Genomic DNA, 70,371 nt, shown 5'->3' with positions numbered 1-70,371 from the left:
CCATGGACAAGTGGCATGCAGCGACTGAGCTCTTATACAAGATGATGTTGAAGGATGCCATCGACACTATGAGGCGCGATTTGGGGATGGCACCCCTGCCCGGGAGTGTCGACGGGGATGACGAGGAGTGAGACGGGGGCCGCATTTGTCGAAGCTTGAGGTTGTTTTTTTAACTATGTATTTTTTTAAAAATAATTATGTATATATATTTTTTTTAAATAAAGTGGTTGCATTTTTTCCGTATTCGTGTTGAAATTTTAATTCCTGAAATTGTTTAATTCCGTAAATTGTTTAATTTGGTGAATTTGTGAATTTTTATTATTGTGGATGTCCGTCGGGATGTCCTTGGGGATGTCCGTCATTGTACAGTGGGATGTCCTTATGACGTGACAGTGCAGTGGGAGGTTCTTATGACGTGACAGAAAGTATTTTTGAGAAGTTCGTCGGGATGTCCCGGCAGACATCAGTCCCACTGCGGATGGTCTAAAAATGAAAATAAGAAATTTATTGATTTCATTTTAATTTCTAGTATAAATTAAAATAATCAGATAGAAAATGAAGGTACTTCCCGGTTAACTCTACTCCTCACTCTCTCTCTCTTCTCGTCGTCTTCTTCCCGACTCCACCACAGGAACTTTTCCCATGGGAAAAGCCGCCAAATGGTTCCTCGGCCTCCTCGGCCTCAAGCCCTCCGACGCCGCCCAGCGCCCCTCTCCGAGGAGGAAATGGAGCTTCGCCATCTCCTGCGCCAGCGATCGGCAAAGGCACCACCACGACGTCGTTCCACGACCGCGAGACGACGACGATGCCGAGGCAAGCAAGCACGCCATCGCCGTTGCCGCCGCGACCGCCGTCGCGGTGGTCCAGCTGACTAGCGGAGGCGGCAGGAGCGTCGCCGCATCCGGTGGTCGGGAGTTGAGGGCGGCGGTTGCGATCCAGTCTCATTTTCGTGCCTATTTGGTAAGTTTTTTTTTTTTTCAGTTTTCACTATTTTTACGTCTGCCTTCACATGTTCCATGCCGTTACCGTTGAAATGTACCTTTATGCCCTTCATTGTTCGTCGAATTTTCGGTTTTTGCCTCGTGAATTCACCCCGGGTAAGGGCATAAATGGGATTTTACTCGCGCTTTCATGGCGGAGCTGTGGTTATGTGCAAATTCACGAGCTGTAGCATAGATGCAATGTTGATTACGCGTGGCTGCACCAAACGGCGCCGTTTCACCTTTCACCTGAAACTTTCTTAACAAAAGTGGGTGCTCTAGTATATAGTCAAATTGCATAAAAAGATACTACTCCCTAATTTTAAAATTTTATACTCCCTCCGTCCCGCACTACTCGCACGTATTTCCTTTTTGGGCGTCCCACGTTACTTGCACTCTTTCCATTTTTAGTAAAAATTTTCATCTATAGCCTTCATTTTTGACTTTCCTATACACTCATTCCTTAATCTCCGTGCCGAAAAGGAAATGAGCGAGTAGCTCGGGACGGAGGGAGTACTTATTAACTTAAATTAAATGTAGATTAAATAAAGTAGAATAAAGGGAGTAAGAGATAAAATAAATTATGTGAGATTAGATATATAATTTTATTTGCTATAAGTTTGGTCTAATTACAACTCTAAGAATAGACATAAATTTTGATACTTACAATTATCTAACAGCTATTTTTTTTTGTAATGAATCATAATTTCACCAAAATATTTTATTTATTCGATCGTTTGGGTGTATATATGTAACATATACTCCATATTTGTGATGCGTATTGTATGTTGTCGAATTATGGGGATAAGTTTTTTCTTGCAAAATAGTGGTGTTGTTGGAGTGGAGCTTTCATATCTGCTGTTGGATTTCGGAACCAAGTCCAAATTGTACTTGTTTATTCATTTAAACAATCTGATGTATTAATGTTGTTTGTCCATGGAGATTGACGCGGTCGTTCTTAGTCGGTGGTGCAACATCTCATTTTACAAATATATTCAACTTTGTGTCACTCAACCACTCCCACAAGTCAAACATTTCACACTGTAATAGTGGTGATGTAATGGTAGTAGTACTTCTTTGTCCACCGTGCCGATGGGTCCATCGTGAGTCCTATTTTTATATATTAATGGTATAAATTGAGCGTTAAATGAATCAGTGGAATACAAAATTCTTTCCCTGAGTTGTGAAATGAGAGTTTTTGCTTGAGAATGTGTCCTTGTACTAAATGACAATTTAGATCTTGGTTTGGATACAGAGTTGGATTACTTTAATACAACATTTATGTATGGCTCTTCTTTTCACTCTGCAGTGCTGACATTTACTAACATGTCACAATGTCACACTTTTAGCTTAAGGTGAAAAAAAAAAAATTTATATTGTTTGTTTGCTTGCGTAGTCGAGGAGAGCTTTGAGGGCGCTCAAGGCGTTGGTGAAGCTGCAAGCGCTCGTGAGGGGGCACCTTGTGAGGAGGCAGACCGCGTACGCTATGCGCCGGTTGCAGGCGCTCGTCCGAGCACAAGTGAGGGCTCGGGCAGGGCGGGCGCTGATGTCGGATTCCCCTCATTCGACCACGAAATCCTTCAATTATCCGGTGAGATAGTTGTTCCATAAAGAGTACCTAATTAGAAGGGGGACCATTTCTTCACTTTAATGCTCTAACACTGTCACAAACAATTGCTAGAATCTATATATTTGACATTATTTACATATATGGATAAATTTTCAAGCAAAAAGAAAAAAAGCAATAGCCAGTTGGAATGATGTAAGTTTGTTTTCATTGTTGTGGTGCATAAGTTGGGGGTCGGTGAAAAGACGTTAAGACGCATCTCCTCCAACCAATGAGTGATCTCGTATTTCTTCGTATAATGAATGGTTGGTTACTGTGTAGGGGCCAGAGACGCCTGAGAAATTCGAGCATGCTCTTCGGTCTAGGAGCACGAAGCACGTGCAGATGATGATGCTGAAGGTTTGTTGTGGAGGATTCTTGACTGATGTGGTTTGGTTTGGTTTGTTAACTGTCTCTAACCTAACTATACCACTGATCATGAAAATGCAGAGGAATGGTTCGAGATCAAGCGGCTTTATCTCGCCCCACCACCACGATCCCGAGAAGCCACGTGCCAGCAGAAGGTCGTGGGAGCACGGTGATGATAGAAACGACAAGATTCTTGAAGTGGACACCGGTAACATCCACGTGAAGCGCAGGAGCCTCTTCTGCTCGTCTCATCTTAGCCTAGGCTCCGAACAGAACTTCCCGAGCTACACCACATCCAAGGACTCCACAGCCCTCCATTCAATACGTAGCCTGTCATCGGGCGAAGTTCAATCTCCGGCCCCCTTGAAGTTTGCAGAGGAGGACACGGATGAGAGCGCGACATTCTATTCAGCATCGTCGAGGTCCAAGAGCGATGGCACTAGAAGCTGTCTAAGCGGTTACTCCGATCATCCGAACTACATGTCTTACACAGAATCATCGAAAGCTAAGGTGAGATCCCTCAGCGCTCCGAGACAGAGACGTTACTATGAAAGATCGAGCTCTGCCAAGAGGTACTCGGATCACGGCTATGGTGATTCGGTGCCTACTCTGGGAGTGTCTACCTTGCACGCCAACTTCACTAGCAAGGCCTACCCGGGATCCGGCCGCCTGGATAGGTCCGGGATGCCCGTTCGAGGCAACTTCGAAGGTTATAGTGGTGGTGGTGGTAATTGGCAGAGATTTTGAGGTAAAAACTTGGCACATATTTTCCTAGATTTTTAACTAATTGCTAACGTAGCCATGTAGTGTGTTCTAACCATGGTTTTTATTGTGTCATGTCGTTTTCGTATCAACAAATTAGAACTAGACGTAAGAGTAAAATGTAAAATAACATGCTACTTAAAGTTTTTGTGATATGTATTTATTGCAACTTTTATGATATGATTTTATAAAAATAAGAAATTAAACCAATTAAAGTTATAAAATTAACTATTGAGTTATACGAACCCAACCCAAAATTTTATTGTCACTATCGAATTGACCTGATACAGATAAATCAATTCAAATTTCAAGCCAAGAACAAGAACACAGTCTATCAGTACTAAAACAAAAGAATAGTAGCAGTTCCAAATGCCAAATACAAACTAGGAATTGGCAGAGACCCTAACTATATACACATGACAGAAAGTGAACAAGTATAGTATGCAAACTCAATATCTGCACCGCGAAAAACGCAGAGGCGGAACCACCCGGAAAACATCAGTAGTTGCAGCTCCATCTCGAGGTAGGCACGCAGCTCAGGTAATGGCACCAGCTGCATTTATCATTCCCCTTCTCTCCTCTAAACAGCATCACCAGCCCTACGCTGAATCTGCAGCCATTCGGGAGAATACGGGATACATGAGTTCAACAAACCATGTATATACAACATCTGTAAGATAAAGTTTGGAAGCAGAGGAAAGCCTTACCCGACAATAAAGAGAATGGTGGCAACGATCCACATGACATATTGACACGCCGTGTACTTGGACTTGAGGCGCAAGCGACCAGGGAGATGACGGCCTTCCTCCCAACCAAACTGGGGTCAGACCAGAAATATAAATCCCAAGAGTAACCCGGTCAAGAACCCTCTGATGTGAGCAAAGTTGTCTACGTGTGGGAGAATCCGGACAGCAAGATTTATTGCAATGATGATCACGAGAGTAAACAGAGCTGCCGCTGTAATAAGTCTGGTTAAACCAGAGGATAATTTTTCCTATGTGAAGATCATAGACTCGGAGGCTTACCTTGTTCGCGTAAATAGTCCAGTTGGTGAGCAACTCCGACAGCATTGCTCCGAGAAGTCCAAAGAGAGTACCCGAAGCTCCAACTGATATGATGTTCTGTATAAAGAGCGAAGACAGAATGCTGCCCCCGATTCCTGATAATAGGTAAATCAAGCCTACTCGGACTGCGTGGCAAACGAAGAGATTGTTAAGCAGAACGAACGATATGGACACGAGGAGCTAAGAGACGCAACCATTGTCCGAGTCCAAAGGTTGTTAGTCAAGATGCTTACCAAATCCAAACTGTTGCTCGAGGCGGATTCCAATGAAGACCAAGCTCAACATGTTTGCGAGTAAATGAATAAGACCAGCGTGCAGCCAGATGCAAGATACGAGCCTCCATGCTTGGTTCTGATGCACGATCTTGTTCCATTCGAGAGCTCCCAGTTTATCCAGTCTGAAACAGCAGAACAGATGAGTCTCGTTTAAAGTAGAACGATTGAAATGCTAATATCACGAAGGCACAAAGGAATGCAGCTCCGATAAGCTGGCAACTAAAACTGCATAACGACATCCAAACAAACTAACCACATTTTGCAAAAGCTCATACTATTATCATTGTCTCAGAATTCCAAACTCATATATAGCCCTTACCAAAATAAATTTCTACGTCTCAACGTGTCTACAACTAGAATTGATGCCAATGGTACAACAAAATAAAACAACTTTTCATTGCTAAAACTGACAATGATTCAATGAAGAATGGAGACTAAATGAAGTCTCATAACGGAAAATAGCAACCAAATATATTTGTAGAGAACAAGAAACTTCACAGTTCACACACAACCTAATTGTCAGAACCCCTCAAAAAGAAAAGCTTCAAACCTCAACTTATGAATCCCACAACAAAATAAACCACCTAATCAAAAAACACAAGGATTTAAAGAGTCATTGCTACGAATCATGGGTGAGTCAGTCCCAAACATTCAAGATTGAAACTTTACATCAATTTGTTGGAATATGGAGCCTAAAAGGAAGTGAATCAGTCCAGAGCTAGACAGTTTTGGGTTCGGTCCTTTGGACTATATATAATTGTTCTCTCGTTGTAAATTGCATCCGAAAATATACAGTGAAATCTCTGGCTTGATGTCGCCTTCGCCTATCAAGTCATGTGTTTATTTTGCTTATGTTCGTGATTACTTGTGGCTATTTTCGTAACACGATCACCATACCCAAACATTCAAGATTGAAACTTTACAGCAATCACCATTCCCAAACATTCAAGATTGAAACTTTACACCAATCATCATCCCCAAATACTTATTCAAGATTGAAACTTTACACCAATCACTATCCCCACACATTCAAGATTGAAACTTTACACCAATCACCATACCCAAACATTCAAGATTGAAACTTTACACCAACCAATGTGTGTGTGAGAGAGAGAAGAAGAAGAAGCTTACGTAGAGGAAGAGGGGCCGAAGAGGGGGTTCTCCCTGAGAGGCTGAAAAGAGAGGCGGCCAAGAAACTTAGCAACGCAGCTACCAACGCCATCATGATTATTGGGACAGTTGTTGACAAACATGACATGATCACAACAAACATGGCAACATTGCCCACCACAATCATGGGCACCAGCCAAGAAGTCCATTGTCTCTCCGAATAATCCACATCAGCTGAGAATCTCTGGTTTCTGCCCTTTTCTGCTGTGCCCCTTTCCAAATCTCTATTTCCCACCATCGTTCCTGCGTTTATCTAACTTCTTGGATTGAAATTTAAATATGCGGGTTCTTGATTTATCTCTCTGTTGAGAGAAGGATGGAGTAGCTTCGGGAGAATTCAAGAATTGGTAGAGAGAGAGAGAGAGAAGAGTTGCTTTCAGTGCTTCCGGATAGGCATGCACAAGGGTCGGAACCCGCCGGTTCCGGGCCCGAACCGGCGGGTCAAGGGTCGGAAAATTCGCGAACCTGAACCGGCCCGCCTAGCTCCCGGCGGTTCCGGTTCAGGTTCAAAAAACCGGCGGGTTACGCGCCGGTTCAAAACCGGCGGTTTTCGGCTCGAACCGCCGGTTCCGGGCCGGTTCGGCGGTTCGACGATTTTTGTTTTTTTTTTTTTTTTTTTTTTGCATTTTTTAACTTTTCAATTTTAATCAAATTACATTACACTTTTCAAGTTTGCTTTTGTATGCAATGTGAGAAAATAAAATTGAAAAAAATACGGCTAAAGTTGCAATTTTATTGAAATTGCATGTTTACAAATTACACGTTACAAGTTACAACAATTACAAATTGAAAACATATGGCGGTCTTGAAGTCTTAAACAAAATTTAAATACAAATGAGACTACTAGTGAAGAACTAATTACAAATGACAAGAAACGACGTTGAAGTTCTTAAACGTATAAGTGTATTATATTTATACTCTTAACCGGCGAAGAAGATCTTTCTACATAACTAAATTAAGGACACCTTTAGCAATTCAACTTTAAATGTTGAGTTTCGTCTAACAATCAACAATTATAGTAGAATTGTCAAAAGTTTCCCTCATTTAGCCGTATAGAGAAATATACTTCATCGACTAGAGTATATACAAATACAATTATGTAATTGTATTTGCATATTTTTAAAGTAGGAATTAATGGGAAAAAAAGAAATAAAAGAAAAAGGACTTGAGCTCAACGTAAATTAAAAATTTAAGTTGAGGTGCCTACGTATCCCAATTGCTCATTTGCATTAGGGAATCAAAGTCCACGTAGTTCTCTTACCTTACTTACCTATTTGGCTTGGCCGGCGGCGGTTGACGGTTGGCCTAATCTTCATCCCCGGTGAATTCATCTTGTGATCCCTCTTGACGATCATTCCAATCATTTTCTTGTTCTCGGACGTCAGCTTTGGCCCAATCATCAAGTAACATCACGGCTTCCATATTTTTCGCCGAGAGCTTACTTCTTGATTCATCCAAAACGCGCGAGCCAACACTAAAAGCGGACTCGACGGCGACGGTGGAAGCCGGAACAGAAAAAATCTCCTTGGCCATTGAAGCAAGGATGGGAAAATCTTTCTCGTGGGTTCCCCACCAATCGAGGACGTCGATTTGGGCGGGAGGAGTAGGACCTTCATCACCAAAGGAAAAGAGTGATTCAAAATATAAATCTAATTCACTGACCATACCTGAGGACCTTCCACCGGTGCTGTAGTTGTATAGGTCGGCTAGTTGGGATTGCGCGTCGGGGTCATCATAATCGGCTTGAAATGCAAAGCCATAGTTATGTTGTGGAGGAGGGGGTCTTCTGACTTGGTGAGTGGTGTTATACTTGGTTTCATATTCGGTGTAGAGAGAGCGCAAGTTATACTCGAGGTTTTGTTGCACAACTGACCGGTCCGGGAGGTTTATTTGAAAGGTTTCTGAGAGGTCGACTCCAAATTCGTCACTGGTATCGGATTGGATTGCTTGAAGGGGACCAAGATCAATTGAACTCAAATTGTTATAATAAAAATCTAAAATTCTAGAGGTACCTGCTAATTTCCATTTTGGATCCAATACCTTTGCAATCAAAAACACGTTAGGAATCTCACTGAAATGCTTGAGCCATTTTTCAATCATATAATACAAAACGCACATTAACTCGGGAGAAGAGGAAGCATTTTTCATTGCAGTTTTAAAACCAAGAGATATGTACATGCAATGCTCCAAAACACGAACAGCAGTGCAATAATAAACACCCGACAATTCAACAGTAGCATTTTTGAAATATTTGAACAATTTAAATAAAGCCAAACAGTTATCCCAACAACTATGCGAAAGATATAAATCACGGTAGGGGTTAGTTCTATAAAAATCACATAAAGCATCTTTATGTGTCAAGGTAGAATTCAGACAATCATATGTCGAATTCCATCTATGAGACACATCCATAGTAAAATTCGTGTACCTGACATTCTTTTGATGGCAATATTTCTTCCATGCTTTGCCAATAGCTGGCTTTTGATGGATTAATCTAACTGCATTTCTAATAGGAGAGACATGCTTTTGCCATAATTCAAGCGCATCCTGTACACATAAATTTAAAATATGGCAAATGCATCTTTGATGAAAATACTTACCTCCAATTACCGGTGTACAAGCCGCAATCAAATCGGCAATACTTGCGGTGTTGGCAGTTGCATTATCAAAACCAATAGAAAATATCTTGTTGCATAGCTGAAACTCATTCAACACTTGTATAATCAAAGAAGCAATTTCGGGTGCAGTGTGTGGACTTTCAAATTCTCTAAAACCAATTAAACGCTTGTTCAAAGTCCAACTGTTGTCCACAAAGTGAACCGTAATACCCATGTATGAATGACGGTTAAAACAATCCGTCCAAACATCTGAGCAAATGTTCACCCTGTGGCCCATGTTAACTAAATAACGTGATAATTCTACCTTTTTCTCCAAGCACTGCCGAACGGTAGATCGCTGCACGGTCATTCGACCTATTCTTTTGATTGCTACATTCAACCCACTTTGCATAGTAACCTCAAAACTTTTGTCATCAAAAACATTAAAGGGCATATGCTTCATAGCCGCCCATCTAGTCATTGTATCATCAAAATTCTTTTTATCATATTTAAATAGAGGCGCACCTGACGAACCCGAGCCGGCGGGTTGGAAGTTTAGTTGGCTTTGGGTAGAGGCAGTGCCGCATTCTACCGGATGCTTTGCCACTAAATGGCGACGGAGGGTGCCATATCCACCACCGGCGGACCATTTGTACACTTTATCGCAATAGTTGCAGTAAACATGAAAGTCCGAAGTCTCTTCTTGAGAGTTCGGATCGTGAGGACTTGGAATCACCACCGCCACCTTCTTGTAGTGTTTGATAAAAATGTCCGATTTCAAAGCTTTTGCCGTGTTAGTGGGTGCAGGGGGAGGCATCTCCTCATTTCCGCCGGTGCTAGAAGGAATACGAGAATGCGATCTATCCTCGTTGTTGTCCGAGTCCGACGATATAGTAACGTCGAACTCCTCATCTCCCCTACCCCCGCCTTGTTGCATTTCAGCAAGTAGCATGGCGGTCCTATGATCTTCTTCCATCTACAAATATTATGTACGTAGAAGTTAAAAGTATGAACGCAAAAAAAAATTAATGAAATTTTGTGCATGTGAATTGGAAAACAAATTTTTCATTACTTACTTGCATGCGTTCGGCTGCCAATCGGGAAACCTCGTCCATAACATCTCGACGACTAGGTCGTCGAGATTTTGAGGGACGCGTAGTGCTTTGATCTTGGGCTATTCCCTTGCCCCGATCACCACGTCCCGATCCACCACGAGAAGAAGACATATTGAATATATTGATAAATGAAAAGTAATATGGACTTGGAATAAAATATGTATGAAGTATAAAAGAAGTGGTAAATTATGTGCACAACAAATATAGTAGTGAGTAGAAATTGTAGAATTAAACTTGCGCAATTAGAGAGAATGAGGAGAGAATAGAGAAATGGAGATTGAGAATGAAATTCCGAAAACTCAAGGAATGGGGCAAGGAATAATGAAGGAGAAGTGGGGTATTTATAGGAGTAAAATTGGAAGAAATAAAAAAAAAAAAAAACAAATTTCAAAATTTCAAATTTTCGGCCGAACCGCCGGTTTACCGCCTGAACCGGCGGTTCAACCTCAAAACCGGCGGTTTTTTCCACAAAACCGGCGGGTTGGTCCACGGTTTTCCGACACAAACCGCCGGTTTCTGACCTCACCTAGCACCCTACGCCTGAAAAGCTTCCGGAACCGGCGGAAACCGGTCGGAACCGCCGGTTCAAACCGGCGGTTTTCGTCCAAAACCGGCGGTTTTCGCCTAAAACCGGCGAACCGCCGGTTCATACCAATCCCTACTTTGAACCCCTACGAACCCCTACGAACCCTAGCCGGTCGACCCTTTGAACCGGCGGTTCGAACCGCCGAACCGCCGGTTTTGAACCGCCGGTTCAGGTTCAATATATTGCCGAACCTGAACCGGCCCTTCCGACCCTTCGACCCTTCTGCCGGTTCAACCCGCCGGTTCCGGGCCCGGTTCCGGTTCATGAACCGGCGGGCCCGAACCGGCGGTTAACCGGCGGGCCGGGCCGGATTGTGCATGCCTACTTCCGGAGATTAGTTTGGAATTTTTGATTGCTTGCACTGTCCCAATGGGGAATATGGTTTGGATTGAGTGAGTGTTTTTTTGTGTTTTTAAGGTTTTGTTTTTGTTGTTGGTGAGTTTGTGTCAGTGGAAGATGAAGTTTCGTCAATGCTTTATTGAAAAGCTTTCTTTTTTATGCGAAATATTCGGAAATATTATTCTCCATAAAAAAAAGATACTCTAATTATTTTTTTTTTCCCCAAGTTTGTGGTTTTTTTAATCTAAGTAAAAAAATAATTTTGATAGTAGATAACATGGATTATAATAGAAAATTGGTAAAATAAGAGAAATTGAGAAAATTAATTGAAGTACATGTTTGATATATATATATATATATATATTTATGAATCTGATGTCGATCTCCTCTAAAATTATTTATCCCAATATCCAAGTTTGAGATATAGTAATATGTATCACTCACAAAAAATTTTGTGTGCAAAATAAACACAAGTTTCCATTCACAATAAAGAATCTGTCAATCAATTCCTAATATCTCAATATTAATTACTACATTCTTTATTAGAGACGTGGTCGGTTTAACTATTAATGACAGATTTAATCTGTCATGCCGACTTTAATATGTAAAAAAACATATATTGCGACTGGAAATCAGAAAAGGTTAACAATTCATGTATTTAAATCGAAAAATTTTAAAAAAATTATGTATTTACAGTTAAGGGGAGGGGAGTATTATATTGCTAACTATAATTAAACACTTCCTCCCTCCCGCTTTAGGAGTCCGGTTGAGTTGGGTATATGGTTTAAGAAAATGTTTGAGTGTGTAATAAATAAATGTTGTAGTAGATGTTGAAACTCACTTTTAACACTTTTTTACTTACTTTGAATGCATTTTTTATTAGTTTATCCCAACCAGGACTCCTAAAGTGGGATGTCTAAAATTAATCAACCGAAACTCCTAAAGCGAGACGAGGGGAGTAATAGTCATTAGATATTCAAATAAAAGACTTAGATCATCAGCCCCAAATGTCAATATGATCAACAAAATACGTCAATAAAGGTATTAAGATCAATTTACAACAAATTAGTTGTAACTAACTTTTTTAAAATATTCCATAACTTTAAAATGCATATAACTTTCTCGATTTAAATTATTTTTTCGCACAACATATATCAAATTAAAGATAATTTCATAAGGATTCTAACGAGATCTCACTTGCATATATTCCGATATCAAAATTTGAAAAAAAATTCGAAAATTTTCAATTTTTTCGTATAGCAACAAATATCAATATAGTATATAATATATGTCAATATAATACATGTAGAATGACATTCTTAATATGTGTTGATATTCTCAATGCATTGTGTTAATATTTTCTATTTGGTAGCTTTTATTTTATCTTTTTTAATTTAATTAATAAAAATAAAAATTACACATGACAAATTTTAGACCACTGGATTTCTAACATCCTATAATTTTAAATTAGTTGTAGTTAGCAATTAAGGAATGAGCTAGCAATTGATCAGACCCCTTACAGAAAATACATTTTTTCTATTAAAACATTCCAGCTTCATTTTGGAATAAAATTATTTTCGATAAAAATCAGAGAATCTGAAAGTATATGTTTAAATTTTTAAAAAGCTCGATATAAAAATTCTGAAAATATTAAAGATTTGTGTATTTGTCGATAGATAAATTTTTTTAAGACAGTTGGATATTTTATACACTGTAATCTTATATGAAGATTAGTAACGTCGTAAACAAACAAAAAGCGCCGACTTACGCTGGCGCAATCTACTTGTAATATCTTATGATTATTTAAAGGTGAATTTAAGCCAATATTAATATATGCATTAATAATATTTGACTTTTTTGTTCAAAAATTAAATTCAAAAGTCGAATAAGATTACAGGAGATTTAACCAAATTAATGAAGGCAAAATCTGTTCCCTCTAAGATATGATAATAATAAGAATTTCTACATCAATAATTCAATTTCTACAATTAATAATAAAACATTTGGAAAGTTGTGATATACACATAAAATACATTGCGTGATATTTTAATGATTATTATCTTTACGCGTAAATGAAATAATATGTGCTATCACCCTCGTTGAAAATCGCACTCAAAACTTTATGCCTTATTCGGGGTATTTCACTTTCAATCAAAATTTGATTAAATTCAAGACTTAGGAAAAGAAATGAAAATAAATGGAATCGACCTTTGTTAGAGCATCTTCAATGGCGGGCGTCCGGTCGGACATCCGGTCGGACGTCGCGACGGGCGACCGGGACGTCCGCCATTGTGGCGTTTAGGGTCGGATACGGACGTCCCGTGAGGACGTCGGGTGTCCTCGGACGTCGGCGCGACGGGCGGGCGGACGTCCGCCATTGTGGCGTCCAGTCGGACGTCCCGTTTTTAAATTTTTTTTTTAAACTCTATATATACGGCTCGTCGAATTTTATTTCATTCGCACCACTTGTGTTAACAAGTTACTCTCTCTACATCTCTAATTTCAAGTATATCTAGAATGTCTAGTGAAAGTGATAGCGAGAATGAGTTGGAGGTCGCTGTTGAAGGTGCGATAGAGAGGCTGCTACAACAGAGGTTGCAGCGGCGGCAGCAGGCGGCAGTACCTCGGCCGATCCATCGTCGAACTCAAGTACCCCGTGACCACATTGCTGCACATATTCGGTTGTATGCGGACTACTTCGCTCCGCAACTGCGTTTTGGGGAAGCCTTATTCCGGCGACGCTTTAGGATGCATCGTCCGCTGTTTCTGCACATCGTGGGTGCTTTAGAGAGAAGATACCTGTATTTTAGGATCAGAGAGGATGCAGCTGGCAAACCCGGACTCACGCCCTTGCAGAAGTGCACTGTCGCAATCAGACAACTGGCGTATGGAGGCGCGGCCGACATGTTTGACGAGTACCTCCACATTGGCGAGTCGACAGCCGTCGAGTGTCTGCAGAATTTTTGCGCGGGCATGAGAGCGATATTCGGGGAGCGGTATCTTCGGAGTCCGAGCCCCGAAGACTGCCAGATGCTGATAGATATGCATGGGTCGGTGCACGGGTTCCCTGGGATGTTGGGCAGCATAGATTGTATGCATTGGGAGTGGAAGAACTGCCCCGCCGCCTGGAAGGGGATGTACACTACCGGCTTCAAAGCCAAGCATCCCACGATGATCCTTGAAGCTGTAGCTGACTACCGGTTGTGGATATGGCATGCTTATTTTGGAGTCGCCGGGTCCAACAACGACATCAACGTTCTCCAGTCGTCGCCCCTGTTCAACGCTCAGTGCAATGGCGTTGGTCCCGCCATCAGTTTCGTCGCCAACGACAACCAGCATAATATGGGGTACTATTTGGCGGATGGGATATACTCAAACTGGCCCGTCTTTGTGAAGTCAATCAAGCATCCGCTCGGACAAAAGAAGACATACTTTGCGAGCCGTCATGAAGCAGCGTGCAAGGATGTGGAGCGGGCATTTGGTGTGCTCCAGAGTCGGTGGGCGGTTGTGAAGGGTCCTGCACGGCAGTGGTATATTCCCAACATCGGCGATATCATGTACGCATGTATCATAATGCACAACATGATTGTCGAAAATGAAGCTGCGGAACTGACTCAGTGGACCAACGAAAATGATACGGGTGCATGTCCAAGTCACGGCGTGGCCACCGCAAATGTGAATATGGGGGTACCTCATGGAGAGGTCGCGCGGCTGCGTGCATTTGCCGACATGCGGCAAACATATGCCCATGTTCGACTTTAGCAGGATATCATCGAAGAGGTTTGGACTCGGAGGGGTTGACGTGATAATGTATGAAGTTTTTTTTATTAGTATGCAATTTTTTTTTTCGAATCATGTATGTTTTTTCCGATGAAGTTGTTAATTTTTCCCGTAATTTTTTCGAATAATGTATGAGGTTTGGACTCGGAGGGGTTGACGTCAAATTTTATTTCCGTAAATGTAAATTGTTTTATTTGTAAATGTATGATTTTTTTTTATTGCGGGATGTCCTAGTGGGAAGGGCAGACATTGGAGGGGATGTCCTAGTGACGTGACAGTGGGATGGGAAGTCCTAGTGACATGGCAGGAGGTGTTTTTGGGATGTCCTAGTGGATGTCCTAGTGGGATGTCCGCCCACTGAAGATGCTCTTAGGTGTGAATGCTGAAAATAAGCAGAAAACTAAAAATAAAATAAAATAAACCACTATGGCTTAGTGTTGTTCAATCGGGCTGAATTATAAAGACCTTGTAAGAGTGGCCCAAACGAAAGTGTTAACTGGGCTGTCGTGTGTGGGCCTACAGTAATATTTTACTACTACAATTTAAATTTTGTAAAATAATAGTACTACATTATTGGTGAACGATTAAAATAGAATAATAAAATAATAGTTTAATTATTGCCCCTAAATAATTTTGGTGGACAAAATGAGTGTCGGAATAAGGGGAAATATTGTACTAATATTTATAATTTCTGTTGGGGGATTATTGGAGATGATATAAGCTAAGTATGTAAGAATATTTGATTTCTTATCATCATTTTTATAAATATTTATTAAAATATTTGTATGCGGCAAGCCATAATTTGGCTCAATACTTTTATGTTTTAGGTAACCACATGCTTCTATTTTCTTTTCAATAAATTAATCCCGAGTAAATCATAACTTAGGTAGTCATAATTGTAATGATAATTTTGGTTATATATTAATGAACCATACTCAAGATTATAAACGGTAATTATTATGATATTTTTTTTATAAATTACGTAAAATTAATATCAAAATAAGAAAAAATGTCACAAATTAAATGTCAGGTAGATCCAAAATTCCGACATATATGTCATGTAGAAATAAATTAAAGGGTAAATTGCTTCAAAAGTCGTCAACTTTGCAAATAGTTTGATATTTCCCGTAAACTTTAAAAGTTGCATGAAAAGTCATGAACTTTACATTTGGGTGCCGATTTCCCGTGTCGGGTATTCCGGCAATGGAGAAGAAAGAGTTGAACCCTACCTATGGAGGAAACACGATGGGACTGTAGATTGATGAATCGCGACCAGTTACATGTCGCAATGGAGAAGAAAGAGTTGAAATCTCGACGGGAATTGAGATTTCTGTCACAAAGAGAAGAGACATAAACCCTAAATTGATATACATTTTAATTTAATTGAAACTAAAAAACAACGTCGTTTTATTGTTCTGACGGAGATTTTGCCATGTCACGCCTCCGGCGAGCCACGTAGGATTAGTTTTTGCTGGAAATGTATCGGGTCGGGTCGTACGAGAAATTTGCAACACCTGGTAAAGTTCATGACTTTTCATTAACTTTTAAAGTTTACGGGAAATACTAAACTATTTGTAAAGTTGACGACTTTTGAAACAATTTATCCTAAATTAAAATGGCTGTCCATTTTCCTACAATATCTGCATTAATTATCATGAAATCCACTTATCTCAATCGTCGAAAATGGAATAACAACGTGGAGTTCGCAGCATCATCACAAAAATGCCCCTCAAGATAAAAATAACGGTGCCTTTTTCCATTTCTTGCACAAACTCTTTCATACTCTCCAAGACGTTTCTTTTTTGTCTTCAATGGAAGAAGTAGTAGTGATTGGCCATGTCTCAGACTCACTCCAGTGTTGATTTCTCTGTTGTTTATAGTGTCACGCAACTAAACATTTTGAGTGGTCTCTATTCATCTTCTTGCATCTCCTCATTTTCTTTTCCTCTTCCTATTTTTTGTATTTTTCTAGAATTTAGTATATATATCTATGTAAAGATCCCTGTTTTATACTCTCCAATTCCATGGCTTCAACAGTGAAAAGCTTTTCTCTTTCACCACCAAGTTTTGCTTCGAATTTAGAGAGAAGGGCTCATTTTAGACACTCGGTTAGGTGTTCATCTAGTAAGGATTCTTCCACAGGTGCATTATCTTTGGATGATTCTGTGAAGATTAGCAATGGTGCAGTGAATGGAGCTGTGTGGGAGAGGGTTGGTGTTGGCAGTGATGCCCCTGCTGTTGCTGAGGGAAAGAGGAGAGAGAAGAAGGAGAGGGAGGAGGTAAAGTTGGAACCTTTGTGGGATGATGGATATGGGAGTGAGACTGTGCAGGATTATCTTGAATATGCAGGGGATGTCATCAAGCCGGATGGTGGGCCGGTGCGGTGGTTCACACCAATCTCATGTGGGCCCCACTTGGGAGGCTCTCCTGTCTTGTTTTTCTTGCCTGGTATATGGTGTTTGTTTGATTTCTGAATTTCATGGGGTTGGAGAAAGTGGCTTTTTTTTTGTTACTATGAGAATTTGGGCATGTGGGAATAGGTTGATTGTTGTTTGGGGTTAAAAAAGTTATGTTTTTGAAGCTCCTCTGTTGTTACAGGAATGGATGGTCTTGGACTTGGGCTTATTCTCCACCACAAATCTCTTGGAAAGTGAGTATTTTTATTAATGATTCTTTGATACCATGAAATTGAAATTGGAATTGGAATTGTGTTGGAATCAGAATTATGCGGGATTGAATTTGAAGTTATAGTTGTGCAAGTGTAGGTGTTGCGTGTGTGCAGTGTGTGGCAATGTGTGTATTGCATGCAGCACGTTGTTGCGTCTGCAGTGTATGTGCGTGCACGCACGTGCAGTTGTGTGTGTGTGTTTGGGAGGTGCTCAATTTTACAACTATTTGGAATTTCAAACATTTACGTTGGTTATGAAATTCAGATTATAGAATTAGGAGGATTTGGAATTTAAATTTAATTCCATATCCAAACCTTTTTGTGTTACCAAACAATGGATTCGGAATTGAAAGATAGAATATGAGCTCAAATGATGTTTGATTTTCATGATCCTTTACATTGAAGAATTTGTGTGTTCTTTGTTTTTGTATCTATATATCTGTTTCAAGCAAGAGAGCTTATCATGATTAGAATATGGAATGCTTTAAGAATGAAAGCATAAGTGGTAGCAGTGTGTATCTTGCTTCCTTTAATTTGCCACATGAGTTCGTTACGGTGGTTCTTTTCTTCGGTTTTAGGGTATTTGATGTACGGTGTATGCATATCCCAGTGCAAGATCGAACCCCATTTGAAGGTATCCACGTTTATCAAAATGTCTTCAATGATGGTTCCATTTGAGTAACACTCTTTTATTCATAAACCTATAGAGTTGGTATTATGGGTTGAACGATCTTTGAGAGACGAACACTCTTCGTCTCCTAATAAGCCCATCTATCTGGTGGGAGATTGCTTCGGTGGATGCTTGGCTCTCGCAGTTGCAGCAAGAAATCCTGATATCGACCTTGTCATGATACTAGCTAATCCAGGTCTGTTTCAGAACCAACATATTCGAACATTTTTCAGATGCATCGTTCGATAGGGAAGCTTAACTGATTATTTATTTTTCAGCAACATCATTTGCCAGGTCACAGCTGCAGCCTTTTCTACCGTTGCTGGAAGCATTGCCTAACGAACTCCATAACGCAGTTCCTTATCTCCTAAGCTTCGTTATGGGTAATTCAGTGCTTTTGGTTTTGGATATCTTTACTATACTGGAATGAGTAGTCGAAAATTTTCTGGAAACAAAGCTTTTTGAGTTGTAAACTGTCTACCTTCTCAAAACCAGGTGATCCGCTGAAGATGGCTACGGTGAATATTGATACAGCAGGCCCTCCAGCCCAATATTTCGAACAATTAGCCAACAACCTTACTGCTATGCTGCCTCGTCTTTCTGTAAGGACATCGTTGCTCTCGCTCTATCTCATCTGCACTTTGTTTTTCAAAACTTAACACCAACTCATATTCAATGAAACATTAATAGGGTTTGGCTGATATCATACCAAAAGAAGCCCTGCTTTGGAAACTGAAGCAGTTGAAAACTGGTGCTGCTTATGCTAATTCTCGTCTTCATGCCGTTAAAGCTGAAGTACTTGTTCTTGCTAGGTTTGTTCTCTATCTTTCTCTATTACTCAATATTATAATTTGTATAACAAACAGATCTTCTTCTTTTTCGATGTTGTGCACATTTTTGTTTTTGAGTCTTTGAATTAATGACGAGCCATACGTCTCAGTGGCAAGGATGCCATGCTTCCTAGTAAAGACGAAGCTTGGAGGCTCTTAAAGTCACTGAAAAATTGCAACGTACGATACTTCAAAGACAACGGGCACACCATATTATTGGTAGGTGAGGATATTATCCTGGTTTCTTCATAGATGTATAAGAACGTGTTTAAGGACCGATTTAGATGCTAGACAATGGAAATTACGTTTCTTGACTAAACGGCTGAGAAACCGTTGGCATAAGATTAATGATTCAAGTGTTTTGAAACACTCTTTCTTGTTTTTTGCAGGAGGATGGTGTTAATCTATTGACTATTATTAAAGGTACTAGCACGTACCGTAGGTCCAGAAACTTTGATTATGTGATGGATTTCGTACCTCCTAGTAAATCCGAGTTCAAGCAAGCATTCGAGGGAAACGGGTAATATACCAACACAATTCTTTATCCTTTGTTTTTCAGAGTAAATAGTGAAACATTCTTCTATATTTGAACAGATTCCTTCGGAATTTCGCTAGTCCTGTGTTCTTGTCTACTACGGAAGACGGGAAGATAGTGAGAGGCCTAGCCGGAGTTCCCAAGGAAGGTCCAGTCTTGTTAGTTGGTTATCACATGCTTATGGGTTTAGAACTCTCACCATTAGTCGAACAGTTCCTGCGAGAGAAGAAGATCTTGGTTCGTGGCATAGCACATCCGGCTTTGTTATCAGATCTTGTTGAAAGCGAGAGCAAAGAATTTTCGTTTAAGGACACCATCCGATTATATGGCGCACTACCTGTTAGCGCAAGCAATCTTTTCAAGCTGTTCAAGACAAAATCTCACGTACTGCTGTATCCCGGTGGCGCTCGAGAGGCTCTCCACAGGAAGGTTCGTATCGTATGCGTTGTGTTATTTCGTTTTTCTTCATAAACATGTTTGTGACAATGTCAAGATATCAGCGTTTTAATTATGCTTGCAATTGATGATCAGGGTGAAGAGTATAAACTGTTCTGGCCGGACCAGCCGGAGTTTGTGAGGATGGCTGCACGATTTGAAGCCACAATCGTGCCATTTGGAGTTGTCGGAGAGGACGACCTAGCTGAGGTACTTTTTTTGTGATATTATCAGCTAACAGATTTTGCCTATCAATGATGAGTATCACTAGCCTTGCATTTTTCCTAAGACTAAAGTTTAAAATTGGTCTCGTACATTTGCCCAATTTTGGACTTTAAAACGCGCTTGGCCGTTAAATATGGACCAAGATATAATGTTTGGGACCAAAAGCTAACGAACTTAATGTGTACTGCCAAAAAGTTTTTTTGGCCAAATGTATAGGACCAAATTTGAACTTCAGTCTTTTTCTTATCGGCAGTTAGTCCTCGACTATGATGACTTGATGAAGATCCCGTATCTGAGTGACCAAATGCGAAGCAACAACGAGAAGTCTCAACAATTTAACGTCAGGTATGCAGGCCTTACCTTGCTGTTGTAACATGTCCAAGCTGATAGCTGATATCGCGGTTGCTGTAGGGCCGGGATGAGTGGTGAGGTCGCGAATCAAGAGCTGTATTTCCCCGGGCTCTTGCCAAAGATTCCCGGGCGGTTGTACTACCTATTTGGGAAGCCGGTTCCGACCAAGGGAAAGAAGGAGATGCTCAAGGACAGAGAAAAGGCGCGGGAGCTCTACTTGGAGATCAAGTCTGATGTTGAGACGAGCATGTCGTACCTGCTCAAGAAGAGGGAGCAGGATCCATATAGGAGTATTGTTGATAGGACCGTGTATCGAGCCTTTCGTGCTCCCATGGATCAGGTCCCGGCTTTTGAACCCTAGGTGGTCAACCGTTTGTTTGCAAGGTAACTAGGTGACCTTGGATGTCGAGTCATACCTGCATCGACTCTTGCTTGTTCTCGTGTTTGATCGTAGGTTTTGCTCGTCGGTGTTCTTGCAGTGAACTTGTGTCGGTCGATGCGGGGTCTTGGTCTACATGAAGAGGCTTGTGTGATCAGAATGTTGGTGTTGTGGAGCTGGGAAAAGTGTCAACAATGGTAATCGAGAGACTTAAACAGGCTGTGCATATTGAAAGCTATTGGAGCGAAGAATGTGTTTATTTCAATGTGTATAGTCCATCGGTTCTTCCTCTATATGTAGGGAAGATTACAACATATTTTAGGAATAAAATCAATCTATTCTAGAACTTGCTATTACAAATCAATTTCACATCTTTCTCCATTAATGTCGTTCTTCCCTTACTTTTGGAATATTTGACACTCCCCCTCAAGTTGAGCAATGGTATCTCCGATGCTTAACTTGCCCAATATTTCTTTGAAGACTTTTGGGTGGACGGCCTTTGTCAAGATGTCTGCAAGTTGTTCTTCTGAACGGACAAACGGGAATTCCACAATACCTCCGTCCAACTTTTCTTTGATAAAGTGTCGATCAACTTCCACATGCTTTGTTCGATCGTGTTGCACAGGATTTTCTGAGATGCTAATGGCAGCTTTGTTGTCACAGAACAACTGACTCTTCCGAGTAGGTGGGAAGCCAATTTCAGCGAGCAGTCTCCTGAGCCACAGGATTTCCATGAGTCCACTCTTCATTCCTCGGAACTCTGCCTCGGCACTAGATAGAGCTACCACCTTTTGTTTCTTACTCCTCCAAGTAACCAAGTTTCCCCCTATAAAAGTAAAGTAGCCTCCCGTAGATTTTCTATCCACCGGGTTGCTTGCCCAGTCAGCATCTGTGTATCCATCAATCTCCAAGTCTTCTCTCTTTGCTAGGAACACCCCATATCCTACAGTTCCTTTTAAATAACGCACGATCCTCAATGCAGCTTCCATGTGACTCGCTTGAGGTAGGTGCATGAACTGACTTACAATGCCTACGGCGTATGCAATGTCGGGTCTGGTGTGTGAGAGATAGATAAGTTTTCCGACAAGCCGTTGATATCTTTCTCTGTCAGCGAGCTCTACTCCTTCCTCTGTCTTCAGACCATGGTTAGGGACCATTGGAGTGTCTGCGGGTTTACATTCAAGGAGACCTGTTTCCGCCAATAGATCTAGAACATACTTTTTCTGCCTTAGGAATATTCCGTGTTTGGATCGCAACACTTCTATCCCCAAGAAGTATTTCAGTGCTCCTAAATCTTTCATCGCGAATTCTTTGAACAAATTCTCCTTCAACCTCTGGATCTCTTCTATGTCATCTCCTGTGATAATCATATCATCAACGTAGATAAGCAGACAAGTTATCTTGTTGTCTCTTCTTTTTGTGAAGAGTGTGTGATCGGACTGGCTTTGTTGAAATCCCTGCTTGAGCATGGCTTGGCAGAACCTGCCGAACCAGACCCGTGGGGACTGTTTCAACCCATACAAGGTCTTCCGCAGCCGACATATCTCTCCATCTCCAAATTCTCCAGAGAAACCTGGTGGAACCTCCATGTATACTTCCTTGTTCTCTTCCAGTTCTCCATGGAGGAAGGCGTTAGTCACATCAAACTGGTGTAGATTCCAGTCTTTGCATGCCGCAACAGATAGCAGTGTTCGCACAGTCTCCATTTTAGCCACAGGAGAGAATGTCTCTTCATAATCTACCCCATATACTTGGGTGTATCCTTTTGCCACGAGTCTAGCCTTGTATCTCTCGATTGAACCATCTGCTCTTCTTTTTATGGTGAATATCCACCGGCATCCAACTGGTTTTTTTCCTTTGGGCAGCGTACATTTCTCCCATGTGCCATTCTTGACTAGAGCGTCTATTTCTTTCTTCATAGCTTCTCTCCAGTGTTTGTGTTTGCTTGCCTCCTCAAATGATTGTGGGATGTCTTCTTCCTCATATAAAGCCATCTCGAAGGCTCGGGCCATTTCTGATAAGTAACCCTGCGCAATATTGGAAACTGCATATTTTGCCTTTCTCCCTTTCCAATCTGGTGAGTATCGTTTAGGAGGTACCCCTCTTGTTCTCCGTGGGGGCAGTTCGTATGGATCCTGTGTATCTCCACTAGTTTCACGGTCGTCATTGTTCCTGTCAAGATTAGTATCAACATCTGAACTGATTACCTCAGGAATCGAAGGCGGGGTTGATGGTCGGGTAGTGTCACTTTGTTCCTCGTTTTGCATTACAGGACTTGACGGCCCGGCGGTGTTGCTAGCTTCCTCAGTTGGACCAACGTCTGTGACAGGACTTGACTGTGGATCTCCCCCTATCTGTGGTTCCCTTGTCTGAGGTTCTTCCCCTAACTGTGGTTCCCTTATCTGAGGCTCTCCCCCTAACTGGTTATTTTGGATACTTGGTAGCCAATCTAGGAGGTCGTTGTGAGGACTATGGTCTGAAGGTTGTGTCTCCCCCTGACTGCTAGATTGGGTGTAGAAATATTCTCCTTCCACAAAATCGCAATTCATGGTGGTGTGTATCCTACGGGTTTTTGGGTCATAGCATCTATAGCCTTTCTGATTTTTACCGTAGCCAAGGAATACACATTTAAGGGCACAAGGGTCGAATTTGGAACGGTCTTGCTTAGGAATATGAACAAAGACCGAGCACCCGAATACTCTAGGTTCAAGAGATAGGGATGATGGGATTTCAAAATGTTGGGAAAGGGTATCGAGGGGAGTTTTAAAGTTGAGTATTCCGGTTGGAAGTCGGTTTATAAGGTATACGGCAGTGGCGACAGCTTCGGGCCAGAAGGATTTTGGTACTTTGGACTCAATTAAAAGAGCTCGTGTGATTTCTAGGATGTAACGGTTTTTCCGTTCCGCAACCCCATTTTGTTCTGGAGTGTAAGCGCATGAGGTTTGGTGGACTAGCCCTGTATTCCTAAAAAATTCTTGCATTTTATGATTGACAAATTCCCCCCCATTATCGGATCTAAGGATCTGGATGGTGTGCTTATATTGGGTTTGAATAAGGTTATAGAAGTCTACAAACTTATCAAACACGTCATGTTTATTTTTTAAGAAATAAATCCAGGTCATGCGGGAGTAGTCATCAATAAAGAGCACAAAATACCGGAAACCTTGCCCCCCAGTGATGGGTGCCGGACCCCAAACATCGGAATGGACTAAAGCAAAAAGAGATTTCACTCTAGTGTTATTTATCTTGAATGAATGTCTATGGTTTTTAGCTAACACACAAGTATCACAGTGAAAAGAGTTCAATGATCTAGCTAACTCGGGAAAAAGAAGGCGAAAATACCCCAAAGATGGGTGTCCTAACCGACGATGCCAAAGCCAAGCCTGTCTGTCAGTCGGTCCGGGAGTCAGCATCAACGCAGCACTCTGTTGGGCTATCTCGTCCACATAATACAGGCCGTGTCGCTCAGTGCCACGCCCAACTATCGTCCCCGTCTTGATATCCTGTATCATGCAAAATCGCGGTTGCATTAGTAATTTGCAATTGAGCTCCTTAGTCACATGACTAATAGAGAGGAGCTTATGTGATAACGACGGTACAAAAAGACAGTTAGATAGGCGTAAAGTGGGTGAAATATTGATTGTGCCGGCCCCTTGGACCCGGGCTAGGTCCCCACTGGCCGTCTGGACATAGGACTTAGTAGATTTTGAGATCGTCAGAAAATCAGAAGCATCAAACGACATCGTGTCAGTTGCTCCGCAATCAAAAATCCAATTGGTATCTTTAGGGCCTGTTTGGGACATAGAGGAACAGGCTAAGGCATCAAAGGAATTTTTACATGGTATAGAAGGTAGGTTTTCAAAATTTTCAAGAATTTGGGGTGCAATCTGCAAGGTTTTTGCAGTGTGGGGGTCAGAGTTGAATTTTAGGGATTTTTGGGGGCCAATATCAGGTGGTTTTAGGATTCTGGGGTGGTTGTGTAATTTATGGGATTTATGGGGTAGGATCTGGGAGGCTTTTCCTGATCGGGGGTCAGAGTGGGGTTTTGAAGAGTGTGGGGGTGCAAAGTGGAAGACTTTGTTGGCTCGGGGGTCATAGTGGAATTTCGAAATTTCGAGATTGAGTGTGTCTTCGAGTTGTCTCTTTTTGTGTTTTCTAGCTTTGTCCAGAGCACCATCTGCCTTCATTGCTTCCAGCTTCTGAATCTGATCTTTCAGAGTGTCTGGATCTTTCTTCAAAATTCCAACTTCTCTTACCTTCTTCCTCTCCTTTTTATCTCGCTTCAATTCCTTCTTCCGCAGCTCTTTGCGGTATGCATCGGTAGGGTTCATGGTTTTGGGTTCTTGAGACTTGGGGGTTTTAAATGGAAATTCTCCATTTCCTCCAGAAAACTCAGCCGTTCTCGCCCTTACCGCCGCCGAGTCCTCTCCAGATTCGACTTCGATTGCTGCCTTGTCTCTGTCGCCGGAATTGGATACTATTTCGGCATACGATGGCTGTTGGCGACGCGTGACGGCGGGGGTAGGTTTCTTCCCGGCGTAGGCAGCCGCTGGCTCTCTCCTAGCGGCGGCGGCTGCTGCTTGTTCCGTTGATTTTCTTTCGGTGGCTGGAGGGGCTGATTCTCTCCCGACAGCAACATTGAGGGAGGATGTTGATTCTCTCCCGGCAGCGGCGGTATGTTGTTCGTTGCACCGCTGGTAGGTTGGTTTTTTGTATTGAGCAATCAGCTTTGATATGCATTCAAGGATTGATTCCGAATCGAGAATCTATGGTATTTGGATTGTACTCACGATTCTTGTATTTGTGATATTTTCTGCGGAAGGTGTCAAGCTAGTGACCGATCCACGGGATCGACACTGCTTTGATACCATGTCAACAATGGTAATCGAGAGACTTAAACAGGCTGTGCATATTGAAAGCTATTGGAGCGAAGAATGTGTTTATTTCAATGTGTATAGTCCATCGGTTCTTCCTCTATATGTAGGGAAGATTACAACATATTTTAGGAATAAAATCAATCTATTCTAGAACTTGCTATTACAAATCAATTTCACATCTTTCTCCATTAATGTCGTTCTTCCCTTACTTTTGGAATATTTGACAAAAAGAAGGTGAAGCTGTTGAAGACTGTTGCTGTAGTATGACATCTTCAAAAGTGTACATTCATTACATTTACGTAGTATAGTAATTATATTTATTGGTTTATAGTGAAATGTAGTATACTAGTTGATTTGTAAACATAAACATAAATCGATATTCTCTTCAAATTAGACCAATTTCTTGGCTATTTATGTCAGCATAAACATAAAAGTTTTTTTGGGCAAATGTAGGAGACCAAATCGAAATTATCTTCAAAAATATCTTATACTGTTGATATGAATTAAAGCAAAGCTCTAGTCATACTTCCATTTCACAGTGAGACACTTTCGAATTGTAACAATAATTATAGTTAAATTTGTAAGGTTTAAAATTGAGAAATTGACAATAAATCAACCTAATTACCTAAAGCCATGATTTCAATGACTATTTTTTTAATAAAAAAACTCCATAAATACATGTAAATGTACATTTAAATTTAGGTTGACTTATTGTTTGTCGTATGATTTCATACTCTCTCCATCAACATTAAGAGTCCTTGTTCACTCTGTCCATAAATGGTACTCCCTTCGTCCCAAGATAAGCGACTCACATTCCTTTTTGGGACGTCCCAAGATAAGTGAGTCATTTCCATTTTTGGCATTCTCTCACTTACTTTTTCTCTCTACTTTATTAACTCTCTTACTCTATTCACTTTCCACTTTACTAACAAAACCCCATTTTCTTAAATCTCGTGCTGAAAAGTTTGGCTCACTTATCTTGGGACGAAGGGAGTACTAATAAGCTTCATATTCAACTAGACTCATTTTACTCCTATTTTATTATATAATTAATTAATATATAAAAATAATATTTATATTCTAATAACTTTTTTCACTAATTTTTCTTTACATTTCTAAAAAGTGATAGTAATTATAATTATATTATAGGGCCCTAAATATTAGGCTGCTAGACCTTTACTTATTTGGGCATAGGCCCGATAAAGTTTGCTCAAAAGGCCCAAACCAAAAGCAACAAAGAGAAAATTACTTTATGCTTTATGCCGTCGCCTTTTCGCGTTACTCGATAAATAGAAAAAAATAAAAATAAAAACAAAAAACGAAAATGTAATTTTTTCAATAAACTAATAATTGACACAGTGTGACTTTGTGCCTTTTTCATTGTTCAAACCGCAGCAAGTTTCTGTGCTATGTGAATTGGCGATGGAGTTCTCGAATGATTTGCTGCGGCGCTATCGCGACGATCGCCGCAAGCTGCTGGAGTTCCTCCTTTCGTCCGGCCTCATCAAAGAAATCACGGCGCCGACGGACATCGAATTCGATCATCTCAGCGCTGATTACGTTCTCGAATGCATCCAGTCCGGTATATACATCTATATACAGTATATTGTGTGTTTGTGTGTGTATGTTCGTGCTGTGGATGTTTGTAGGCGTGTAATTTTCAGCTGTGAGGCATGCGCAGAACTGCTACTTGTTGTTATTTCCGTTTGATGAATAATTGTTGAGCTGCAGCGAGGAGCTGTGTCGAGACCTAATTGCTTTATTATTTTTAATTCTTATTTTGGCGCGAAGAGGTGCGTCGGGGAATTATGGTTTTGATTTTTGAGATTTTAAATGATCGGAGTCTCATTTTGGCTGTGGAGAAGTATATTTATGGTACTTGGCTGTGGAGAAGTATATTTTGCTCGATTGTTTATTATCTATGTATTTGTTTCGGTGTTTTCTAAAATTTGGTAGAATGAATGGTTGTTGTTGGTGGTTAGGTGGCGTGCTTGATGTTTCTCAAGCAATAAGGAGGTATCATGACGAGTCTTCACATCCAATAGCGGTAAGAAATCCAGTGGGAGGTTGTTCCCACTTTCTCCTTTTGTTGTCTAATTATTGTTTTTTTGGTTGATCTATGGAACTTGAAGTCCCAAGCTCTGGACTTCATTTATTATTGTCATCCTTGATCCTTCTCTTGTAGTATTTGTTTTGTAATTCAGATTTTATGTATGAGTCCTGCTTCTTTGTATGCGTGGCATTAGATTTTTTTTTGTCAAACTACCCATTGAACTTTCTCTGATTTTAAGTCCAGTTTATCTTTTAGCTTGATTAGTACTGCAGACTGCAGTTCTCTGTTTGTTCCATGGAGCAGATAAATATTCCCCTTTTCAGTACATCATTGGCTACTAGTTTCTTACCTAGTACCTTTAATTATTTTTCTTCTTGGGCGGTTAGAATTAACAGGATTTTTTCTGTAAGAGGCTAAGAGCATTTTACATGCCAAATTTTCTCTTACCTATGTTACAGTTGCAGAAGAAATTCTTTGATATGGTCTTATACCTGGAATTTGTTCGTCCATCAAAGTCAGCGCCAATTGTTGGCTATGTAATCTTGCTAGCGTCATGTTCTACATTTTCCCCAGTCCTCTGGAATGCTTCTAAATTTTTTGTATATTGCTTTAACTTTCCCTTTGGAGGATGCAGGGTTACTGTACTTAATACAATTTTAATTGTGAAAAACAAATACAACACTCAATTTTCTGGTAAGCTAAAAATGCAATTCTCAAAAGTTTTAAAACACATTTCACTCCTTCAAGATTACGATACTAGATTAATTGTAGGAAAATATAGTATAAGATTGAGGTGTATGCGTATGTAAGTTTAAGATAGTACTATATATAAATGAGATTGGGGTCATGGAGGATATGAGGTACACTGCCTGCTACTGTTTAAACGTGCCTTTCATTTTCTCCAGTTAGATTCAGTTATACTTGTGAGACTATTCTTATTGCCTTGTAAACTGATTATATTAATTTTGTAGATGCACTTGCAATCAGGAGATGTTTTTCACCTCCTCTCGGGAACAGAATCAGCTGGATCTCCACCTCGTCGTGTTGCACCGTCAATCCCCCTGAACCGGAAAGCAAAAGAAAGTGACTTTGTTGAAAGGAATAATTTTCCTGGGCCAACCTATCCAGCTGCAGAAAGATCACATATCTCCAGTCAGGAGGCTGGGATTAATTATCAAGAAAATACTATCCCATGTGCAAAATCATTGGATAATAAACTTACCCATTCAGTAGGATTACCAAATCTAAGAACAGGTACAGATATTTCTCATTGTATAATTATTCCCTACCAACTAAACATAGTCAGCTCAAAACAAATCATTAAAATGAAGTTAAGAAGCTTCAGATCCATTTTCTCCTTCTCAACTTATTTGTTTTGTTGATTTTATTTATAGAATATGTTCTTTTATTTGATTACTGATGATCCTTTTGATACTTTATTTTGCTTGGCTTTAAAATTTAAGTGGTGGATATAAGCATCCCCTTTTAAGGTTTGTTAGTGGTTTTGCTCCTTCAGTAAGAGACACTTAAACGATGTTGTAACTTGTAACCAATTCATTTTCCCTCCCTGCATTATTTTATAGAGGGCTAGGAGATTTGAGAAAGACTTAGGTTGGTCATGGAGTGGTTTCTCTATGATCATTGAACTCAACCAGATTTAGAAAGTTAAGGTTCTCATAGATTATTCATGGTGTTCTTGGTTTATTGGCTGTTTTGCAAACAAGTAATTCCAGTTTTGAGTAAACTGATGCACAGTTTTAGGATTTGTGAAGGTTTACGGGATGATGACTTGCGGGAAACTGCTTATGAAGTGTTTCTTGCATGTATGCTTTTTTCCGGGTAATCTTTTCTTCTCTGTGCTACTTAAATAATTTTTTGTATTTTTTGTTCCACCCCTCCCCCCTTCTATTCATTACACTATTGGCTTTTGTGTCTCATTCGCTTTTTTGCTTTCTGTTTATTTAGGTTAGAAATTCAGACAACTGAGGGTAGAAAGAGAGAAAAAAGTTCTAAGTTCCTTTCTGGGTTAAAAAATAGGAAAGAGAAACGGCATATAGAATCGGCACCTATTGAAAGTCATTTGAAGGTCCTTGACACAATTCGCTTACAAATGCAGGTATTTTACTCTGTTCCCGCGATATTACATTCTTGTTCTTGCGGGGTTTCAAACCCCGTCTACTGATATAACGAAAAAAGATTTAATAGTTGTCTGACATAGTGACATAGAAATTGCTCCTGCGGGGGTATCAAAGCCCAGTTTACCGAAGCTCTGCACTTACTTCTAATTGTGATTGAGCTGAATACTATCCTTGTCTCTACTCATTTAGTTCCTTAATATTTGAAATTTTCTTAACAAGGGGGCATGTTTCCACTCTTAAAGTGACCCTGTCCGTGTTTTACACAGATATCTGAAGCTGCAGATGCTTTTATTAGGCGGAGATTGACACAGTTTGTGATGGGGAAAGTTTGCGCACAAATCGATGTTCCACAATTGTCCTTGGTTCTCTTGACTGGTTTATTAAGATCTGATTTTCCAAGCGAGAAATCATACCTCCATTGGAAGTGCAGACAAGTAATTTGTTCCCACTGGGTTTTGCTTTTTTTGTTTGCAGAATTTTCTTTTGTTTCAGTATGCTATTTTTGTTTGCACAAATAATTTATTTTCTTGTCATAGAGCATGTGATACCAAGAGACATGCAAATGGTAGTCCGGCACTAAATAGAAAAAATTAACATTGCAATTTTTACTTTTTCTGACCTGACAATTACAGTGATTTAAGGCCTTTCTAAGTTATTATAAGCCCTTTCTAAGTTATAAATTAAACATTGTTGGATTAGCATCTGTAGCACACAAGAACATTTGATCTTCCTTCTTTTATTCCTAAACTTCATATACCATAAGCATTCAACAGTTTGTAATATTGTTTCTGGTGCCTAGGTTTGTTGTTTTCAGTTTGTGATTCTAGCTTCTACAGGTAAATATTTTTGAAGAACTAGTTCGTTCTGATCATATGAAGACTGAAAAAGAGATGATCGAGGAGTCACTTGCAAAAATAAAAAATTCTAAGGTATATCTTGAATTTAGCTTTGTTTGACAACAGCACTGGCAGTTACCCTCTTTGATAGTTTTTCTTTCTTCTTTCTTATGGCCAGGAATGGGATATGAAGATGTCCTCTTCACAACGGAGGGATGTTCTTTTAAATCTTCGACAAGTTGCTTTGGCATTCTCATCCATACCTGGGCGCTTTGGAATAGAGGGTGAAACATACTACTGGACTAGTGGTTATCATTTGAACATTAGACTCTATGAGAAACTGCTTTTTGGTCTATTTGATGTTTTGGAAGAAAGTCAGATTATAGAGGTTTGGACTCTGCATTTTATATGTTACTTGTTCTGTTACAAAATATATGACTATATTTGAATCCGTACCAGGAAGCAGAAGAGATCTTGAAGCTGGTGAAATTAACTTGGTCAATGTTGGGTATTACAGAGAGACTGCATCACACATTATTTGCTTGGGTGCTTTTTCAACAGGTATAAACTTTCAGATGCATCGTATTATCTTAACTAGTTGGTGCTAGATGTTTTCTCAAAACGTCAAAATCCGCCTCAGAAATTTGATTAGATTATTCTGGAACATGTGCATAGATTGTTTTGGGTGACTTTGACGCATCTCATCAAAACTTTTACCTCTGTTCAATTTCTTAATGAAAATTTGTTTCACTTGAAGTTTGTCACAACTGAAGAGGCAATACTATTGGACCATGCTATTCGTGAAGTGAAGCATGTTTTATCTGCTGACGTCAAGGATGACAAAGAAGTGTCCTACATGAGGAGCTTGACGTGCCCAACCGTTGGCATTGAGTGCGAAACTAGATTTGATTTGCTGCAGTCCATATTTTTCTCAATTAGTTTGTGGTGCGACAGTAAATTGCAGGATTATCATCTATATTTCAGTCAGGTTATTTGCTTTCATAAGCCTCCTTTATCGCTTGTAGTTTAGTGATGCTCGAGACTTCGAGCAATTTTGAAGTGGTGCTCGTTGTAATATTATTCTGAAGGGATCTTAAATTTTCAGAACTCTTCGTTCTTTGAGAGGGTATTGACAATGGGGTTATCCACTGGGACTCAAGATTTTATTCCACATAGAAATACCCAGGTACCAACACTGCTGAAAAATCACTATAAATTTGATCCTATATGGTGTGAGAGAAGTGATTTCCATATTGGACAATTGTGAATTTCCACATATCAGCATCTTCTTTAATTTCTGTTCTATGTAAACTACAGAAGTCAAAATTTTGTATTAGACTACAGCTGATACTTCTTAATTCTCATCTGGATCTAGCTTAGCAAGACGTTTCAGATTGTACATCATGTCTTAGCCAGGAGTTTAGTTTTTCAGTAATTTATTTTCTCTTGTTGCTGTTGAGAGCTAGTATCGTCCAAACTAATCTTGTTGTCCCTGTAGTTTACAGGATATTTCCTTCCTAATGATGTTGTTACTCAAAAGATGAGAGTATACATTGAGAAAACTCAATATGCTGCCTGCAGGAGGGTAAGGCTTGTCTCTACAGTAATGTTGGAAACCATTTACTTCTTTGCTTATCATCATGACAAAGTTTATGCCTAAATTTCAGGCTATTGATTTTGCTATTGGCTCTATGAATGGTAAGATGCATCCTCTGGCTATTCTTGCAAGTGAACTCAAACAAATTGCAGAGAAGGATCTATCCATATTCAGCCCCGTCCTGCGTCGTTGGTATCCTGAATGTGCCATGATCTCAGCCAAGATGTTACACCAACTTTATGGTGAAAGACTGGTCTGCTTGTGGTGAAACTAAATGTTTTTTCTCATCTTGATATTTCATGTCGGTAATTATTGATGCATTTCACTTCTTTCCTTTTCCTCTAGAAACCGTTTATGAAGGATATTACAAGCATCACTGAGGATGTCAGGAAAGTGCTTCCCGCAGCTTATGGTCTTGAGTGTTGCCTTATTGAACTCTATTCTTCAGCTTGTGAAGAAAACAATTCACACTATAGCAGAGGATTTGAGCGTTATCAGGTTGGTTTCTTTTGCAACCCTTCAAACAATTCACACTAATATAGTTTGATTTTGAGAAAAAAATTGATTTATTGATTGTTGAACTTCTTCTGATCTTCTGATGATATTTTTTTACAAAGAAGTCTAATAGCAGGGGAACAGTCACTTCCTTTCACCTCCTGTCCACCTCTGTCTTTGTGTGGCCTGTGTTTACGGAGAAGCCAAATTACAATGCATTCTTATACAGAACATATTAGTTTTTTTGCATCTTGTATGTTGGTATGCTTCTCAAGATGCAATCTTCGTGTTAGCGTAGTCAACATATCTGGGAAATCTAGGGAAATTTCGACCTTTTACTTAAAAGCTACTGTATTTCTTTTCTGTTTTTTAAGGTTGCAATCTATGCTTCCTACTGCTGTGATCCACATCACTGGAATATCTGTTCATGACTTCATGTAGAATAATGCTTTTCACGTATGCTAATTGGTTGCTGTTTTCGAAGGACTGTATGGTTGGGGTTATTGATGGCATCTGAAGTTTTCTTTAACTCCATTTAGTGGTATATGAATAGCAACCACTAATATACGTAGATTGTAGAAGTCCATATTTAGTTCTGCAACCAGATGGTGATGGACTGCAGCCCCCTCCCTCCTTTCCCAATACACACTATTCGTGCTAACTAAAAGGATGTAATTTCAGATTTTGATATTGTAATAAAGGATCACTATTCTTTTGCCCTGAAATACACCTCATAAGTCATAACCTGATTATTCTTGTTTCTTGTAGTATGTCGGTTGCCCAATTTTATGAAACAAGTTATCCTGCTTGCCCTTTCCTGATGGAACTTGGCTAAAGCAAAAATGGCTGTTGTATTATTTACATATTTATATTTATTGGCATCATGCTGCAAGCCCAACCCAAAAATGAGGGGTTGTAATATGTACTAAGTTGATTCATTTATATGAGTTTGAACAATCATGATTCATGATTGTCTCACACTTCCTTTATGCTCATTCTTTTTTTACTTCTCGCTGCAGATTGCTGAAATTTCAAAGCCTTTCATTCTGGATTGGGTAGTTGCACAATGCGAAAAAATTCTGGAATGGACTGGGCGTGCTTTTGATCTTGAGGTCTTTCTCATATTCAGTTGACACAATATTATGATGAGAAATGAAGTATGCCGGCCCATGTTTGTGAAGCTCTTATTTCTGACACAAATTCAAAGGGAAAATACAATTTGTTATTCTGGATTTCTATATAGCATATCAACCGATTTCATTTCCCATGTTGGCAGGATTGGGAACCTCTATCAGTTCAGCAAAAGCATGCAGCTTCAGCAATTGAAGTGTTTAGAATCATAGAGGAGGTATGCACAGTTTCTATATAGTGACTGATAGTCTGATACACATTATTTGTGCTAAAGGAAATTTTGTTCTACTTTGAATAATTCAAAGATAACATATCATTTATTTTGCAGACAGTAGATCAATTTTTTCAGTGGAGCCTCCCAATGGACATAACTCATTTACAAGCTCTATTATCGATAATTTTCCACAGCCTGAATACTTATTTGTTGAAAGTAATAAGCCAATTAGGTATGGAACTTCTGAAAGTGTGGATTTTTACTATATATAGGTATTGCTGCAAGTATGAAAACTGTCGTGCTCTGTTTATTACTATTTTAAGTTGGTTCTTGCCCGTCTTTGATGTGAAAAACATACATGGTCTTGTTTTTAATAATATTGCCTGTGTAATACTTCACCCATCAAATCTCAATAGAACTTTTGTTTTTTTGTTACAATAATATAAATAGAACTTACAGACTGAGACTAGTCTGGTGGGATTTGAGAACTTGGCCTATGGAAGGGCTATTGAAAGTATTATGTTGAGCTTATCAGGGCTTGATCACTTATCTATTCTCTATGGGATTTCTTTGTTCATTAATTCCACTGATGAGTTAGTCTCTTCACGATCTTCTGAATGTATGGTTCATTTTTTCTTCTGCAGCCGATTAACATGAGAATATAACAGTGTAAATTTTGCCGTACAGTTGAGAAGCAAAAGTTGTACCCTTCTACTCCTCCACTGACTCGCTACAAGGAAGCAACATTTCCTATTATCAAGAGAAAGGTGGCTGGGAGTTCAATTACTGATCATGAAATATATAAAGAGTTGGATGAGCTGACTTCTTCCAAGCTATGTATCAGATTAAATACTTATCGAGTGAGTTGAAGTTGGTTCTGATTCATTTGCTATAAATTTAACCCACCATTTTCACTTTCTTATTAATTGATTCAGTTGTTTTTTTGGCTGGTTTAGGAAAGACTAACACAAAATTAATGATTTCTATAAGTTCAACTATTGTTTCAAGGATTGTGCTTTAGAGTGCTGAAATGAAACTGGCATCTTTCATTTACATTCTATCTATTAAAAATGAACTCACCAATAAGTCTTTAGTGTGTTAATTTAAGTACTGTTTAGAAGACATCAATTGAGAAGAAACAATAAAGATCTTGATGTTCATGTATATCCAAAGAAACATGTCAAGTGCATCATAAGTTGGACCAGAACAATAATGCTGCTGGGGGTTATTATGAATAATTGTTAACAATAAAAGAACATTTGTTTATGATCCAGTATATGATCGTTTTTAGGGCAACTGTCTGTATGTCAGTATGCAAGTTACCTAAGTACTTAATTTAGATAAGGATGCATAAGAGGGCCAGTAACCGTAGTTCTAGGAGCTGATTGACATCTAAGCTCACCATCTCTGAACCAATCCTTTATCTGAATCTTGTTGCAATACTTACACAGAGGCTGATGCTTATTTTTGCAGTATATTCAAAAACAAATTGCGATACTTGAAGAAGGCATTAGGAAGTCGTGGGAATCTGTCGCATCAAACAGAATAGACAGATATTGTAGGTTCTTTACAACTCCAAATTATGCAATCTAATTCATGTATCTTATTCTTTTAGATATTATCATGTTCTTAATGCTTCAGAAAACTAGTGTACAGTTTCCACTCCTCATTTCATCCAAAGGTCATCTAAACAGGCCATTTGAGTTGGGAAATTACCTACTTATTGTTAATATCTGCATCAACCAAAGCTAGTGAGTGTAAATGAGTTCTGCTTGTGAAGTCTTTAGGTTCAGGATCAAGCTTGCTTTTCAGAAGATTATGTTAACTCACCGAGTAAATAGACTTAAGCTGGGGGCATTCTTTGGAAATGTCACGTGAGACTAAATTTATGCTCAAGTAAAGCTTATTGTAGAAAGAAGCCATTCTGCTACTTGAATGAATGGAAATAGTATTGCATATGATTTATAAATATCAGTTTCATGGCATATATATACATTTATATTTTTCCTTAATAACATGGTTTTCTTAAATGACTTTGTAATATGGAAGAAACCACCGTAGATCAACACAAACTTCCATTATGTGATAAAGTATCCCAGTAATAAATCAAAGGAAGCTTACATTAACACACTGTTCATCTCATTCAGCAACAGAGAGAACTCCTGCAACTTTGGAGCCAACAGATGTCAATGGTGAATCAGTTTCTGAGCTTTTTGTTGCCACTTTGGATTGCATCAGGGATTCTGCTGCTCAGGGTATTCAGAAGACTAGCGAATTTTTAGGTAATCATGGAAGGTCCTAATTCGTGGTCTGTAACCTCTGCTAATTGATAAAAGTAATTGATGCATTAATTACAATAAAATACTCCTGAGGCATCTGTTGTTGTGGAACAGTTTACATGAGATAAGCAAATGATTCTTTACTCTGCTCTTTGAATTCAATGTCTTCTCTGTTCTAAATAAGCAAATGATTCTTTAATCTGGTTACCCGAAGCATTTATGTTTATGGTGCATATAAAAGTATTGTTTTCTTTGACCAAACTGATGATGCAGTGTAAACTACTTGTGACTGTGCCAACCTTGGGTTAAATACTTTACCTCGTAAAATCATGATGCCTTAAGTGTTTTCCAAGAGCTTTGGTTTATGGAACTAACTATAGAGGTCTATGAAATGTGGGGTATGGCCGTATGGTATGGAACAAAAGACATAATTGTGTTTTCTCTCTATGTGCTTTAGAATTGAACTGTGTCAATGTTTTTTGGACTTCCAGGTGCCAAAGTTGTATTCTGGGATATGAGAGATTCATTCTTGTCTTATCTATATTATGGGGGCGTCGAAGGAAACCGCATAGAAGCTGTACTGCCACAATTTGATAAAGTAAGATTTTTCCCTCTCTAATATTTTTAGCTACGAGCACCTACTTTGTAGTCTTGTATGTAATCTCTTCCCCTTTCCCAATCTAATGCTACTAATTTCCTAATCAATAAACAAACATCAAAACATTTGGTCTGATATCTGAGCCTGCTTTGGTGCATCAAATAACTTTCTTCAGTGTGTCTAATATTTTTTTTTTCCTTCCAAAGGCTTCCCATCTCTTAAATATAATCATTTTTAGTACTTACTGTAATATTTTGCTGAGCATCATAATCTCGAAAGTTCTTAAAAGTGTTCATAGTTGATAATGATATAGCACGTTTTTCTTTGGCGTGCTTCCATCTACCTTTTAGAACATGTGACTTGCTCCGTAAATTATGAATGGAACTTTTAATTAAGACGAATTCAGGACATTGAATAGAACTACATTAACTATTTCTTTACTTACACATTTTCTGAAGCATTCCCTTGCATCTTTATAGGTCCTGAATGATGTATGCAGTGTGATTGACGACACAATCAGGGACCTTGTAGTGTCAAACATTTGGAGGGCATCATTGGTATGATCTTGCCTGTGATATCTGTAAATTTTGCTTTTTTACAATTTTTGTTGTTTCCTGATTTTATGTTTCAATATGCAACAGGAAGGTTTTATGTGGGTTTTACTTGATGGAGGCCCTTCACGTGCATTTTCTGATTCTGATACTGTTTTGATTGAAGAAGACTTTAATATGCTAAAGGTGATCCCAATACCACTGCCATCTGAGGATTATTTCATAGTCATGATTTATTCTAATATCTAAAATTTAATACTACTATTAAATTTGTTGTCTTCAGTAACTGGTAGCTTAGAAATAGCTCAGTCATGGATCAATTCATACAAATATTCCTGGATATCATACCATGCCAAATTTGTTTTTTCCACCCAACTTGTCAGATGGAAAAAGAATGTATAGTTTGTGTCCAACTAGACTCTATTGATAACATTTACCTCAACAAGTGTGATGTTGTTACAAGGTTGTAATACGTTGAATAATTTTTTTTCTTGAATAATACTCCATACTTATTCATAATTTTGCAGGAGTTGTTTATTGCTGATGGAGAAGGCCTCCCTCGTTCATTGGTTGAAGAGGAAGCAAAATTTTATCGTCAAGTTCTTAGCCTGTTTTCCCTTCAGGTAGATTTGTTCCTAGCTTTCAATCACTACAAATTCTTAGTTCTCATTTTCCCTGATCATTCTCTTGTGGCAGACTCAATCCTTGATCAAGAAGCTAATATCATCCAGCCAAAACATGTCAGCCGGTGTGAATAGTTATAAAAAGGGTCCAAGATATGTTGGGGATACTCATACTTTGCTTCGAGTATTGTGCCACAAGAGAGATAAGGAAGCTTCAAAGTTCTTGAAAAAGCATTATCGGTTTCCCGCCTCTTCTGGTAGTCATCTATTCTATTGCTTAATGATCTAGGATAATTTTCAATCTCACGTTTAGCGATATGATCTGAGGAGCAATTCTAGGAAGAAAAAGAAATAAATCACTATTAAAAAGGAAGAAACAAATATGACCCGAGTCCAAATGACTAATATAGTATGAACAAAAGCTTGATAACATTTATAATGACACCAGTGTCTAAATCCCAAAGAAGGTTGGAGTGTGAAAAAAGTGCAGGAGAGAGGAGACTAGCGCACATAGTAATACCCCTAAAATCGAAAAATATTCGGTGGTGTGGTGATAGACAAGTTACATTTACATCATGGGACGTGTGGATGAGTCTTTCTTGAGACTGCGTCATCTAAGCGGAGTATTTAACATGAAACTGTAGGATTTTTCATAGAAAATGCTTCTATCAAATGAAATGTCTCTGCAGACTTTTGGAAACACATAAATGATTATGTTTGTCTTCTAAATATTCGTTTAGTATGCATCTCTTTATATTACTATTTCATTTTGATTATGACTCACTTTGCGATTGAAGAAACCTGCCCAGCTTTATGCAAGTAGCCTATCTATTGCTTAGCTTTTCCATTAATTGATTGCAGAATATGATGAGACTGCAGTGGAGAGTTCCAGTTTCGGTTCCCCTTTTGTTGCAGACATCTTGAAACGCGGTGCCTCCTTCAGTTGGTCTGAGAAAAGTCATAGCAGCTTCAGGTCCATAACGAAGAAATTTCAACAAGTGTCGTGGAAATAAGATCTGTGGCACGATGAAGATTACATTTGGCCAGTAACAAGCATCTAAATCGCGCGAAAACTGCAACAACTGATGCCTCAGATAACATAGGGCTGCAGTAGAGTCCTTTCGACCAAGAGGAGGAGAGGGTAGCGATGCTTGTAGAATAAAATTAGCCGGAAAGGCGTATTCAAACATGCCTCTGATCAGCCCATGCTTTGAGCATATGCTCGAAAGTCGGAACTGGTGGAGCGATTTTGGCTCTAGCAGAGATCAAACTGTTAGTTAGGGTAAAGGAACAACCTATATTAATCATTGTTGCTCATATATAGTGCAAGCCAGTGAAGATTCCCATTAACAAAAGCAACCTCGAATTCCACATCATACACGAATTGGCTCCCAATTGTGATGCTTTTCCACTGCCCTGTGCCTAGAGTGTATACTTGACATGTATTTTGAGACTGAGAAATCATAACAAGCTTGTGTTGACCACTTTTGCTCACACCAAATCCAAATGCATATTCCCACAAATCACACTCAAGAATAAAAGTGACATACTCACGAGTGACTGGATTGCATATGAATAGTTCAGACGCGGAGCGTAAGTTGATCATGAAGAGCAAGTCATTAACTGAGCTATGTATAATCGAGTTAGGGTTTGGCCATTTATGTTATGGGAGAGAACCAAACCATTGGGTGGGTTTTGTATCACTTCATTATCCTCAATAAACCCCAAGAGGCAGTAGGTACTAGTATTTGAGAATGTGAGGTCTTCAATGGTGGGGAGGCGGCCCGAGGACAAGGCCACACGACGAGCATGCCACGGGCCGAATTCGGGGGACTGCACCAGATCGCGCCATGCCTTGCAAACGCACTTGGACTTCATGATGCTTCAGTCTTGACAGGATATCCACCGTGATTTCTTGATTATCATACTCCAAAAACATGTTTCCATGTTAAAAAATTATAATTACCATAATTCAATAAAATTGAAATTTAGTACATTGCATGGATCCTAATAAAAATAAGGATAATTATGTTTTAGTAACCTACCTAATGCTAGGATAGGTATATTAGTTAATGATTTAACACTATTAATTGAGTGTTACTTAGAGATAAAAAATTAAAAAAAATAAATAGTGCATTTTGGATGTACATCGCATCCATCCTAATAAAATAATAATTATGTTTTGATAGGTACGAAAGATAATGGTTGAATTTTTTTTATTGTTTACAATAGATAATAATTTACAATTTGTATTTTATCCTTCACTTTAGGTAGATAATAATTTACAATATTGGAAAATATATTGTATAAAGATAAACTATGATGTTAAGTACATATAGCCTAGGTGTTTTGAACCTCCAAAAGTAAAAAAAAAAATGGTAAATTGTTATGGAAAGAGGAAAATAGCGATAAATAAGATCATATAATTTGTTAATCGAATTTTATTTCTCTTTTACATACACAATTAATTATGAATTTATGTTCTATGATCTTTATTCACTACCATCGCACCAACTACTTTGATTCCTTATTGAAAAATGTGGTGTGAAATGGAGGAAACGTAAGTACTTTATAAAGATAAACTATGATGCTAAATAAATATTGCCTTGGTGTTAATTGTTATGAAGTTTGAATCCCCAAAAGTAAAAAAACTGGTAACTTTTTTTTTTTGTAATTATACATTAAGAGTAAAATGAAGGTGGAAGTATAAAGATTTATATCCTATAATAAAAACATTGCAATTTTTTTTATCGAAAGAGGAAAAGAGCAATAAATAAGATTATAAATTGGTTAATGGAATTTTATTTCTCTCACATTATGATTTTTATGCACGACCAATGACCCCAACTACTTTGATTCCTTGTTAAAGATTGTGGAAAATATATTTTATAAAGATAAACTATGATGTTACATAAATATTGCCAAGATGTATTGAACATCCAAAAGTAAAACAAATGGTAAATTTTTATGGAGAGAGGAAAATAGCAATAAATAAGATCATAAAATTTGTTAATTTAATTTTATTTCTCTTTCACATACACAATTTATGATTTTAAATTTTATACACAATTTCTTATTGAAGAATGTGGTGTGAAATGGAGGATACGTATTTTAAGAAAAATACTGAAAAATATATTTTATAAAGAGAAGTTTGAACCCCAAACGGCCAAAAGCAAAAAAAATTGTGTAATTATTAAGTGTAAAATGGAGGCGGATGTATAAAGATTTATATCCTATAATAAAAACATTGCATTTTTTTATAGAAAGAGGAAAAGAACAATAAATAAGATTATAGATTGGTTAATAGAATTTAATTTCATTTTCACGTACACAATTTTTGATTCTATGATTTTTATGCACTACCAATGCCCCAACTACTTCGATTCCTTATTGAAGACTGTGGTAAAGATATTTTATAAAGATAAACTATGATGTTACATAAATATTGCTTAGGTGTTTTGATTCCACAAAAGTAAAAAAGATTGGCGATTTTTTTGTAATTATTAACTGTAAATGAAGGAGGAAAATTAACAATAAATATTCCCTCGTGTGTTTTGGACCCATAAAAAGTTAAAAAAAAAATTGGTGAATCTTTTTTGTAATTATTAAGTGTAAATTGAGGAGGAAAATAACAATAAATATTGCCTAGTGTGTTTTGGACCCATTAGTTGAAAAATTGGTTATCTTTTGTATGTAAATTATTAAGTGTAATTGAGGAGGAAAATAGCAATAAATATGGCCTAGTGTGTTTTGGACCCATAAAAATTTTAAAAATTGGTGAATCTTTTTTTGTAATTATTAAGTGTAAATTGAGGAGGAAAATAACAATAAATGTTGCCTAGTTTGTTTTGGACCTATAAAAATTCAAAAAATTGGTGAATCTTTTTTTGGAAATATTAAGTGTAATCAGAAGGAAAATAACAATAAATATTGCATAGTGTGTTTGGGACCCACTAAAAGTAAAAAAAGTAGTGATATTTGTTGTAATTATTGTGTAAAAGAAGAAGGAAAATAGCAATAAATAAGAGATCATATTCTTCATGGCAAAAGTAAAATACAATACTTCGTATACTTTAACCCAAATATTACCAATATTATTTATCAATAAAAAAAATTCTTTATATCATCAAATGAAATTTTTTGTAATCATTTATCCTAACTTTAAACACGGTGTATACTTGTATCAATATAAAATAAAGAAAAAATATTTTGTATTAATTGTGCGTTTACCCACAAAATGATGAATTTGTCAAAAGGAATTTGAAGGTTTAATGGTTGATTAACCAACTACTAATTCATGGGATTAATTCCAAATCCAAAATCATAATGAAATCACAAACAGTAAACCTCTAAAAAAATGGTGACTTCTCAATCGAAATCAAACCCGTATCATCTCCACCCAAATGTTGCGGAGTAATTTCTGTAATTGATCGAAGAAAACAGTCGTATTCTCCTACTCTGTGGCAGAAATTAGGAATGAGCCTTCAGTTCTATGTTAGGGTTCATGAATTAGTTTGTTTTGGCTGTGTTTTGAGCTATGAAGAAAAAAAGAAAAACGAAATTAAAGCCAGTGTAGCGAAGAATTTAGGGAATGCAGATGTTTTAATTGAGCAATGAGGAATTACAGGTGAAAGTTGATACATTTTTGCACTCCTTTCTTAAAGGATGCTTTGCCGGATTAGCAATATGAGGCTGAGGTATGAACATTTTGGAATTTGGTTATTTGATTTTAGCCTTTAAACTAGTTAGCTGTATTTGTTGAAATCAAATCGATTCAAGTAGAATGTGTGCTAAATCATATTTATGCTATTGTTCCAGGTCTTGATCAGTCTGTATAGTGATTATTAGTCTGATGTGAAGCTGTGTTATATTTATGTTTTCATTTTTCTACATTTTGGCTTCTGGCTTAGGATCTAGTTGTGATGAAGGTCTTCATGTTTTGGTTATTGCTAATTGGAATGTGATTATTTGGGAATCATACATATCAGACTAATGTGGACAATAATTTTCTTAAGACTAGAAGGAAGTAAGAGCAAATGGTTAGAATGGCTGTGTGTTTAGTACATTCATGTACTGTAGCTGTTTAACTCTAATGGCATCGTTTATGATTCTTAATATCTGATTGAAGATTTGAAGTGCCATCTATGCGATTGAAGTGTTGAGACTTAGCATTAACTCTTTGGTTTAGACGTGTACTTAATATTCACTTATAAGATATAGTAGTACTACAACAGGGGATAACTTTGTTCTCAAGTATGGTGATGTTAAGATCTACACTTTCTAAATAAGGGCGTCATATTGGAAACCTCATGTTTTCATCGAGGTGATGGAAGTATAGCTACTTTTGTTGATGGAACTAAGGATTGGAATCAAAGAATTTAATTAAGAGATGAAGTGCCTAGTTGTTTCTTTTGCCTAATTTAAGGTCATTTAAACATGATATGGGTTCGGGTGCAGGTAAGGAAATCTCCACCAATTTTTTGGTAAATATCTATGTCTGTATGAATATTACTGTGAGCTTGTACTATTAAGCAAATATAAGCTAAGATCATGATAGTATTGGGAATTGTAGAAATGGTGTGAAAAATATAGGGAAAAGATTGAGAATATCATTAAATTTTTTGTAAATTTTTACCTATTGATCTCTTTAAAAATAAGATATTGGATATTTAAATGAACACCTTATATTTTCATACTTGGCTACTAGACCTATTTGAAATTTAAGTATGTGGTTAAAGTAAGTAATTGGCTACACTCTGGTCATCCAAATATGCATGAGTGAATGTAAAGCATTTTTCATACTGGTTGTGCCTAGATCTACATGCGTTTACATTTACGTTACAACTCTGTTTGGTTTATTGTAATCGGTAGCGGACTTACATGAAATCAGCGCTTATTTTGAAGCTGTTTTCAATTGAAAATCTTACGCCAATGGTCTTGACTAGACTGTGAGCTAAAGGGATTTCTTTTGCGGTTTTTCCATCTCATTTTGAGAACATGAACAAGATTACGGAAACTTGAGATTGAGAAACTTTTTCTTAAAGATCATACGAGATATTATATGCCGAACACTTTTATATCTAATTAATTGAATCTGTCAAGTATCATACATACATGAATACGCATCGTCATTTCTAACCGCCAAAAAGTCATTTCTACCGGAAGCACTTTACAATTTATCATCTTATTGATATATGCATTTTCTCTTTTATTTAAAGACCTTTCTTTTTTATTTGCGCTCCCCATGCGTTTCATATCTGTAATATACTTTTGCTGACCTCATTTCATTGATTTTTGTGCAGCCCACATCGCTATATTAAATGCGTCTATTATAAACCACGCCCAAGTTCATCAGTTGCAGAAAGTGTGAAACAATGGAGAGGTCCCTCACCGAGCTACCTCCAGAAATTCTCTCAGACATCCTCTCAAGGCTTCCCATCACGAGGCTGCTTACATGCAAAGCTGTATGCAAAACCTTTCTTGAGACAACATCCTCCAATCCATACTTCAACTCTCTGCTTTCATCAAAAATGGCCCTCTATCTCATAGTCCAGTTCGGAAACTCCAACCATCCTACAGGGTCAGTTCATTTGATTGACTCTGGACTAGATACTGCATTTTTGTCGACTGAGATGGCCGAATTGAAACCTATGTTTCATATTCCGGATTATCCTGGCAGGTATCATAAGAGTTACAATATGCATGCTGGGGATCAAAATAATTTTTGTTTGGTTAATTCATGTGATGGATTACTGTACTTTGCTGAACGAGATTGTTGTGAGCGCTCATTTGTTTGTAATCCTGTAATGGAAGACTATCTAACTCTGCCTGAAGTTGTTAAGGATAGGAATCTGTTTCAGCTAACAATGGGGTCATGGTTTGGGTTTAGTGTGGGGGATAATCGATATAAAGTTTTGAGGATTTTAACCACAGTAATTGGTAGACCTCGGGAATTTGGGTTCAAGCAGGTGTTTTCGGCTCAAGTTCTTGTGGTAGGGTCATCTTCGTGGAGAGATATCGGAGAGCAGCCACCTTCCGAGCATCTTACATGGGATACATGCTTCATTCTCTTGGATGGATCTGTTTATTGGCTTTGCCAGTTTCCAGAGCTATCAAAATTCATAGTCTATTTTGATTTCCATCAAGAAAAATTTGGGGAAATTCCGTCTCCACCTGAACTCAGAAATGGTTGGCGGATAAATCGACATTATGCAAGCATGGGAGTCCTTGGAGGTTGTCTATCTCTGGCTGTTAATGTTCAGTCACTTGACATATGGGTTCTGCAGAGGTACGACAGTCAGGTGTCCTGGACCAGACAGTTTGTTATTGATACATCGTTTCCTGTGGGGAATCTTCTCGTTGAAGGCACGTTCAAGCCCCTGCAAGTTCTCGACAATCGCTACGTAATACTGATGATCTGGTCTGCCCTTGCCATGGTGTGCTATGATTCGAAAGAGAGGACATTCAAAATTTTCAATCTTAATGGGGTTGGATCCGTCTGCAGATCTGCTCTGCTCAAGCCTAGCCTTGTTCCTCTGATGGACGCCCTGAACATTGACGATGGCGATGAGCAGAATTTCGAGTAGAAAAAGGTAAGGATTTCCATTTTGGCACCACAGTGATTTCTTGCTTTGCAGATTAGTGGTTGTATTGTTTTGTCAATATGGTAGTTGTGAGAACACGTGTTGGTGTTCGTTTAATTGTGCTATTCTGCATGTACGTTACAACTCATGTACTGTTCATCATCTCCAACTTCTTTTACGCTTTTTACATCTCCTAACCTGTTGTCGTTTTTTCCCAGAAGCATCCAGGTTGCGTGCTCGTGGTTTAGATCTTCCGCCTGAAAGCATTTGCCTAATCTCGAACGCACATCCAGTATCACTCTCTTCGATTTCAGACCTATGTTCTTCAATTCAGTACTGTTTTATTTTGATGATGTTGTTTCTGCGGTGATGTACTGCTTCTTAAGTTACATTTTTAGTATTCTGTTTTTCAAAATAAGTAGTGTGGTTATGTAATGTCAAATGTGGATTGTTAGATCCTTCTTATTGCAATTTGCTTTGAATAAATGAAATATGAATTGGTTGAAAAATCAAGGTGTTGAATGCTTGTAAATTATATGCTATTCATGTCTATGGCAAATGATTTTTAATATCCTTCTCTTTTACTTTCATCCAACCGTTGTTAGAAGTCTCATTTGCTTTCGGCGATAGACTTTTACCTTACTGAATTAGACAAGTGTGTTAAAAGTGGAATGCGAATCTCACTTTATACTAATTATAGATTTTGAGTTAATTGAACTAATGGATCATGAAATTCGGTTATTAAAAATAAAATGAAACTTTTAATAGAGGACGAGGAGTACTATTTTTCATAAACAAACAAACTAAACTTAGAGTGTGAGGAAGTCTCACTTGCTTTAAACTTATTGAATTAGATTAGTGTTTCATTAGTGAAATATAAAGCGCACCTTTAAGAGTATAATATAATGGATCATGCGTCTTACTTATAAAATATAAAATGAGACTGTCAAAGGTGTGAGGGAAGTTCTGTTTTTTTTCCTAGAAAATTCAAGCAAATAAACCAAACTTATAATAGTAACTGTAAAAGGATTTCAGAAATTACTTAGTTAAAATGAAAAATAAAAAAAATAATAATTAAAGGCCCAACCGGTGACCTATTGATCTGCAGTCAATTGCTCTACCACTGAGCTATCGACCCTTGCTGTGCATAATTCACTTATAAAATTAAATCAAGAATAGCATTGATAAATTGATTATAATATAAAACCATATTTTTTCATTAGTTTCTTATTAATTTCATAAAACTTAAAATTAAATCATAATTTTCCAATTTTTGGCAATCATCCATCGATAGCGAAAATCGAAACTACTAATATATTAAAATTAAATCTAATATAAAATAAAATCACGCCATTTTAGATGCATGGACATCTTTCATTATCAATGTTATCATCGATATTTCACTTTCAATAATTGAGTTGTAACATATCATCGACATTCCTTAGGTTGGTTCACAAAATAAAAGATCATTGAATCGATGTCGTTAAGCAAAAGATCATGATAAAGTGTGTTCACAAACATTCCTTAGGTTGGTTCCTTGCATTAATTTTGGGTGGGAGAGGTATAGATTCAAATGAACTTACAGGAACGTTCCTATATGGCAAAACAAGAATCCTATAATTATTTAGAATTCAATTAAAAAAGTTGTATAAAAGAAGAATCCTAGAATTATTTAGAATTTTTTAAGTAGGTTTATGATGAAACAATAACATTAGTGCTAAATATATATCTAGATAATACTTCCAGCGGTTCTTTTACTTTGAATGATAGCATAAATTGATAAAAATATACGATTGAGTATTTGAAGGCCAAACAAGTTCAAAAATAATCAATTATCAAAGTAAATGATAGATTTGAGTCAAATTATTCTTAAATATTCATCCTGTCATTCAAAGTAAACACCCCCTTAGTAAAGGAGTAATCATCTTTGTTAAATAAAATGTAAAAGAACAATAAACTCTTGCAAATCTGTTTACTGGTATTCATAGCTTCATAGAGCGAAAAATAAAACTACTGAATATAAACTTTTTCAGCTCAAGTAAATATTTTGGTCTCTGCATGAGATTATTGGAGTCCAAATGTTCTTTGACAAGACCTCTCACCTACATATACATATAAATCAACAGCCGAAACATGAGTGAAGAATTATTTGTGCATGCTATAAGCACTTAGATATTGTGCTTAAAAATTATTTTAATTATTTATAAGTATATCTTTGTTAACTTTGGTAAAATATATTTCTTCTTTAGCTTAAAGGCAATTTGCCAAAAAAAGCATAACATTTGGTCAATTTCTGATCAATTTTGTAATTTTTAAATGTAAGTAATTAATTTTAATATTTTTCTCAATTATCCATTGATTTAAGTTTAGGAAAAATTATAGAGTACTCCATCCATCCCACTTTTAGTGGATTATTTCAAATCCGGTATGAGATTTTATGCAATTGTGTTTTGTGAATAAAGTAGAGAGAATAAAGTCATAGAGGAGAAAAAAGTAGACAGAATGATGTTTCCTTTTTAAGGAACTAGTACTGTCACGACCGCCCTTTAGGGTTAATAAATACGGGCGATCGTGATTAAAAGAACTCAGTAAACAGACAAAGAAAACTAAGGTTTCAATAAAAAGTTTGACCAATAATTAATATTTAAAAAAACGACCAAAGGTTTGACATTATCCAAAAGATATTAAGTTTTTAAATATCTAAATAATTAGGTTCAAAGCTACATAAATGATGAGTAAAAATAATGTCTCAGCGGAAGCGTTCAAGAGAAAGAGTGTCGTCATGTGTGGAGACACAACGACACTCGAAGTTCAAAGATAATCAAATAATACTTCAATTTTAATTGCTCAACACCACCAATTGCTCGTCGCCGCTCAACCTGCACATAAAGAAAACACATGCAGGGCTGAGTACTATAAAAATACTCAGTGGACTTATGCCGAAAACAAGTTATCAAAATAATATTTATCATGCCATCCATAAGTAACCATTGGGGTTTAGCTTTAGAAAGGCCCGAGGCACTCAAAATCATTCCCATTGTAAAAAGTCGACTGATCAGTCATTTTCCCATAGACGTTAACCATATCTACACATACATGACATGGAATGTGGCCACAAACCAAGTCACTAGACCGGCCAACCCATACGCTAGCACACAGTCTACCATAGGTGTACACTAATCCAAGTAGGGTTTGCGGCCCTACGAGGACCCGAATTCGATTTAAATAATAATGGCAAAAGTCACATTAGATAGGCACGTTAAAAATCAAATCACGGCATGATAAACATAGTTTTATTCCCATCGATAAAATATTTAGGACATTGTCCTTATTTAAAAGAAAGCTTACCTTAAGTTCTTAATCCGAAATTATTTCATTTCCCTTGATATCACGTCTCGCTTGCAAGAAATTACATTTAGCATTTAAATAACACATAAATCAACACAATGGATCAAGTAATGAATAGGATGCATGCATCCTAAGGCTTCAAGTATTTCATTGTGCCGATTATGAATTCTTCCAATTAGGACTTGGCCCTTTCAATTAATTTCAAATTTAATTAATTTCAATCCAAACCCCAAGAAATAAAGATATAAGCCTCCTAGCCCAACCATCAAAATGCATTCAGCCAAATTTTAATTTAAAACAAAGGCCCAATAATCAAATAAAGTAGAGCAATTACTCCCAACCCAAAACAAAGTGAAGCTCCTGACGCAGAATGAAAGACAAGGAAAAGAGTACACTTCCATTTTTTTAAAAATACACGTACACACACTTCCATTTTTTTCCACTCTTAATCAAACACGAAATTAAATAAATAGTAACCAAATAAACTATTACTCCATTTTAAAAGAAAACACAAAACACGTCTGCCTCATATTTCACTTTTTAAACACACCACCCCCAATTAAAATATTTTAAAGAACAAGAAACAAGGATACTGATAAGACTCGTTTCATGCATCTATTTTAGATATAAATTATGTGTTTTCTATAGTGCTAATGTGCATTTATGAGTCCAGGTGCGTGAAATATATGCCAGACCTAGGAACGTGTTCTATTTACTAGGGCAGAGAAAACATGAGCAAAAACTGAAGAAAAGGAGCAGAATCCTCAAGGGCACAATTGTCAAATCACAAAGACCAATTGCCCCAGGGATTGGAGCAGTGCCTATAAATACGAGGAAAAATATCAAAGGAAGAAGTTTTTTTTTCGGGAGGCTCTTAGTTAGAAAATTTCCTTAGGTATTTCGGTCCGCTCTCTGAATTCACACACTTAGCTCGCGCACTTGGTTCCATGTGAGATCTGGGGTAGTATAATGTGGTGTTTTGTTCAGTTTGGAAGTGTAACACCGCTCCGATAAGGAGCGAAGAAACAATTTACTTTTCGCACGTACTCTCTTTCGCCGATTTCTTTGCCGGAAATTCGGCGACTGTTTTGTGACTTGATTTGCAGTTTATGGTTAATCTAGTTTCGTTTTCGGTTTTGTTTTAGATCTGATGCTTATTGTTCTATTTACTGAGTTGGATGCTTTTCGCAATTGAATTGTTGATCGGAGTTGATCTATTGAATTGAGGTTGAATCGGAGTCGGAATGGTATAGAACGTTGTGGATCTGGTTTAGTTGGTGATGAATCTGATAGATCTAGCTTAGATTTTCTTCTGATTGTCCGAATCTGAGTACGTGAGTTTGGATCTGCATGGAAATCTCTGTTGTCGCTGATTTACTTAGTCCAGTAGATTAGATCTAATAGTTCTTAGTTTAATCTTAGCTTTCGTTGTTTGATTTGAAGTATGCTTTGTTTTTATGTTCTGTTTTGTTCATTTCTTGCCCGCTTGTTGAAGAAGATAAAGTCGATCAGTAGTTATAGTCGAATTTGCTTTAGTTTGTTAATTGCTGCTTTCTGTCAGTAGCCAGTTAGGAAAATTTGTTTTGTCGTTACTTTTGCATGTCTTGTGTCTAGCTATTTTAGGAAACTCATTTACTTGACCCAGGAAGTTTGGTGAATATTCTAAGTTGAATTTTGTTAAGAACCATGCATGCGTTTATATTCTACGTATTTTCAAATCTCCAGATCTGGTAGTTAGAATAGATTAGATTTAGTTAGAATAGATTAGATTTAATTTCTCAGGCCTAGTAGTTAAAACTCAACCCTCATGTTGTGTGGCAGCAACCGAACCATCCAAAAGTTCCCTCAATGCATTCTAATCCAAAAGTTCCCTCAATCCATTCTAACCCTTCCGTCCTCGTGAATTCGATCCCGACTTCCCTATACTAGCCAATAGTGTAGAGGGTTGAGGTTTTGAAGCGAGTGTAGAGGGTTGAGGTTTTGAAGCGGAGGTTGCTGCGACAACGTCTGCATTCTAAAAGTTCATGATCTCCTAGACCTTGTGCTCTAGCGAATTCTCTGGACCTAAGAATTCACCATCAAAAGAATCATACAATCAGCACCTCTCCGAACCCTTCAGATACCCCTTTCTCCACAAACCGTCGGTCCTCTTTCAAAAACACAACACCAAATAAAATAGAGATTTAAAGTATATAACAAAAGAATGAATTGAAAACCCCCATTCAAGAATTCAAAACCATCGCTACTGTAGTATTTTTTTCAACAGAACACACCCAAATCTTCATTTGTTGAACAAAACATAAATCCTTGAATTCATCTCTCTCTCCCGATTTTTTTCTCACATGAGCAAAATAAAAATCTCCAAATTAAAGAGTGCCCTGCCGCCGCTGCAGGTCATCTTCAACGGCTCACCGAGCAGCATCGATTTCACCCACGATTCATCCCGAACAACCCCGCAAGATGAGTTCTTAGTTTTGATTGTCTCAATTTAATAGTTGGTTGGGTATTACGTGAGATGCAAAACACATGAAAAGGAAAGAGGACTGGTTGTTGGGAGGAATATACCTTGAACAGATTTTGAAGGAACAAACGATAACTCCCTCTCTCGAGTTTGGTTCTCGGTTTCTGTCGGAAATAGTTAAATGAGTTGGTTTCAAAACATGTAGAATAGAGGGGAAATTCACAAAAAATTAATTAGGATTGACAAATTTTATTTCTTTGAAATTTTATTGGCAGATCACGGAGGAGGAGAGGAAAATTCTCTACAGAATGTTTATTTAAAATTTGAACTAAGGAAAGTCTTGGTGACCAAGTCAAGGAGGAAAAGATTTAATTAAATTAGTTTGATTCATGGTCCTTTATATTTTATTTAAATTGTGCAGTCCACAATTTATTTTCCACAAGACTGAATTTTTTGCATTATTTATTCAATTTATCGGATCCAACACGAAATTGAATCTAATAAATATTCCTCACGGAAAGGAATTACTTAAATTCGCATAGTGATTTACTTCACAAATTTCTAGCACTCATAACAAATTACCAATTAATTAAATTCACCCCATATTAATTATTCAAAGCAGTCACGTCACATATTCAACAAAGTTGACCCAGTCAAAATTCCAACTCAAAATTAGGTCACGAAAAGTATCCAACAACAATTTCACTCGGCAATTAATCCACGGACTTCGCTACATCAAAAGCATTAAATGCAAGTACTTTAGGGTTCGAAAATTAGGGTTCAAAAAGTGGGGTATTACAAGTACGACTCCCGAAGCATTGCGCGTATGACGATCATTAATAAATATCGAATTTATTAATGGGGTGTTCGGTTTGCAAGATTATATCCGGGATTAAATTTGTAGTGTGTTTGGTTCATGTGATTCAACCCCACAACTCTATCCTAGATGGATAATCATGGGATAATTAATCACAGCTAACCCCATATGACTAAAATAATACACAACTCAATCCTAAATTGTATCTTGGTATTATTTTATCTTGGAAACCGAACACCACCTAAGTGTATTATATAGTAGAGAAATTTATTTTTGCCAAAGAATTTAAGAAAAATTAATTTAACTATATTTTTATTTCAGTTCATTCCAAACTACTTCATTAGTTAATGTATTTAAAATGAAAAGCGCAAGTACATAGGACGAAGAGAGTATCAAATGAGTTTAGTTGATAGTAATACTTACTCCACTAGCTCCTTCCCATGGTAGTTAAAGTGTTTCCCTTTTACAATCATTTTGCAAAAATACTACTCCCTCCGTCCCTGAAAATTTGTCCCAACTTTCCTTTTTCGTCCGTCCCCCAAAATTTGTCTCATTTCACTTTTACCATTTTTGGTAGTGGACCCCACATTCCACTAACTCATTCCTACTCACATTTTATTATAAAACTAATATATAAAAGTCAAGCCCACATTCCACTAACTTTTTCAACTCACTTTCCATTACATTTCTTAAAACCTGTGTCCGGTCAAACTGGGACGAATTTTGGTGGACGGAGGTAGTAATAAATAGTTAAAGTTAAGAGAGAGTAAAGTAAGAGAGCAAATAATATAGAGAATACTCTAAGTAGAGCATTTCTATTTCGACATGGGATATGTAGTAGTGTTTTGTGAATAAAGTAGAAAATAAAGTAAGAGAGAGGAAAAAAGTAGAGGGAGTGATGTTTCATTTTTAAGAAATACTCCCTCCGTCCCGGACTACTCACACATTTCCTTTTCGGCATGGAGATTAAGGAATGAGTGTATAGCAAAGTCAACAATTGCGGCTGTAGGTGATAATTTTTACTAAAAATGAAAAGAGTGCAAATAACTTGGGACGCCCAGAAAGGAAATAAGTGCAAGTAGACGGAGAGAGTACTAGTTCATTTAGAGTCGGACATCCTAAAAAGAAAAATATGTCAGTGGTACAGACGGAGCATATGATTTGAAAGGTCAAAATTTATGATCTTTTTTGCAAATTTATATACCACTCACAAAACTAATTGATTTAGTATGAAAAATATATAATACTCCCTCCGTCCCGTGTTACTTGCACTTATTTCCTTTCTGGGCGTCCCAAGTTATTTGCACTCTTTCCATTTATAGTAAAAATTATCACCTACAGCCGTAATTGTTGACTTTGTTATACACCCATTCCTTAATCTCCGTGCCGAAAAGCAAACGTGCGAGTAGCACGGGACGGAGGGAGTACTAGTTTAAAGTATGTTGGTTCCACATCATGCACAATTTCCTCCTAAATCTAAGTCAATAAGACAATTTAGAAGAATGTCAAAATTACAATATAATTAATTATTTTTAAATTGTAAAACTGACTAGAATTTAATCAAATTTTATACTCCTACTAGTTTTTATAGCAGTTTGCCTTTTGTACTAATTTTATAGCAGTTTGCCTTAATTTTATATTGTTCCATTTGACATCAAAGTAGTATAGAACTATAATAACACGATTAATTAATATTAATATATTTATAAAAGCATTGGAGGATTATATATCTACATTTTGCGGGGAATGTATATACCCGTTAAGAAAAAATCAAGGTGCAGTAGCTAGACATCTTCATCTACATTAAAATATTATGTAAAATGAATTAAAATTTAATATATGTGTATGTAAGAATAAATTTAAGATGACAGATAGTGATTATTTAAAGTTTTTAGCATAATACTTAATTATTTAAAAATTATTGCATCATGAACTAGACATTTTGTAGATATTTTGTACGGATTATATTATTTACAAAAATATGTGAATGTTTGATAAATATACATCTTTTAGATAATAATAATATCTACTTTTTACATTTCGTTAATCTCCATCTAAAATTTGAGATCATAATAATAATAACTGCAAAATCTCACAAACATTACTCAGCCCCCTAATCATGATTAATATATCACATAGATATTTGGGATGTATTTATTGCACATAATTAAAGCCCTATATTACATCATCAAGCTCTATGACCAAACACGTAGCCATCCAATCGGGCCGTGTCGATCCGGGCCGGGCCAACTCATCACCGAAACGGTCAACATCAAAACCATGGCCATTATATCAGTACAATGTTTTCGAGCTAACACGTATAGCCACTATCAACAGTAATTGACAATTCTACCCCTGGGATCGCGCTCCTCGCTGCTCCCCCATCCGACGGCTCCGATTTCACGTCCTCCCCACGCGCCGCCGTCCGATCTCCGCTTCTCTTGTACCGCTTCACCCCGATCGACACCCCGAACAGCCTCGGGCACATCTCCTCCAACACCTCGTCGTCCTCCTCCTCCTCCTCCGCGCTGCAGCACGCCCGCGCCTCCGGCATAAGCTCCAGCGCCAGCGCCTCGCCCGGATTAGGTTCGTAGCCCGACATCAGATTGTAAATGCTGCTGCACATTCCCCTCAGTCGGCTCAGCTCCTGCCTCAGCTGCGAATTCTCTCTCCTCAATCTCTCGTTCTCCTCCATCATTTCCGGCGTCGATGTGCATTGCCGCCGCGGCGGAGTCGCTGCCGCCGGGGAAGAGTTGGATGAGAGGACCTGCTCGTCGCCGGAGGTCGCAGGGGAGATCTGAATCGCTACCGCCGCAGGCAGCGCCGTAGTAGTCGCAGCCGCGGTGGAGGCGGTGTTCGCAACCGAAATTTTACGGCGTTGGATGTCTCTGAGCAGCGCCTTTTCGCCTCTTCTGAAGCAATCGTTCGCGAACTCCCACCGATCGGGAACGATTTTTCGGAATCCCTGCAAAAACAAATCCGCAGAAACGGTTATCGCGAAATTCCAGTAAAACATTTCATCGGGATATGACGCTGAATTCAACTTACGTAGGTGTTGAGCTGACGAACAAAACTGGAGAAATTATTGTGTTTGAAATATTTAGGCAACAAATCCCTCGCAAATTCAGCTGGCCGCCACACGATGAAGGTTGTTCCATCTTCATTCCACGAGATCAAATCGTTGAAACTCGGATCATCAACCAGCTGATACGTTTTCGTCAGAAACGGCGTCGGAACCGACCTCTGCGACTCTCCTCCGCCGCTCCCAGCGCTGCCGTCGCCGCTCATATTAGATGAACACGCGATCGATTTATGTATATTCAAACCCTAAACCAGTAAAAAAAATTCAATATGTTAATGCCATATAGAATTCAGATTCTTCATCATATACCATTCTCAGAGACCAAAAACAAACACAAATTAACTAAAGGCATAACATAAAATTGCTGCAAATAGACGTTTCAATATAAAAAACAAACTCGTCATTAATCAGCTAATACCTAACATAGATTTATATCAATTCACAACGAAGCAAGTTGTAAATGAGAAACAACGGAAAATTTTCCTAGAATCTATTAACGCATGAATAAATCCAGCAGTTTCGACCAAAACATAGAAGATTCAATGCACTAATTAATCACGTATAGTAATAAATCTATCGAAATTAAATCTTCATATTACCTATACAGCAAAAAAATCTACAACTCCAACGGCTTATTTATCACAGCTTCGCTTCAAAATCTGTGATTATAAGCAACAACTTTCCGTATCTCAAATTCCTGCGAGAACAATCTACAGATGAAATCTGAAGAACACGAAGAACCACACACTCTTTTTCTAGAAAGTTCGCAATGGGAGAAGAAGGCTGTGGAAAGAACGGTTTAAAAATAGAGGAAAACAGTAAATTATACACCAATTTAATTATTAATGTGGGAGAGAGAATTTGCCGGGCGTCAGAGAAGAAAAAAGGGGCCGGTGGGGCCCGCTTGAGAAGGTACCAGAAGAATTAAAATAGATGAGATGAGATCTTCTCACTCTATTTTTAGTGCAACATTCTATTAATATTTAAATAATTCCATAATAGGGTGTAAATGAAATAATTTAATATGGTAGTGTTACTACGATTTTTTTATATCATTAATTTAATTTATCTTCAAAATTATTAGGGATGTTATTAATTTTAAATTACATAAAAAATAAACTTCTATTCATTCTTTTTATTAGTAATAGATAGATGAATAAAAAATAAATCGAAATTTGAGTTGACTGCTATCAGTTATCACTATAAATTATAATAGCAAACTAATTATGAGAAATTGAATTATGACGTACTCTATATAACGTAGCTTGGTAGGATAATTTTTCTTTGATTAATTACATGCTAAATGACTACAAATGAATGATTTTTTATAAAATAAAACAAGTGGAAATGTGACGTTGATTTAATGTGAATATAAAAATATCTTTCTTTTTCCAGAAGTTTCTTGCTTCGATTGATGGAGTAAGTTTCAACGTGAACATAGAAAATATCTTCTCTTCCAGAAGTTTCTTGCTTCGTTGGTGGAGATTTCATCCTGTGCGGAAGGATCTTTTGACTTCTGCATTATGAGTGTTGTACGTTTTGACCAAAGGGTTGATTCTCAACCATGACGGCGGCGTACAATGCTTAGTAGCGTTGGAGCAGGGTGCATAGGGAGGGGGGGTGGCGCAGGGGATGGAAATATTTTATATGCTATTGATTTGGGAGATTTAATATGAGGTGTTATGGATAAGGACGGCTGGAGAAGTCAGAGTAAGATTTTTTTGCCTTCAAATATAGTGATGTGAAAATTATAATTAATGTCTATATAAGGCGATCCACAATGCGCCTAGCGCACCGCCTAGCCGAGCCCCGGCGCTAGGCGGTCAGCTAGGCGAACCATTGTAATCGTCGAGCCGGTTCCGGAAAAAAAATCGCCTAGCGCTAGGTGATGCGATGCGTTGGGCGATCCGCTCGGCGGCATTGCAGGCTCCGGATCGCCGAGCGCATCGCCCAGCGATTTTTTTAATTTTTTTTATTTAATTTTTTTTTATGAAACTCATTCTTGGTTGTTTCTATTTTATAGAGACATCCGTGAATGTTTTATGTTCCACTTTCGATGTGGGACAAACTCATTCTTGGTTGTTTCTCTTTTATATAGACATCCTTGAATGTTTTATGTTCCACTTTCGATGTGGGACAAACTCATTCTTGGTTGTTTATCTTTTATAGAGACATCCTTAAATGTTTTATATTCCACTTTCGATGTGGGACAAACTCATTAATGAGGATGTTGTAATGTTATTTTAATTTTAATGAAGTGTGTTGTTTTAATTAATGTACTTTTAAAATTTTAATATTATTATTGAATTTTACCGTATTTGTGTCGTAAATTTAATTCCGTATTTTGTGTGATTGTTGATTATTTGTTTTATATAATTTTGAGTGATGTGGCTAGTCTATGGCTAGACTATGACTGGGCTATTTGCTTGCTTTGATGATGTGACATAAGGAGTTTGTGGCTAGGCTATGATTGAGCTATTGCTGGGCTATTCCTACCGTGGATGGCCTAAGGAATATATACACACTAGTAGGTTGGAGCATGGCATAGGGAGGGTGGTGACGCAGGGGATTTGTGATATTTTATGGCATGACTAAAGTCTAGTCCTAAATAGAGCATATAGTTATTTCATGATATTGGTCTAAAATGTGATATTTTATGGCATGACTAAAGTCTAGTCATAAATAGAGTATATAGTTATTTCATGATATTGGTCTATAATATATACTCTCTTTAATCCAATTAAGTTGAGTTAACATTTTTAGACACGGAAATTAAAAAATTGTGTTGAAAGTATGAGAGGATAATAAAGTAGAAAAGACAGAGATAGAATAAAGTAGGTAATGTAATAATAGGAGTGATTAGATGTTTTATTTTTTTTTCAAAAAAGTAAATGACTCAACTAAGTTGAGACAATACAAAAAGGAATACAATTCAACCGAGTCTTCGTATCTTAGGGAAATTTAATCTATTTTTTGTCTTTTTTACACAGTCAATAAAATAAATGGTCAACCTAATTACTGTATTTACTTATTAGTATTTTAAATTATTTTGAATAATAATTCTTAGTTGAGACATGCAATTTTTTTTTAAAAATCTGGAGTATATTAGAAAAAAATGGTAGTTTTGTTATAATCCCAAAGGTACAGTCAATGGGCCTGGTTAGGTTAGTGGGAATGGGCTGGCCCATTAAGAGTAACCATAAATAGTGTATGGGCCGCATGGCTAGGGTTAGGGGATCTGTCATGGAGAACGAAGTCCTCAGCGCCGAAGCTGCTCCTGAAGCCGAATGCCGCGCCATCACCAAACACTACAACGCTGAAAATCAAGTTGATATGGGCGCTGTCGATGCTTCTTGCGCGGCCGCCGATAATTAGTATAGTCGCCTTATTTGATTAAAATAATATTACAACTTAATATCAGATGAATTATCATATGATAGTTAGTTATAGCAACCAAACGACAACTAACAGTTTTATGAATAATGTTCAACTAAAATAATTCACGATTCAATCCTGTATAGATTATTATAGAATAGTTAATCATAACAACTGAACAACACATAACAATATTTCTTAATAATGTTTAAATATGTTTAAATCAGATATGCAGCATAACATTATTTTAGTATTATAACCTCATTTAAAATTTATTAACATCTATCAATTGAAATTTTCTTTCTCTTAACTCACAATTTCACATAATTGAGTAATATTTTTATAACTAAATTCTATTTTTAACATCTTCTCCAAAATTTACTAAATTCTTTCGATAAAACCCTCCTACAATTCTATCGATTATTACTATCATTAATGCACATCAATAGAGGCTTTAACTCTAAAAAGTCATCCTATTTTAAGACATTTACATTTTAAAATGACACATCTTACCATAATGAATGAATATAGTAACATTCAATGACAAGTCAAAGTTTACAAATAATCATTTTGTCTCATTAAATATAAACATTTTCTAAAAAAGAAATAATATCATCTATACTTTTTCATATCTCTTAATTTATTATCTTCCCATTAGAGCATCCACGGTGAGTGAGACGGATGTCCCGACGGACATCTCGACGGACTTCCCAAAAACACCTCTTGCCACGTCATAAGAACCTCACACTGCACTGCCACGTCATAAGGACATGTCACTGGACAAAGACGGACATCCCGACAAACATCCACAATAATAAAAATTCACAAATTCACCAAATTAAACAATTTATGGAATTAAAACTTCGACACAAATACGGAGAAAATGCAATGATAATTTCATTTTTTAAAAAATGAAATGAAAAAAAAAATAAAAATCGGGACTTCCGCCGAGACGCCCGTCGGGAACCCGCAATGGCGGACGTCCCGACGAATGTCATCGGAAATCCGCGAAACTCCGGTGTCCGCAAGCTACGTCTGCGTCCGCCGGTCGCTCGCTGTAATGTCCGTTTTTTTTTAATTAAAGGGTGTTTGCTTTTTGTGAATATCTTGTTTAAGATATGGTGTGGTATGTTTTATTTGTTTTACGTTATTTATGGGTGTGAATTTTTTTAGTTTATGGTTTTTGAAAAACAAATTAATATCCTAATTAATAAATTAAATATCTCTCTCTCTCTCTCTCTCCCTCTCTCTCTCGGTTCTCTCCCTCACCCCACGATCTTCTCAACCCCCCCCACTCCCACAAAACCGATATCTTTCCCTTCCCAATCACAATCAATCATCGGTCCTCTCTTCTCCCTCACAATCTCAACACCGGTAAGCTTCCTCCCTTCTCCCTCTCGGTTTTTACCTTCTTCCATTCACTCCCTCTCATCATCTTCTTGGATTCCTCAAGGTGATACCCTCCTTCGTCGTGCATCGGAGTCGTAAGAGGAAGTAAAGCTTTTACACTACGTTGAACTATCCGGGAAAGGTAATACAAGGCCTCAACTCTCGTTTAATTCGAAAAACATGCATGTAGGACGTTTTGGGAAGGTTTAGATGCTGAATAGGTTTTGTGATTATGTGTTGTTGTCGAGCATGTTTTGTTAGTAACTGACAGTGGGTTCCGACCCCGTTTTGACTGAGCAAACGATCTCCTTTTGGTACGAAATTTTAACCGTATAAACTTGGATGTGTTTTCGGTGTGGTGTGTAAATTTCAGCTTCATTGGATGTCGTATGATTTTACTATGTTTTTTGCAAGTAAACTGCGCAGTTCTGCGTGTGGTGTGTTCTGGGTGATGTTTTCATGTGCAATGGTTGGGTTTCTGAGTGTTGTGCTTTTGTGATGTATGTGGGTGTGTTTGGCCAAGAGATGGCTCGGAGGAATCAGTGTTTGGTTCGAGAGTTTTCGTGTGTGTTGGCCGAGAGTTGTTGGGTTCAGCCTAGGGCAGATTTGTGGAGAGTCTGGAAGGGATGATCCCAGGTGTTTGGGTGTGTTTTGGGATGTAGAATGCGTGGTGTGTTTGTCGTATAGGGTTTGAGAATCGGGGGTCAGAGGAAAAGGGGTGTAAACTAGGTGCCGAGCAGACGGCCGAGGTGGTCGGCCGAGGTGCCGAGCATGCGGCCGAGATGGTCGGCCGAGGTGCCGAGCAGGCGGCCGAGACGGTCGGTCGAGGTGCCGAGCCAGACGGCCGAGATGGTCGGCCGAGGTGCCGAACAGGCGGCCGAGACGGTCGGCCGAGGTGCCGAGCCGGACGGCCGAGATGGTCGGCCGAGGTGCCGAGCTGTGCCGAGACAGGTGCCGAGCTGTGCCGAGACATGTGCCGAGCTGTGCCGAGACAAGTGCCGAGCTGTGCCGAGACAGGTGCCGAGCTGTGCCGAGACAGGTGCCGAGCTGTGCCGAGACAGGCGGCCGAGCTGTGCCGAGACAGGCGGCCGAGGTGCCGAGCCAGGCGGCCGAGGTGCCGAGCCAGGCGGCCGAGACGGTCGGCCGAGGTGCCGAGCCAGGCGGCCGAGGTGCCGAGCCAGGCGGCCGAGACACCGAGCCAGGCCGAGACGCCGATCCTTTTTTCGAGCTTTTTCCGAACCTTTCCCGAGCCAAGTGAGCCGTTGCACAGTAAGGGTATGCCAGGAGTTTGAGTGTTGTTAAGTGTGTGTTCGTGTAACGTGCTAGATGTTGAAGTCGTCCACGTAGGAATCATGCATTGTCGTTTAAACATCGTCTACCCTGACTCTAATCATGATTTATTTATCTTTCAAAAGGGTGATCTTTTTCGAGGAAAGTGTGGTTGAAGGGAACTGTTTTAAAAGCTAAGCAATCGAGGTGGGCTTTTCTACCCTACTTTTACGTGGGTTATCTTTAAATACGGACTTTGTTCCGGAAATGTTTATGGAGGTGAACTGTTTGTCTTGCCAATTGTTTTGTTTTGAAACCTATCTGAAGTGGTTTACCACATATGTTTAATCGAATTCGGGTCTGTTGGGCTGCGAACCCTCAGGCTAGTGTACACGAGACCGGGAGCCATCTGAGAGCAAGTTGGCCGGTCTAGTTGACCTGGGGTGTGGCCACGCCCCTTGTCATGGTTGGATCAGATAGTGTATGATAGTGGGAATAAGGGTGGCAATATCTGAAAATGACTGCGCAGTCGAATTTATGAAATATATTTTGTGTACTTGGGTTACTTTCTTACACTTAAAACCCCAATGTTACACTGTTATGGCATGACAAACTATGATTTTGGCGTGTGTCCACTGAGTGCAATAAGTACTCAGCCCTGCATGTTGTTTTCTTAATGTGCAGGTTGAGCGGCGATGGGGATGACGGATGTTGAGCAGTGAAAGCCAAATGAGTGTTTTACTTGGTCTTTTGGATGGTGTCGTGTCGTCATACCCGGCATTATCTGTTTCTTGATCTTTTTCCGCTGCTTGTAATCCGAAACAATGTTTTCATTTAAACTCTGGTTACTTAAACTTTTGAAATGTCGCTACAGTACCTTGTTTTAAAATGAATTTCCTTTTATTAAATGTCTTTGGGTCAAATATTCTTGTTTTTCCCCTTTCTTCCCCGCTTCTTTATTCCTCCCCTAGTCGCGGTCCACCGTACTTCCTATCCTTAGGAAATGCGGGCGTGACAGAGTGGTATCAAGCCTAGGTTTTCTCTTTCTGCTCTGGACCCAAAAATTCTTTTTCTGACTGGAGTAAGTTTTCAAAAGTGTCATTGGCTCAACATCCGACTCATCGCACTCAACCTGAAATGAGGTAATGAAAATTTCGAAATTTTGGAAAGTATATGGAAGTGAAGGAAATTGTGATTTTGGTGTTGAAAATGATTTTTATGTAAAGTTTAAGTAAATGTTGAGACATGTGGAAGGGTACAACGTGATGTGGAAAAGTTGGAAATTATTTGAGTTATGAACTGTTATGGTGTTATGAACTGTTGATGTATGATGAACTTATATGAAAGCATGTGGCTGATGTGTGATGATATGATGACGTGAATGTTGATGTGAGCTTTTATGTGAGTATGTGTTGGCCTTTTGAATGTTTGAACTTAGACGTGATAGAATTTCACTAGTGCTTCTTGGACCTATGGTAGATAAGAGCTTTTGGCCTTTGAACACCAGCGGGTTTGGGTTAGAACAGCGATACGTGCATACACACTCTCTCTCTCTCTTCTTCGGTTATGTACTCTGTTTTTTTATACGCGAGGCGGTTGTTTCTGTTTTTCTATAGATGGCGCGTATGTTCCGAACCCCGCGACGGAGTGATCGCGATAGACTTAGGGCACAGAGGGTGCTCAGGGATTATAGAGTGTACCGGAAGAAGGATCACGTACCGTTGATCGAGTTCGTGGCACACTTCGACACCCTCTGGAGGGCAGCTCAGGAGTTCGGAGTGACAGAGCATGACGGCATTGAGAAGCTAATAGATTTGCTTCCCGATAGCTGGAAGGAGTGGGCCGAAAGAACGGCGAGGAGGTACACGTGGCATGAGCCCGCTACCGACGACATGGTGGGTGACATGGCTGGCTTTCGGAAAGCCGTGTATTGTGCGCTGGTGGACTCTCGAGAGGAGCAGCCCCCACAGGAGGTGGAAGAGAGGGTCGTGTATCAGGACAAGTATGTGAGCATGTACGAGGGTGAACAAGGGTATGAAGATGTTTATGAGGAGGCTCTGCCAGGGAACTGCGAGGAGGACGACGACGAAGACCCGGAGGAAGGGCCTATGGATGAGGATGATAGAGTCGTAGTCTAGAATTAGAATAGTTCGTTGTCTTTTCAGTTTTTGCTTTCAGTACGATCTACTCTTGGGAACAATGTTGGCCTTCTTTCTTTTAATGAGAATTTGGATTTTGATATATATATCCTATGTGTTGCATCTTATACTACATGAAGATTTTATAAGAAAATTTTGAGAAAGTGGTAATTTTGGATGAGAATTGTAGTAACACTTTTTGGATATTGAATCAGAATGCCGCCAAGACGTGCACGCCAACCACGACAAGGACCCAACGTGGAGGCACCACCTCCACCACCACCGCCACCACCACCTCCACCCCCGCCTCAACAAGAAAGATTCATAGTTACGTTCTCAAGGCAGAATCCCCCAAAATTTGACGGACAAGGAGACCCATCCAAAGCGGAAGAGTGGATACGCGGCCTCGAGCGTATCTTCAGGGTCATGGAGTGCACAGATAGGGAGCGCATTGCTGGTGCTACCTTTCAACTGTCAGGTGCTGCCGATTACTGGTGGGAGACTCGGCAAAGAACTATGAATCCTGCCCGCCTGGAGGCGCTAACATGGGAGGAGTTTAAAGTAGAGATCGATAACAAGTATGTTCCAAAGACGTACAGACGGGCCAAGGTGGTAGAGTTCCACACACTAAGCCAAGGCCGAATGACTGTAACCGAGTATGACCGAGCCCTCGCGCAGATGGCACGATATGCGCCCGAGTTGATGGACACCGATGAGAAATGGGCGGTGAAGTTCCGGGCCGGGCTCAGAGATGAGATAAAGGCTGCATTGGCCTGTCGAGGAGAACTCTCCTACTCGGAGATCTTGACTTGTGCACTGGACGTGGAAGATGCACTCCCTAAGCCAAGAGTTGTGGCAACAACAAACGCGACACCTCTACAAGCTCAGCCGGGCCACCAAGAGAAGAGGAGGTGGGATGGTGACCAGGCTCAGTATGGTGGTAAGAGGCCACAACACATGAGGAACCCACCCTACAATGGCGGGAGACAAAATACTTTCCAACCGAGGGCAAACTTTCCGCCGAGGAACCCTCAATGTGGAAGGTGCTTCAAGTACCACGCCGGGGAGTGTCGAGACCCTAGGTGCTTCAACTGTGGTGGGAGTGGCCACTACATCCGAAATTGCCCAAACAAGCACATGGGAACGGGAACGAGACAGAACCAGCTAGGTTTCCGTCCACAATCCCAGGCACTACCTGCACCTCCACCGCAACAACGCCGCCAAGGATTACCATCGCAAGCAAGGGCCTACGCCTTGAAGGGGAAACAGCCGGCAAACGGGAAAGAAACCTTTGAGCAAGGAAACTTGGCAGGTATGGGCACACTTCTCAATATGCCTATAGTTGTCTTGTTTGATACGGGTGCGTCGCATTCCTTTATATCAACGTCTTGTGTGGATACTTTGGAATTACCTACTGTTAAGACCGAACCCACTATGAGTGTGACCTCACCGGTAGGCGGGGCTATAGATATATCCCGATCTTGTGCATGTGTGAACTTTGGAATAGGTGAACTCAGTTTAGTGGCTTATAATTTGCAAGTAATGACGATGGGTAGCGTAGACATAATCTTGGGTATGGATTGGTTAGCGGAGAACCACGTTACCCTTCATTGTAGAGAAAGGGAAATTTCGTTTGAAACCCCCGGAAAAGAGCCGATGAAGTTTCACGGAGTCCCAATGAGCCGACGCAAGTCCATTATCTCTGCGCTGCAAGCCACTACAATGATGAGGAAGGGATGTCCAGCGTACCTTGTTTATTTGAATGGGGAGGAGAAGAAAGACAGGAAGATAGAAGATGTGGCGATAGTGAGTGAATATCCCGATGTCTTCCCCGATGCATTGCCGGGACCCCCACCCGACAGGCAAGTAGAATTCACGATCGATCTGGAGCCCGGATCGGCACCAATATCCAAAGCACCTTATAGAATGGCGCCAAAAGAGTTGGAGGAGCTTAAGGTGCAACTGCAAGAGCTACTGGAATTGGGATTCATTAGACCTAGCGTGTCACCATGGGGAGCACCAGTGTTGTTCGTAAAGAAGAAGGATGGAACGATGAGGATGTGCATCGACTATCGGGAGCTAAACAAACTAACGCTGAAGAACAAGTATCCACTACCAAGGATAGACGACTTGTTTGACCAACTTCGAGGGGCAGGAGTCTTCTCTAAGATGGATTTGAGGTCTGGGTACCATCAGCTGAGGGTTCGGCGAGAAGATGTACCCAAGACAGCTTTTCGAACAAGATATGGTCATTATGAGTTCGTTGTAATGCCTTTTGGACTGACGAACGCCCCGGCAGTGTTCATGGACCTTATGAACCGCGTGTTCCATCCATTTCTGGATCGGTTTGTCCTGGTTTTCATCGATGACGTGCTTGTTTACTCAAAGAACGAGGAGGAGCACAAAGAGCACTTGAGAACCGTCCTAGCAACTCTAAGGGACGAGAAACTATATGCCAAGTTCAGTAAATGCGAGTTTTGGCTCAAGGAAGTAAATTTTCTTGGACATGTAGTAACTTCAGATGGAATTCGTTGTAGATCCGGCCAAGGTAGAAGCGGTGCAGGAGTGGAAGTCACCTTCTACACAAAACGAAATCCGAAGCTTTTTAGGACTGGCGGGCTATTATCGAAGATTCATCGAGGGATTCTCGAAGATAGCAAGGCCAATGACGCAACAACTGAAAAAGGGAGTCAAGATGATTTGGACGCCAGAATGTGAGGCGAGCTTTCAGTTGTTGAAGGAGAAATTGACCACCGCACCAATCCTAGCTGTGCCGGAGCCAGAGACTGACTATGCGGTATATACGGATGCGTCGAAGGTGGGACTGGGATGTGTGCTTATGCAGAAGGGGAAAGTGATTGCATATGCATCGAGACAATTGAAGCCCCATGAACTGAATTATCCGACGCATGACTTGGAACTGGCAGCTGTGGTACATGCTTTGAAGATCTGGAGACATCATCTTTATGGAGTCCGTTGTGAGATATACACGGACCATAAGAGTCTAAAGTACTTCTTTGAGCAAAAGGAGTTGAACATGCGCCAACGTAGGTGGCTCGAGTTGGTAAAGGACTACGATTGTGGTATAAATTACCATCCGGGAAAAGCAAACGTAGTGGCCGATGCTCTTAGTAGGAAGTCTCAATCTCAGCTGGCCACCTTTCTTACTATCGAGGAGAGTATAATCCAAGAGTTCAGTAAGATGCGCTTGGAAGTGGTGAGAATGCCCGAGACTGTGGAAGGGATAGTAGCCACGTTGGTGATGGAACCCGACTTAAGAGCCAGAATTGTAGAAGCTCAACGGCGAGATACGTTACTAGAAAAGATTCGCTCAGAAGTGAGGACGGGTGAACTCGGAAATTTTCGTGAGGCAGCGGATAATGGTCTCACATACAAGGGAAGGTTGTGTGTGCCTAAGGATGAAGGCCTGAGGATGGAAATCATGAGAGAAGCACATGAAACCCCATACGCTGCTCATCCAGGGAGCACCAAAATGTATCAAGACTTGAAAAGACAGTTTTGGTGGAACGGTATGAAAAAGCATGTTGCGGCATTTGTGGAGAGATGCCTGGCATGTCAACAAGTAAAGGCGCCTACACCAACGGCCCTATGGGAAATTGCAACCCCTCGAGATTCCGGAATGGAAGTGGGAACATATTGCAATGGACTTTGTGGTAGGACTGCCAAAATCCCAGCGAGGGAACACGGTGATTTGGGTGATTATAGATCGCCTCACCAAATCTGCCCATTTTTTGCCGGTTCGTGCCACTTATGGATCCGATCAGCTGGCTAAGGTATATGTACGGGAAATTATACGCTTGCATGGAGTTCCAGCGACAATCACATCTGATCGTGATGCTAAATTCACTTCTAGATTTTGGACAAGCCTGCAGCGCGAGTTGGGGACTAAGTTGAATTTCAGTACAGCTTTCCACCCTCAAACCGACGGGCAGTCGGAGAGAACGATACAAGCATTGGAGGACATGCTATGAGCCGTGGTGCTAGATCGAGGCGTAGGTTGGGAAGAAGTGTTGCCCTTGGTAGAGTTCGCTTATAATAATAGTTACCAGGCGACTATCAAGATGGCCCCATATGAGGCCTTGTATGGAAAGAAGTGTAGATCGCCACTTTATTGGGATGAAGTGGGTGAGAGAAGAATTCTCGGACCAGACTCTGTAGAAGAGATGATAGAGATTGTCCGACAAATCCGTGGGAGGATCAAGGAGGCACAAGATCGACAGAAATCTTATGCGGATGTTCGAAGGACCGAGTTACAGTTCGAGGTCGGGGAAAAGGTCTTTCTGAAAGTTTCCCCTTCTAAGGGAATAACTCGTTTTGGAGTGAAGGGAAAGCTGAGACCCCGATTTATTGGTCCATACGAGATTTTGGATAGAGTCGGCGTGGTAGCATACAGGTTGGCTCTACCACCAAGCTTTGGAAATGTGCACAACGTCTTCCATGTGTCACAATTGAGGAAGTACGTGTTTGACCCCACACACATCGTTCACCAAGAAGAGATGATGGTCCTAAATCCCGATCTAAGTTATGAGGAGAAGCCCGAGGCCATTTTGGATCGAAGGGTGCAAGAATTGAGGAATAAGTCAATTGCTTCGGTGAAAGTACGGTGGAGGAATCATGGAGTCGAAAGAAGCAACATGGGAATTAGAAGATAAGATGAGAGAGAAGTTTCCGGAGCTGTTTGAGTAATCTAGGGAAATTTCGGGACGAAATTTTTTTTTAAGGTGGGAGGAATGTAATGTCCGTTTTTTTTAATTAAAGGGTGTTTGCTTTTTGTGAATATCTTGTTTAAGATATGGTGTGGTATGTTTTATTTGTTTTACGTTATTTATGGGTGTGAATTTTTTTAGTTTATGGTTTTTGAAAAACAAATTAATATCCTAATTAATAAATTAAATATCTCTCTCTCTCTCTCTCCCTCTCTCTCTCGGTTCTCTCCCTCACCCCACGATCTTCTCAACCCCCCCACTCCCACAAAACCGATATCTTTCCCTTCCCAATCACAATCAATCATCGGTCCCTCTCTTCTCCCTCACAATCTCAACACCGGTAAGCTTTCTCCCTTCTCCCTCTCGGTTTTTACCTTCTTCCATTCACTCCCTCTCATCATCTTCTTGGATTCCTCAAGGTGATACCCTCCTTCGTCGTGAATCGGAGTCGTAAGAGGAAGTAAAGCTTTTACACTACGTTGAACTATCCGGGAAAGGTAATACAAGGCCTCAACTCTCGTTTAATTCGAAAAACATGCATGTAGGACGTTTTGGGAAGGTTTAGATGCTGAATAGGTTTTGTGATTATGTGTTGTTGTCGAGCATGTTTTGTTAGTAACTGACAGTGGGTTCCGACCCCGTTTTGACTGAGCAAACGATCTCCTTTTGGTACGAAATTTTAAACCGTATAAACTTGGATGTGTTTTCGGTGTGGTGTGTAAATTTCAGCTTCATTGGATGTCGTATGATTTTACTATGTTTTTTGCAAGTAAACTGCGCAGTTCTGCGTGTGGTGTGTTCTGGGTGATGTTTTCATGTGCAATGGTTGGGTTTCTGAGTGTTGTGCTTTTGTGATGTATGTGGGTGTGTTTGGCCAAGAGATGGCTCGGAGGAATCAGTGTTTGGTTCGAGAGTTTTCGTGTGTGTTGGCCGAGAGTTGTTGGGTTCAGCCTAGGGCAGATTTGTGGAGAGTCTGGAAGGGTCGATCCCAGGTGTTTGGGTGTGTTTTGGGATGTAGAATGCGTGGTGTGTTTGGCGTATAGGGTTTGAGAATCGGGGGTCAGAGGAAAAGGGGTGTAAACTAGGTGCGAGCAGACGGCCCGAGGTGGTCGGCCGAGGTGCCGAGCATGCGGCCGAGATGGTCGGCCGAGGGTGCCGAGCAGGCGGCGAGACGGTCGAGTCGAGGGTGCCGAGCCGGACGGCTGAGATGGTCGGCCGAGGTGCCGAACCGGCGGCCGAGACGGTCGGCCGAGGTGCCGAGCCGGACGGCCGAGATGGTCGGCCGAGGTGCCGAGCTGTGCGAGGACAGGTGCCGAGCTGTGCCGAGACATGTGCCGAGCTGTGCCGAGACAAGTGCCGAGCTGTGCCGAGACAGGTGCCGAGCCTGTGCCGAGACAGGTGCCGAGCTGTGCCGAGACAGGCGGCCGAGGTGCCGAGCCAGGCGGCCGAGACGGTCGGCCGAGGTGCCGAGCCAGGCGGCCGAGCCAGGCGGCCGAGACGGTCGGCCGAGGTGCCGAGCCAGGCGGCCGAGGTGCCGAGCCAGGCGGCCGAGACACCGAGCCAGGCCGAGACGCCGATCCTTTTTTCGAGCTTTTTCCGAACCTTTCCCGAGCCAAGTGAGCCGTTGCACAGTAAGGGTATGCCAGGAGTTTGAGTGTTGTTAAGTGTGTGTTCGTGTAACGTGCTAGATGTTGAAGTCGTCCACGTAGGAATCATGCATTGTCGTTTAAACATCGTCTACCCTGACTCTAATCATGATTTATTTATCTTTCAAAAGGGTGATCTTTTTCGAGGAAAGTGTGGTTGAAGGGAACTGTTTTAAAAGCTAAGCAATCGAGGTGGGCTTTTCTACCCTACTTTTACGTGGGTTATCTTTAAATACGGACTTTGTTCCGGAAATGTTTATGGAGGTGAACTGTTTGTCTTGCCAATTGTTTTGTTTTGAAACCTATCTGAAGTGGTTTACCACATATGTTTAATCGAATTCGGGTCTGTTGGGCTGCGAACCCTCAGGCTAGTGTACACGAGACCGGGAGCCATCTGAGAGCAAGTTG

General features: G+C 39.3%; 5 protein-coding genes and 1 pseudogene across 9 annotated transcripts; 4 read left to right on the top strand and 2 right to left on the bottom strand.

The window, feature by feature from the left end:
- Positions 1 to 574: 574 nt before the first annotated feature.
- LOC121796342 (protein IQ-DOMAIN 25-like) lies at positions 575 to 3,895 on the top strand. Its single transcript, XM_042195190.1, has 4 exons — positions 575 to 960; positions 2,377 to 2,571; positions 2,869 to 2,946; positions 3,037 to 3,895. The coding sequence occupies exons 1-4, from the start codon at positions 643 to 645 to the stop codon at positions 3,700 to 3,702; spliced, it is 1,257 nt and encodes a 418-aa protein (XP_042051124.1). The 5' UTR covers positions 575 to 642; the 3' UTR covers positions 3,703 to 3,895.
- Positions 3,896 to 3,953: 58 nt separating this feature from the next.
- Positions 3,954 to 6,588, bottom strand: LOC121796351 (annotated as a pseudogene).
- A 9,773-nt stretch (positions 6,589 to 16,361) lies between these two features.
- LOC121796305 (acyltransferase-like protein At1g54570, chloroplastic) lies at positions 16,362 to 21,121 on the top strand. The gene is made up of 14 exons (XM_042195133.1): positions 16,362 to 17,091; positions 17,242 to 17,293; positions 17,890 to 17,945; positions 18,019 to 18,177; positions 18,260 to 18,364; positions 18,477 to 18,583; positions 18,672 to 18,793; positions 18,922 to 19,030; positions 19,201 to 19,331; positions 19,406 to 19,775; positions 19,878 to 19,991; positions 20,260 to 20,351; positions 20,418 to 20,741; positions 20,837 to 21,121. Exons 1-13 carry the CDS (start codon positions 16,668 to 16,670, stop codon positions 20,716 to 20,718), a joined length of 2,142 nt encoding a protein of 713 aa, XP_042051067.1. The 5' UTR covers positions 16,362 to 16,667; the 3' UTR covers positions 20,719 to 20,741; positions 20,837 to 21,121.
- A 5,866-nt stretch (positions 21,122 to 26,987) lies between these two features.
- LOC121796294 (protein unc-13 homolog) lies at positions 26,988 to 39,612 on the top strand. 4 transcript variants are annotated; one of them, XM_042195117.1, is made up of 26 exons: positions 26,988 to 27,195; positions 27,596 to 27,660; positions 28,638 to 28,920; positions 29,439 to 29,505; positions 29,632 to 29,782; positions 30,071 to 30,238; positions 30,641 to 30,733; positions 30,819 to 31,028; positions 31,100 to 31,201; positions 31,398 to 31,628; positions 31,746 to 31,826; positions 32,139 to 32,225; positions 32,308 to 32,490; positions 32,583 to 32,735; positions 33,752 to 33,844; positions 34,009 to 34,080; positions 34,192 to 34,309; positions 34,765 to 34,937; positions 35,551 to 35,635; positions 36,225 to 36,359; positions 36,848 to 36,954; positions 37,434 to 37,511; positions 37,596 to 37,691; positions 38,033 to 38,128; positions 38,202 to 38,385; positions 38,990 to 39,612. In XM_042195117.1, exons 1-26 carry the CDS (start codon positions 27,036 to 27,038, stop codon positions 39,139 to 39,141), a joined length of 3,423 nt encoding a protein of 1,140 aa, XP_042051051.1. In that variant the 5' UTR covers positions 26,988 to 27,035; the 3' UTR covers positions 39,142 to 39,612. The 4 variants fall into 4 exon arrangements, with proteins under 4 accessions (XP_042051051.1, XP_042051050.1, XP_042051052.1 ...); XM_042195116.1 differs by having other exon boundaries at positions 30,792 to 31,028; XM_042195118.1 differs by lacking the exons at positions 26,988 to 27,195; positions 27,596 to 27,660 and having other exon boundaries at positions 28,783 to 28,920; positions 29,428 to 29,505; positions 30,792 to 31,028.
- A 2,824-nt stretch (positions 39,613 to 42,436) lies between these two features.
- Positions 42,437 to 46,220, top strand: LOC121796345 (F-box protein At3g07870-like). 2 transcript variants are annotated; one of them, XM_042195195.1, is made up of 3 exons: positions 42,437 to 42,825; positions 44,431 to 45,720; positions 45,933 to 46,220. In XM_042195195.1, the coding sequence occupies exon 2, from the start codon at positions 44,503 to 44,505 to the stop codon at positions 45,712 to 45,714; it is 1,212 nt and encodes a 403-aa protein (XP_042051129.1). In that variant the 5' UTR covers positions 42,437 to 42,825; positions 44,431 to 44,502; the 3' UTR covers positions 45,715 to 45,720; positions 45,933 to 46,220. The 2 variants fall into 2 exon arrangements, with proteins under 2 accessions (XP_042051129.1, XP_042051128.1); XM_042195194.1 differs by having other exon boundaries at positions 45,930 to 46,220.
- Positions 46,221 to 54,442: 8,222 nt separating this feature from the next.
- On the bottom strand, positions 54,443 to 56,252 carry LOC121796356 (heat stress transcription factor B-2b-like). Its single transcript, XM_042195207.1, has 3 exons — positions 56,019 to 56,252; positions 55,386 to 55,664; positions 54,443 to 55,302 (listed from the first exon to the last, which is right to left on the bottom strand). The coding sequence occupies exons 2-3, from the start codon at positions 55,623 to 55,625 to the stop codon at positions 54,649 to 54,651; spliced, it is 894 nt and encodes a 297-aa protein (XP_042051141.1). The 5' UTR covers positions 55,626 to 55,664; positions 56,019 to 56,252; the 3' UTR covers positions 54,443 to 54,648.
- Between the last annotated feature and the right edge of the window lie 14,119 nt (positions 56,253 to 70,371).

The sequence above is a fragment of the Salvia splendens genome, chromosome 3, assembly GCF_004379255.2.
Source record: "Salvia splendens isolate huo1 chromosome 3, SspV2, whole genome shotgun sequence".
Taxonomy (NCBI): domain Eukaryota; kingdom Viridiplantae; phylum Streptophyta; class Magnoliopsida; order Lamiales; family Lamiaceae; genus Salvia; species Salvia splendens.
This window is presented reverse-complemented; position numbering and strand designations above follow the sequence as displayed.

What these genes read in the sequence shown, in the direction of transcription:
- LOC121796342 (XM_042195190.1), top strand. Translation starts at nt 643, where the DNA reads ATGGGAAAAGCCGCCAAATGGTTCCTCGGCCTCCTCGGCCTCAAGCCC. An exon ending in CTCATTTTCGTGCCTATTTG is followed by an intron (nt 961 to 2,376) that starts GTAAGTTTTTTT and finishes TTGCTTGCGTAG; the next exon opens with TCGAGGAGAGCTTTGAGGGC. An exon ending in CGAAATCCTTCAATTATCCG is followed by an intron (nt 2,572 to 2,868) that starts GTGAGATAGTTG and finishes GTTACTGTGTAG; the next exon opens with GGGCCAGAGACGCCTGAGAA.
- LOC121796305 (XM_042195133.1), top strand. Translation starts at nt 16,668, where the DNA reads ATGGCTTCAACAGTGAAAAGCTTTTCTCTTTCACCACCAAGTTTTGCT. An exon ending in TGTCTTGTTTTTCTTGCCTG is followed by an intron (nt 17,092 to 17,241) that starts GTATATGGTGTT and finishes CTGTTGTTACAG; the next exon opens with GAATGGATGGTCTTGGACTT. An exon ending in CAAGCATTCGAGGGAAACGG is followed by an intron (nt 19,332 to 19,405) that starts GTAATATACCAA and finishes ATATTTGAACAG; the next exon opens with ATTCCTTCGGAATTTCGCTA.
- LOC121796294 (XM_042195116.1), top strand. Translation starts at nt 27,036, where the DNA reads ATGGAGTTCTCGAATGATTTGCTGCGGCGCTATCGCGACGATCGCCGC. An exon ending in CAATTCGCTTACAAATGCAG is followed by an intron (nt 29,783 to 30,070) that starts GTATTTTACTCT and finishes TGTTTTACACAG; the next exon opens with ATATCTGAAGCTGCAGATGC. An exon ending in TTCCACATAGAAATACCCAG is followed by an intron (nt 31,827 to 32,138) that starts GTACCAACACTG and finishes TTGTCCCTGTAG; the next exon opens with TTTACAGGATATTTCCTTCC.
- LOC121796345 (XM_042195195.1), top strand. Translation starts at nt 44,503, where the DNA reads ATGGAGAGGTCCCTCACCGAGCTACCTCCAGAAATTCTCTCAGACATC.
- LOC121796356 (XM_042195207.1), bottom strand. Translation starts at nt 55,625, where the DNA reads ATGAGCGGCGACGGCAGCGCTGGGAGCGGCGGAGGAGAGTCGCAGAGG. An exon ending in TTCGTCAGCTCAACACCTAC is followed by an intron (nt 55,303 to 55,385) that starts GTAAGTTGAATT and finishes TTGTTTTTGCAG; the next exon opens with GGATTCCGAAAAATCGTTCC.